Raw genomic sequence first — 72,089 nt, 5'->3', positions numbered from 1 at the left:
ATGCATCATGACAAAAATTTTCCTTTTTCAAATGATAACATATTGAAAATAGAAGGAAATGTTCAATTTTAACCAATGAAAGCACTCTAAATGTTGATTTAGAAAATTAAATTTATGAGTGAAATGCGTTCCTAAATCAAATCTGAAATTAATGATCCAAATTAAGCTAGCCATAAGTTGAATTTTGAATTGAAAAATTAGGGTTTTAACAAAATTGACCTCTAAATTGTTGAAAATTGCAAGAAATTGAAACTTGTAAATGTAAATTAAAATTTAAAATAGCAAAAAACACTCAGATTCGAGAACATAAATCAGAATTAAAGAAGATTGGATTCACGTCAGGTTCACCAAAATGTGGAGGGGAAAAAGCGAGACCGGGTGACTAGGACCTAATCCCACTTTTTCCAACACATTGGGAATACAAAAGAGCCTAGGGAGATAGATCACTTTGGCTACTTGTGAGAAAGAGAGAGAGAGAGACAAGGATTATCTCTTAGGGTTTCTATTCCTCTTGTTGTAAAATAGGGTGTGATTGATCAACTAGACTAGGAGATGAACTGAAATTGAAGAAACTTATAGATCTAAAATTGGGATACTGAAAGTAGAGAAGGGGGAGGAATTTGAGTGTGTACTTGGTATTGAAAAATGAGCCAAAATGATGAGGACCAAGGCGCCACACCCTTGTCCTTGATGATTTGACAGAGAGATGCAATTGAAGGATGGTAATCTGAAGGTTCTGAGCCCTCAACTTGCTGAAAACCACTGAAATTGAGGGGGACCAGGGTGCCACGCCCCTGTACTAGGTAGGACCAGGTCTCCATGCCCCTATCCCTGATGGATTTGGGTAAATATGAGGGTTTAAGGCAGTCCCTATATCTTCTGTTGATTTAGGAAGCCTTCTGGGTTCCTATAACTACACCTGCAATTGGAAAGTGAGGGTTTGGGTGGCTATGTAGGGTTTTGCAATATTGTCAAACCCCTATTTTGGTAATTTCCACCTCAACAAATAGTCGATTTGTATAGTAAAATAGTGTGTGCAAGAATCTTGTGTGTGTGCAAGATCCTAAAATGAATGCAAACAATCTAGAGCAACCCTAAAGAGTAAACCCTAAATGCTTGTAATTGACAAAGTAAATACTCTAAATCAATGATGCAAAGTGTGTTATACAGTTCAAATAACTAGAAGACAACTGAGAGGGGGGGGGGGGTGCAAATCTGTTGTCATAGATTACTAAAAAGTTTAGCAATTAAAACTTTAATATTAGAACCCAAAATATTAATACCAAAATGGTTAAACCAAATACCAAAATAACAGTTAAACCAATTAAGCATAAAAAATAATCAGAGAATAAATACCATCCACATGACACCAAGATTTATACGTGGAAAACCCGGTAAAGGGAAAAACTGCTGTGGGAAGCCTACCCACAGTCAAATAATACTTTTGCAATAAGTATGTGAATTACAGTTGAGGGGCCTGCACTTGCAAGAAGGCCAACAACCTAGAGTGCAATGCTCATCACAAAAGGAGTCTCATTGACTACATAGAAATCCAGATACAATCCGGAGAAAAGATTGAACTGCAAAGATAACATCTCCTATGCTTGAGTATAGTTTTGGTTAAGCTCAATACCGGAAGAATAAATCCTCTTACATAAACCCAACTTGATCTCCAATGATCGACCAAATCCTCTACCTAAATTATATTACATTATTCGCACATTACATATCCATATCCCATACTATGACCATGATTCACAATGAGATTTTACATCATATATATACAAACCCTCGACCATAAACAATCAGGTCGACCACCAAATAATAAATCAATTACATAATTACAAAACATGCCGGCCTTAGACCAAACAAATAATAGCCAACTCATAAGACATCCCAGAAATACATCGAGAGGTCCAATCCACACGTTACATTAAGCCGATCCATAACCTAAATCAACTAGGACCCAATATAGGTCCTCACACTAAAGCAACTATCCCAATCCACCAAGTCTCAAACATGATCACCATCAACATCTTGAATCCATACTAGAAGCTACACCAACACCACTTATGCATATCATCAAAGGCTCTGCCGGTGAAACCCTCACCGAAATTAAAAAACCAAGCTTCCAAGTAAACATGATAGCATTCGATCACCAAACCAAAACCAATTGGCTGAATATGAACATGAGTAAGACAATTCCATAACCAAATCATACTAGAGTATACCGGATCACGCCCGATCTAATCCAACCAGAAACCACATGACCTACCAGGACCAGAAGGGTTCTGGTAAAGCATCCAAAGCAGCTAGTGTTGAAATCAATGACAAAACATCAATGAAACACATAATCAATTTCTGCAAATGACCAACAAAGTGAACTAAAGCATGAATGTAAATATGCAAATTGATGTAATTAAGCTCATGCAAAGACATGAAAATTGTTAATCTTAGAGGATCCAGTTAATACTGAGAGGGGAGTGTGAATCAGTATTAACACCACTTAAAAAACTAAAACTAAAACTTATCAAACATTCACCAAATCAAACATAAACCCATAAAAAATCCATTTACTAGTACCGGTATCTGTTGATAATCATCTATTAAACTGATATATCAATGCTGCTCATTAAGTGTTCATTAACCATGCATAAACTTAAAGTAAATCATAACAACACATAAAAAAAAATTCACCATATGAACACGATGATTTTCACGTGGAAACCCAAAATAGGGAAAAACCATTGGGGGAATTGGTACCCACAAGAATTGTGCGCTCTTTCGGAATGTACCCTGTTAGGAGCCTAGCCCGGTTAGGAGCTTACAAAGATGCTCTGTTAGGAGCAGGCCCTGTTAGGAGTCACCCGATTAAGGGATTTAGATGATGAGCCTTGTTAGGAGCTTTGACTTGTTAGGATAAACCTTGCAAGAGGATTTAGAACTCAGAGGTTGAGTCACCCTGATGCAGAGAGTCTTGAAGCCTAGTTTGTTTCACCTTCTTGAGTGACTTGCCCTACTCAATCCTACAAGTACAGTCCTTCCTATGCAACTTGATAAGGGTTATGAAAATGAGACCTCGAAGGTCTGAACCTTTTTGACTTGCCTCCTAGGTATAGCCAATGGCTTTTGGACAATCAACTCCTCCACTTGAGGTTGTCACCTCAGCTACTCACACTCACCTCTCCTGGCCTCAAACCACTCCTACTAGGATCGTAACACACCAACTCTTCTTATGGTTTCCCGATGCATAAATAAGGTGTCTTCATTGTGTTTTTAAGTTTAAGACTCACCAAATCCATCTCCATGGTTTCTCAAGCCTTCTAGGTCTCTACCGGTAGCTAAATAGGCCTAATTGCATTAGTCCTCCTTAAGTGGTTTTTGAGGTTTAATTTGCAAAAGTCCCAAATAATTCTAAGAATAAATCATGGATTCGGATACCCTTTTGGAAGTTCTAGACAATATTGGAAAAGTGCATCTGGGTTATCCATACAGGTGTGGTTTCCAATGCTGCACTATTTTGTGGGGTTTTAGGCATAACTGGTGGATTGACAAAATTGGTCTAGAACCTTTCACCAGTCAAAAATCCTGCTCTAAAAACCTTGGGAAACTTCAAGGACACTCTTAGGGATTTCCATACATATTCCACTTGGGCCTGCATCAATCTCCAAGTGCTCACAAATCACACTTTGCTTACTGTCCTAACTCATCTACTCCCAATGGTGAGCCTAGGTCTTCATTGTTTCTCCTCCTCCTATTCCTGCAACAACACACAACCTATTCCAAAACTATGTAAATACCCTAACCTATCATTCTTAACAATTTCAACAAGTTCCATCCAAGAATGCCTAAGCTAGAGCCATTTCTTGCTCTTAAACCCTACTTGCAAGGGTTTTGCTCCTAGTTGCAAAGAATGGGAGAAATATTTACAACCTAGAACAATCAAACCTGCAAATCAACCTTATTGAAAGAAAATACAATGAACATACAAATATGGCAATGATTTTACACCATCTAGTCCATACTAGACCGTACAAGCAATGAAAACAAGACAAAACTGTAAAAAATTGGTGGAAACAAGATTGTTTCACAAACCAAAAACTTGCTCTTGCATTTCCAATCCTCTAATCTGTAAAATGAAGTGAAATTTTTCTTATATCCACTAGTTTAGTTGGTTCAACCAGCTACGTAATGCCCATAACCAAAAATACAACTTTTGCAAGAAATTGCAAAATGTTGCTCAACAACTTTTGACAACTTTTGCTCCAGGATGCAATTTTGCATTCTATTGCATTCTAAGACTCTTGAATGTCCTAAAACACCTTAAAAGGCATAAACAAAATTCAATTGACTCCTAGTTCATGAATACATTTATCTAGAGTATTTTTCTTGTGAACTACCTAAGCATCACACTTCTCAGGTTAACAACATCCTGAGCAAAATTGACTCAAACCAAAATTTGGACAACTCAACCATGGCTCTACTGAGTCCTGAATGTTTTGTCCATTATTACATCACATATTAACACACCAACTAAAATAAAATCAAAGTGTACATTCTTGGAGTGCTAGGTGCCCTGCACCATACTCCCCTGGGTCAAATAACTCATGTCCATTGAGTTATAAGGTTTGAAATCTCCACTACATACTGAAGTATATCAGCCTCTGACATCCACATGGCATCTGAATCTGGTAATCCTTTCCACTTAACAAGATAGTTCTTGTAAAATCCCTTCCTTGTCTTTTTTACTATCTTGGTATCCAAGATACTCTCTAACTCAACTGATTGACTAGGTGGAAAATCCTTTATCCAATATTCATGAACCAGTGGTGGCACGTCTTTCTGATTTATTGGTGACTCTCCCTTGTATGGATAGAGATCACATACATTAAAGATTAGAGATATCCCCAAGGTAGGTGGAAGTTTACTAGGCATTCTGCCCATACTTGTGCACCACCTTGAGAGGTCCAATTTTCTTCATCATGAGCCTAATAGGCTACCCTTTTGGAAGTCTCTCATTTCTGAGGTATGCCAGCACTAAGTCTCCTACCTAAAATTGTATCTTCCTCCTTGTTTTATCAGCTTGAACCTTGTACTGCTCGGATTTTTTTTGTAAGGACTACTTTACCTTATCATGCACCTCTTTAATGCTTTCTGCAAAGTTCTCCCCTTGTGCACTCTTGGGTGCCATTGAACTGAGATCTCTGAGCTCTAATATACCCCTAGGATGGAATCCATACACTATCTCAAAAGGACTTTTACCGGTGCTATGATTCACCGAGTCATTATATGCATATTCTGCTTGTCCAAGTACTAGATCCCAAGTCTACCCATGTTGCTTGGTAAGACATCTTAGCAAGTTACCCAATGACCGGTTAACTACCTCTGTCTAACCATATGATTGAGGATGATATGAAGATGAAAAAGATAATTTGGTGCCCAACTTCCTCCATAGTGTCCTCCAAAAGTGGCTCAAAAACTTCACATCTCTATCACTCACAATGCTAATTGGAAGACCATGAATTCTGACTATCTCCTTGAAGAAGAGGCCTGCAATATAGGTGACATCATTGGTACTTTTACAAGGTATGAAATTTGCCATTTTTCTGAACCTATCTACTACCACATACACACTATCAAATCCTCTCGGTGTCCTAGGAAAGCCTAACACAAAATCCATGCTCAAACATTCCCAAGGCCTCTAAGGTATGACCAAGGGGTGATATAGTCCTGCATTGCTTGAGGTTCCTTTTTATCTTTGGAAGATGGTACATTTCTCTACAAACCTTCTCACTTCTGATTGCAATTTGGGCCAATAATAAAACCTACCAACGTGCTCCAAAGTCTTATCAATGCCAAAATGACCTCCTAGACCTCCTTGATGCTTCTCTTGAATAATATTTTATCTCATAGAACATTCAGGTATACAAAGAAGATGACATTTGAACAAAAAACCCTCTTGCACCATGTATTATGAATAAGAGACATGTGAGGAATTAGAAAAATCAGTACAAACATTATATCTCTGCAAAATCCTTATCACCCTTGTAGAGGTCTTTTAACTCACTCAAACCCACACTTTGCAATTGAATCTCCTGCATGGTCACGATTCTCCTACTTAGTGCATCAACAACTTTGTTGGCTCTCCCTTTCTTGTGTTTAATAGTGAATATATAAGATTGTAGGTACTCAACCCACTTGAGGTGTCTTTGGTTCAACTTCTCTTGCCTATTGAGAAAACTAAGGGCATGGTTATCAGTGAAGACTACAAATTCTTTGGGCAACAAGTTGTGATGCCATTTTTTCAATTCTTGGACCATTGCATACAACTCCAAGTCATATGTGGAGTACCTTTTCTTAGCTTCATTTAATTTTTCTAAGAAGAAAGCTATAGGATGCCCCTCTTGGTTTACAACTACCCCTATTGCCCTTTGGCTTGCATCACATTCTATTGTAAACAACTGATTGAAATTAGGCAATCTAAGGGTTGAAAACTCTGCTATATTGGTTTTCAACATCTCCAACCCCTTATTGGCTTCCTCTATGCACTTAAAATGATATTTAATCCCTCCTTTAATAGTATTGAGAATAGGAGCACAAACATGCCTAAAGTTTCTCACAAACTTCCTATAAAAAAATGCCATTACATGAAAGCTTCTAACTTCACTTATGCCCCTAGGGATAGGCCAATTAAGTATTTTTTCTACCTTAATTGGATCAGTTTTAAACATCCATGAGAAATAACAAAACCAAGGTATACCAGCTCTGTTTTCAAAAACTCACATTTTTCAAGGTTAATCTTGAGTTGAGCCTCCTTCAACTTCTTCAAAACCATCTCCAAATGCTTGAGGTGTTCCTCCTTGAACCTGCTATAGATCAAAATGTCATCAAGGTATACAATTATAAATTTACCAATAAACTCAACTAAGACTTCATTCATGAGCCTTTGGAAGGTACTAGGTGCATTGGTGAGGCCAAATGGCATTACCAACCACTCATATAGGCCTGTATTGGTTCTAAAGGCTATCTTCTAGTCATCTCCATGTCCGATTTTGATCTGATGGTAACCAGACTTTAAGTCCACCTTGGTGAAGTAGATTGCACCTCCTAGATTGTCTAATAGGTCCTCAATCCTTGGCATGGGAAAATGGTACCTTATGGTAATCTTGTTGTTTTCTCTAGAGTCTGTGCACATTCTCCATTTGCCTCCCTTCTTAGGAACTAACATAGTAGGAACAACACAGTGAATCAAACTCTTCTTAATAAACCCCTTATCTAAGAGTGCTTGCACTTGTTTGTCAATCTCTTCATTTTGACTAGGTGTGATTTTGTAGGTAGCTTTGTTTGGTAGATTGGCCCCTAGTATTAAGTATATTTGATGATTTACATCTCTCATTGGAGGCAAGGAATCAGGTAAGTCATCCCCTATCACTTCTGCATAATGTTTGAGTAGTTCTTGCACTTCTTGAGGCACTTCACTCATTGGATCTGCCTTAGATTCTTCACTAAGTTTCAACACTATAGCATGGCCTTGATGTCCTTCTTGTTTCAATACTTTGAGAAAATCTTTTCCACTCATCAGCATCACACTTGAGCCTATTTTTTTTTCTTCCTTTGGTTCAGGTAGTGGATCCATTTGATACTTTTTCCCATTCTTGGTGATAAGATAGTTGTTCTTCTCCTCATCATGAGTAGCTTTCACATCATACTGCCATGGATGGCTCAACAACAAATGACAAGCATCCATAGGCAATATGTCACATAATAATCTATCCTTGTACTCACCAGTTTCAAAATCCACCCATGCTTGTTCATCAACCAATACATGTTGCCCCTGGTTGAGCCATGACACCTTGTAGGGTGTGAGGTGAGGTAATCTTTTTAGTTTGAGTTTGTCCACCATTTCAATTGATACAATATTCTCAGTGGAACCCGAATCTACAATCACTTTACAAATCTTTCCATGTGACCTATAAGTGGTCGTAAACAAGTTTTTCCTTTATGGTGGCTCTTGAGCTTGGGGTATCTTGAGCATTGTTCTCCTCATCATCAAATTTTCTCCCTCTGTCAATGGGCCTGCTTTTCTGATTGAAGAAGTTACACTCTGAGTGTCCTTCTCTTGCAACAATTGAGTTCTTCTTTCCCCCATGTATGAACTTGTGGAGCTTGAGACTTTTCTCGGGCACTTACTCATGGTATGCCCAACTTGATTGCAATGATAACACCTACTGGTGAAAATTGTATTTCCTCTACCTGAGTTTCCAAACCTACCCCTAAAATTTCTCCTTCCTCTATAGGATCCTCTAAATGCTACTCTCTGAGAGTCTCCACTTCCTTCTTGGGCTTTCTTCTCTTCACTTCTTGGTGATTGTTGCCCTCTACCAAAGTTCCCTCTACCTCTGAAATTCTTTCCTCCGCTATGTTTTTCATTTTCCTCCCTCCTTTTGATCTTCTCTTCTTCCCTTAGGGCCAACTGAAAACACTTATGGATAGTGTCTAGTGTTAGGATACTTATTTCATCTTGTATATTCTATCTAAGGCCATTCATATACCTGGCCAACTTCTCCACCTCATTCTCATGCTTTCTAGCCCTTAAACTGAGCTTATGGATCTCTTTAGTGTATGCATTGACATCTAACCCCGTTTGTTTCAGATTTTATAGTCTCTTATGAATTTGAACTTCATAATCTTCTAGAAGGAATTGTGCCTTAAGTCTGATATTCATATGCTCCAATGAAGTTATCTTATTTTTACCCTCTTGTATCCTTTCTTCTTGCATCATATTCCACCAAACCAATGCTGATCCTCTCATTCTTGATTTGGCCACATTAACTCTTTTCTCTTCTGCTACCTCTTTGTAATCAAAATGATTATTGAGAGCTTCTATCCAATCTAACAACTCTTCTCCATTGAGCTTTCCTCCATATGTGGGTAATCCATCCAGATTGTCCTTAGAAATGGATTTGATTGCATCTAGGAATAACTTTTGGTCTTGAGGTATAGCTACTGCTACTGGTTCCTCTCCATCTTCCGCTTCTTCATCAGTCTCATCAACCCATTATGTCTTAACCTTTCCCTTCTCCTTCTTTACCTCTCTTGTTCCTCTGCTTCCTTCTGCATCCTTCAATCCTTTTATCATCTCTGCCACCATCCGCTAGACGGCTTCTAGAGTCATTGCCTTTGGAGGCATTAAACTTGCTTCTGATTCTTCAAAATCTAACATACACCAAATCTTTCAAAGAATGGCTCTGATACCACTCTGATGCAGAGAGTCTTGAAACCTAGTTTGTTTCACCTTCTTGAGTGACTTGTCCTACTCAACCCTACAACTACTCAAGTCCTTCCTATGGTACTTGGTAAGGGTTATGACAATGAGACCTCCAAGGTCTGAACCTTGTTGACTTGCCTCCTAGGTATAGCCAATGGTTTCTAGACAATCAACTCCTCCACTTGAGGTTGTCACCTCAACTACTCACACTCACCTCTCCTGAGCTCCAACCACTCCTGCTAGGATCTTAACACACCAACTCTTCTTATGGTTTCCCAATGCATTAATAAGGTGTCTTCATTTTGTTTTGAAGTTTAAGACTCACCAACTCCATTTCCATGGTTTCTCAAGCCTTCTAGGTCTCTACCGACAGCTAAATAGGCCTAATTGCATTAGTCCTCCTTAAGCGGTTTTTGGGGTTTAATTTGCAAAAGTCCCAAAAAATCCTAAGAAAAAATCATGGATTTAGATACCCTTTTGGAAGTTGTAGACAATAATGGAAAAGTGCATCTGATTTATTCGTACAGGTGTGGTTTCCAATGCTGCACTATTTTGTGGGGTTTTACGCTTAACCGGTGGATTGACAAACTTGGTCTAGAACCTTTCACCAGTCAAAAATACTGCTCTAAGCACCTTGGAAACCTTCAAGGAAACTCTATGGTCTTTCCATACACATTCCACTTGGGCTTGCATCAATCTCCAAGTGCTCACAAATCACACTTTGCTTACTATCCTAACTCACCTACTCCCAGCGGTGAGCCTAGGTCTTCATTGTTTCTCCTCCTCCTGGACCTGCAAGATCACACACCTTATTCCAAAACTATGTACAAACCCTAACCTAGTGTCATGCTTGTGAAGTATGATACCTTCAGCTGCAACACAAAACACTCAATAGATCATTACATGCATGGTTAGAAAATTTAGAACAAATAAAGATAAAACTATGGCTAACCGATCTATCGCCTCCTAATAAATACAAGTGTAGATTTGCTTTCAGATCTGGATAAGAAAATTCTAGTGACTTGACTATAGCTAGATGGAGGATTTGAGATGATAATGATGCATTTAAGATAGAAAAGAGAAGATTAAGCTATATGATTCAACAATTATGCTAGAAAATAAGCTAGATCTAAGAATGCCATTGCCCATGATAACAATGCTCAAATGATATGCTAAGAGATATATGCCTATAGTAACAATGCCTGAAATGCAAATGAGATGGGATGATTATTGCTCCAAAATGGGGTCTAATTATAGGATTTCCAAAGCTAGGGGTGAGGTGGCAGGAATCAATGGTCAAGATTGAGTTTGAAGATATCAATGGTGAAATTGGAGGAGGTTGGAAAAGAGGTTGGATGAAAGGGAACATTTGTCATCTCTATGGTGACAAGTGTCAAGAAGCTTCCAAGAGAGGTTGAATGAATGGGAACATTTGTCATCTCTATGGTGACAAGTGTCAAGAGGCTTCCAAGAGAGGGGACATGTGGCCCAAGAATGCCATGTTTCTCAAGGGGAAAGTATCCACACCATAGGAGGTTAGGATGTGCAAGCTAAGGTAGGTTTAATTAAACCCTAGGTTAGATGGAATGGGATAGATTTATAAGGGGTTAGGTTAGGTGGTTAGAAATTCAAATAATAGGAAAAGGATAATTAATTCTCAACAACTCATAAATTGATTTGTTTTAATTAATTAGGAGATTAGAAGAAATGAATTTGATGGGGAAGAATAAATTAATTTGAATTAATTAATCAAAGGGGATTATTGAAATGAACCTATTAAATAAATCCTTATATTTATTAATAAGTAGATGAAAAGGGAGAATTTAATCAAATTGCCAATGAATTCAATTAAATTGGGAAGGAGGATTAATTAAATAATTGCTTATTCAATTAATTATATTCAGACCATTTTTAGGCGTATACATTTTGCTCCTCTTTGAAGCGAGGTGTGATGAGGTGTTGATTCAAAGAATAATCTCATTTTGATGATGATATTAGTTTAATAGGATGCCCCGACTCTTGATTACAAAATTCTGATATGATGATGCCCCCTCAGGAGATCAATTGAGATAATTGATGTTTGGAGTTTTTGGATATTTGCGAAATTGATATCCCGATTAGAAATGATTTGATTTTTGCTACCATGGTTGATGAAAGTGCGAGTTCTACAATCATGGTGATGTGGTTCTTGATTATTGATAAAGCTTGATTGGTTAGATTGATAAGATCAAGATTCAGTCTAGTTTCAGGAATGACACCTCCTGTATAAGACAAAGATGATCAAGGCGTTTGGTTTCAAGAAAGATACATCCTGTATAAGACATAGATCAGAACGTCTGGTTTCAGGAAAGATACAACCTTTATAAGATATGATAGCATTGATTAAATTTGATTGATTGATCGAATTGATAAGGTTGATTAGATAAAGAACTGACAGTTTGTTGTTATCAAGTTGCAGAAAGATTCAGATATGCTGATGTTGATTCGATTGAGAGGGTAGCATAAGATTTTCGTTGGGTTGACAATATCTGGAGAGATATGAGTCATTAGTCTGATTGCGTATACACTTGTGTTGACACCTTGATGATTCTTGGGATAGATTTAACCTTGGATAAAAGGAGCATGCGAGATCCCATACAAAATGAAATGCAAGCTAAATGCAAATGCAAATGCTAATGAAATGCAAAGCTAAGACCAAACGAGTCACTGGATTATTGCATTTTTGTCATCATTGAGCTTTTGAAATGTGGGAAGTGAGTGCAAACATCAATGGTATAATTAAACCATGATGACCTGAGAACTGCTTTCTTGAATTTTGATATGGCAAGTTAGCACAAGCATCGAGGTATGATTGAACCAAGATGACTTGAGTGTTGCTTGCGTAAAATAGGCAATATTAACCATTTTAATATGCAAATCGGAAATGTCTTCAATGATACTCTGATGATCATGTCCCTAGACAAATTTGCACATATTAATGATTAATTTTTAGATAGAAGACAAAAAAAATATCACGTTCCTTCCTTGCTCCTCTAGTCAAAGACATCTTGGAGTCACTCAGAAATCATGATAGAAAAAATCAATATAGAAAAGTTGAACAATCATGTTAAAATCATTATCCAAAAGATATCATCCATTGAAAAGTGTGTGATGTGATTATACTAACTTTGTGATAGTTTTATGGTTGATAATTTGATCTCATGTTCACCGTTGGATGTGTCTCAGTTTTTGGTTGATAAGAGTTGTCTAACTGTTGTTCTACCTGTTTGATTAAGCTTAAAATGATCAAGAAGTTTGCCCCCAGCTAGGTGTAGCATTTTGCCCCAAGCCTAGAAACAAAGTCATTATGATATACTCAATGATCCAAACCATGGCGAGAGATTAGCTGGGATGCCTGTGCATGTACAAAGGCTTCATGATGGATAAGGATAGTGCTGATGGAAAATGAATGAATGCAAGCGGAAAGATGCATGAACTAATAGATGGAAGAGCTAGTAGACAGATAGTGTCTGTTTGCCAGGTTTTCACCATTTGTTTTTATTGCACTTTTTCTCGTATTCGATTTTTTTGTTTGGATTTTCTGCTTTTTCACTGTTTTTGATTTTTCTGCTTTTTTCACTTTTTTTATTTTTATTTTTCTGTTTTTCACTTTTTTTTTTGATTTTTCTGCTTTTTCACCTTTTTTTGATTTTTCTGCTTTTTCAGACAAAGAATTTCTTCAGATGCATGCTATTGATAGGTTTGTCAAGCTGATCTCCATCCCGTGTTTATAGCTGATATGCTCCTGATCCAAATACTATTGTGACCACAAACGAACCTAACCAGTTTGGTTTAAATTTTCCTTTCTTTTCTCAATTTGCCTGGTTGCGTGGATTTTCTTTTAGTACTAGTTCTCCAGCTTGAAAGACTCATGGTTTAACCTTGTGGTTATAACTCCAACACATTCTTTGCCGATATACCTTTAAATGATCAAAGGCATTTTGTCTTCATTCATGATCAATTCTAACTCTGGTAATCTATATGCTCACTGTTCTTCATCTGGGATGAGACCTTTTAATGATACTCGTAGGGAAGGTATCTCTACTTCTATTGGCAGTATTGCTTCTGATCCATAAACAAGAGAGAAATTTGTGGCACCCATTGGTGTGTGGATACTAGTATGGTAGGCCCATAGAGCAGGGTTGAATTGAATATGCCAATCTTTGCCAGCATCATTTACCGTCTTTTTAAGAATTTTCAGAATAGTTTTGTTTGATGCTTCTGCTTGCCCATTTCTTTGTGGATAGTAGGGTGTGGAGAATTTGTGTTTGATCTTGAATTTCTCACATAGCTCTTGTACATCCTAATTCTTGAATGGTCGCCCATTATCCGTGATAATGGTCATTGGTATTCCATAGTGACAAGTGATATAATTCAAGATAAATGCATCAATTTTTTTTCCTATGATATTTGTGAGAGGTACTGCCTCAATCCATTTTGTGAAATATTCTGTAGCTACAAGGATGGATCAAATTCCCATGGGTCTGACATTGTTTGCATGTTCTAGCTATCTGAAAAGAATCTCGTTCCATAGTCAGCCAATAATAGCCCAAGTGTATGAGTTTTTTTGAAAGGGTAAGACCACTTGAATGAGTGCCACAAATGCCATTGTGGAATTCATGTAAGGCCTTTTTCAGATTCTTCTTGTGCGAGACATCTTAAAAGAGTACCATCTAGACCTTGTTTAAACAGGGTGTCCGCGACAAGAGTAAAATGGGAGGATTGACGAATAAAGTTTCTCTTTTGATTTTTTGATAAGTTAGGAGGTAAAGTGTTATCTTTCAGGTATGTGTAAGTTTTTCCATAACAGGAGGAATCATTCCCAACAAGGTGACAAATAGTTTGGGAATCAGGACAATTATGAGTAGGGTAAAACAAATCTTCCACCAGGAATTCATAATGCTATTGATTTTCCTATGTCTGAAGGAGAGAAGCAAGTGTTGCCATCGCATCTACTGCTTTGTTGTCATTTCTTGGAATCTGCTGGAAAGTTATTTCTACAAAGTATTTCTTGATAGTTGCATTTTATCCAATTGATCCTCTATTTGACTGAGCAAAAATAGTAGTTCGTTTCCCAGATCGGGATCAAGATATTTTTATAAGGCATCAATTTTTCGTCCTTTGTTTGATAATCGTCATTGATTTGATTATTGATGAGCTGAGAGTCCCCAAAGACTTGTAGTTGTTTAATGTTCCATTCTATAGCCATTTTGATACCTGTTACCAAAGCTTCATATTATGCTATGTTGTTGGTGCATGGAAAGCTTAATTTGTATGCTTTTGGGATTGTATGACCTTGTGGTGTGACGAATAAAATACCTGCTCTTGATCCATGCTATGTATATGAACCATCAAAGTATAATTGCCATGTTATTGTGGTGACTGTTAGGATATCAGCATCGAGAAACTCAATGTGTAAAGGATGATCAAATAGAAGTGGTGTCTTTGCTAGTTTGTCTGCAATGGCTTGCCCTTTGATAGCTTTTTTGTCAACATACTCAATATCAAATTCATTTAGAATCATGATCCATTTTGATAATCATTCTATCAATGTTGCCTTGCTGAGCAAATACTTCAATGGATCAATTTCAGCTATTAACTTGATGGAGTGAGATAGTAGATAGTGACGTAATTTTTGAGAAGCAAAAACTACAGCCAAGCATGTTTTTTCTGTTGGTGAATAGTTGATCTCATATCCTACTAGTGTTCTATTGATGTAGTAGATAGCTCATTCTTTTCCTTCATATCCTATCGTGCAAGCAAAACTCCTAATGATGCTTTAGTAGTTGATACATAGAGTAATAATGGTTTTCCTGGAATTGGTGACATTAGGATGGGTAGTTGTCTGAGATAGGCCTTGATCTTGTTGAATGCATCCTCACATTGATGGTCCCACTTGAAATGAACATTTTTGTGCAACAGATGTGTAAATGGTTGACATTTATTTGCGAGTTGAGCAACAAATCTTCTGACTGACTGGAGTCTTCCTTGGAGTGATCTTAGTTGACTGATATTCTTGGGAGATGTCATTTTCATGATTGTTTTAACCTTAGCTGGATCCACTTCGATACCTCTAGCTGAAACAATGTACCCCAATAGCTTTCCCGAAGTGACACCAAAAGCACATTTCTTAGGGTTTAGCCATAGCTTGTATTGTTCTAACCGGTCAAAGATCTTTTCCAGTATCTCTATATGTTCTTCTCTGTTGTATGATTTAGCCAATATGTCATCCACATAGTCTTCCATGAATGTATGCATCATGTCATGAAATATAGTTGTCATATCTCTTTGATATGTAGCACCAATGTTCTTTTGTCCAAAAGGTATGACATTCCAGCAGAAAGTACCCCATAGACATGTGAAAGTTGTCTTTTCTTGATCTTTGGGTGCTATTTTGATCTGATTGTATCCGGAGAAACCATCCATTAGAGAAAACATGGAGTATCCAGCAGTTAAATCTACAATGATGTCGATGTTAGGCAAAGGAAAGTCATCCTTTGGACATGCGTTATTAAGATCTCTGAAGTTTGTGCATATTCTGATGCTTTTATCTAGTTTTGAAACAACAACGATGTTGGATACACATTGAGGATAAGATATAGGTCTGATGAATCCAACATCCAATAATTTCTTTAGTTCTGCCTTGACTAGAAGGGAAATATGAGGATGCATTGTCCTTAACTTTTGTTTAACTGGTTTGGCTCATGGACTAACATTTAAGTGATGCATAATAAGCTCTGGATCTAACCCTGGCATGTCTGTATAGGACCAGGAAAAATTGATTTGTCATCGTTTGAAGAATTCTATATATTGTTGCATTTCTTGCTCAAACAAAGAAGTTGTTGGATGTAGAATCTTTGGTTGCTCTGGTGTGCCAATGTTAACTGCCTCTGTTGGTTCAATCAAAATGGATGACCTTTCTTGATAATTCTCAGGTAAAGTGTCAAATCTCCCATCTTCCAGTGCCTCAAGGAGGTTTTCACCATTAGATTCATCCTTTGTTTTTACTTTTTCTTGATCTAATGTTGCAAGAAATGGTTTTCAGCATTAGACCTGATATTGTTTTCTTTATTTTCACTTTTGCGACTAGGATGTTTGGCACCCACTTGACTGGAAGATGCATTGCTGAAATTCCTGGTGAAAGTTGTTATAGGTTTGATTGCATTAAGATATATAGATATGGCATGGTCATTCAGAAAGGTATCAATGGTGGTATGTCCTTCATTTTCCTAATCAATAAGCTCAGGGTGGATTAGAGGTAAGGGGTCTTTAGGTTGGGATGTTTCGAGGGTATCAAGGGTCATGATAGATGTATCAAAGTTTTCAATATGCATGTCGATGTCTAGAATGATACTCTCATCAGAATAAAATCGCACAAGGAGTTCCTAATCGTCCTCGATTAAGTCCAAGTTAGCCGAATTTGATTCTAATTCAAGTGAACTATTTCCTAATGTTTGTCCTGCATACATGTGAACTACATCGACTCCTACATCTTCTTCAAAGCAATTTTCTTCAGCTGATTCTTCAGAGTGATAGGAATCCCATTCCCATTCATTAGAATCTGTATCACTTGTAGCCTGCAATCTACAGATTTGGTCATATAGCATTTCTTCTGCTTTTCTAGCTATATTTTTTCTTCTTTCATATTAAACCTCTTCAGGACTGAGATTGAGTTCTGTCAATTTTGCTATGAGATCTCCTTGATTAATATTAGGTTCATGTTTATTTTGATTGAGATTTAATGCTGCTTGAGAGGTACTTTTATTTTATTTCTCTTGTTGATTTGAAGCTTGCTTCTTTTCCCATTTCATGTTTGCTTGTGCTTGTTGCTTAGATGATGTTTCTTCCCTTTGAATTGGCAGTTGTTCTTGTCTGTTTTCATATTCCTCTTGTTGTTGACTAAAAGATGCATTTTCTAGTAGAGTGAGTTGTCCATACCCTAAGCCTATTTTGTCAGTAGTCTGCTGAGTATGAGGTTGAATAGGTTATGAGATACCTTCTTTTCTTTTTCCTATAGGACATGTTCCAATGTATCCCATTCTTTGAAGAATGTTAAATCCTTTTCCATATTTTTCTGTAGGTATTCTGACATTCTTGACCTTTTGTTGAACTTCTTCATCTTTGTATAGCCACTGTAGCTTATCGTTGTCTTCTATTTACTTTGATAAGGTTCGAACACTAATGAATGCTCTATCAAATATCGGAAGATGTTTCACAATTGGTTGTTGTTTAGATTTTGATGGTTTTCCAAAGGATTTAGGAGAAAGTGGTATTTGTGATATTGAATATTCTCCATTCCCTCGATCTCTTAGCTGCATTTTTTTTTCCATACTTGATAAAATAGAGGCAAATCATTGTTCCTTGGATTGTGTGTTTGAAGATTTTGCCTCCCTAAAATGAGGAACAATGACTTCTTGAATTGGTTTAAGATTACTACAATACTGAAATGATTTGAATCTGCTGAGATCACGATTTCTTGCCCATTGTAGGGAAATTTTAAGCACTGATGATATGTTGATGGAACAACTTGTATGTTATGTATCCAGGGTCTTCCCAAGAGTATGTTATGTGATAAGTTCAAGTGTAGAAATTGGCATGCTGTGTCTTTCTGTAAAGGTCCCACTCTGATGGGTAATATCACAATTCCTTTAGAGGAACGTTCTTCTTCATCATAGTCTTTAATGGTGATCTTTTTCCAGAGATCAACTGCATCTTCTGAATAACCTAGAGCATGGACAAGACTCAAAGAGCAAATGTTTAAGCCAACTCCTCCATCTATTAGGACACGTTTAACTCGTGTCTTATGGATGATGACTTCAATATGTAAGGGAGCATTATGGGGATGTTGCAAGGACATGTTGTCTTATTCAGTGAATGATAAGCAGTGAGGGGTTGTGAGGTGTCCCACCATGGTTTGGAATTGATCGACATAAAGATATTTGGATATTGTTGTATCGATTAATGCTCTTTCTAGAATTTATTTGTGTGCAGGTGAAAGCTTTAAAAGTTCTAAAATGGATATTTGTGTGGGTGTTTTCTGTAATTGCTCCACTAGACTGTATTATTTTGTAGTAGATGACATGTTTGTTGTAGGACCCGACAAAACAACTTTAGATTTGCTTCTTGTCATAACATGAGCATGTTCTTGATTGTGTTTTTCTTTAACTACAATCACATTTACCACATTGTCATATGTATGAGCATAATTTACCTTCGTTTTACCCTTACCATTATTTGTTGCTGATGATTCACCTTTGTCATAGTTTGGAAGTGGAGTTTTAAAAGCTGTATGAGATTCATTTGTTGTATGTCCATCCACTATTATTACTCCATTATCAATCAAATATTGTATGACATGTTTCAACTTCTGACAATTATCTGTGTGATGTCCCTTGTTTCGATGGAAATCACAATAATGGTTATCATTCCACCAAGGTGGTTTTATTTGAGGTTCGTAGTTCCTTTCTTCTGGCAAAGTGATTAATTTTTTTGTGAGAAGTGTCTTTAATTATGACCCAAGGGGTTCACCAATGTTTGTAAATTGCCTTCGAAAGAAATTTTTAATAGTTGCATTTTGGTGATGGTTTTTTTGTTGAGCCGCTGCTGAGTGAGTGAATAAATTAAAGACCGGTTGCTTTGGTTTCACGTTGTTGTTATCCACTATTCCGTCGTTGATGACATTTCGATTTCTATTCCAAAATTTTGGCTTATCATTGTGATTGTTGTTGTTAGGAGGATGGACTCCTTTGTATATTTTCAACTCACCTTTCTTTATCATGGCTTCCTCCATTCTGATTCCATTATTAATCATTTTTCTGAAACTTTGATTTCCTTGCATTTTTAGATGATAGCTCATTTGATCATTTAAGTTGTCGATGAATATGTCCATTTTTTTGTACTTTGGCACTGTACGAGGATACCACAAAGGTAACCGTCTCCATCATTGTAAAAATGTCATGAAAGGTTCTCCACTCTTTTGTTTGGCATTACATAGGTCTAGCATTGGTATTTCATGTTGTATGTTGTAAGAGTATTGTGAAACAAACTTATCCACCAACTCTGAGAATGATCTGATTCCAGGTGGAAGTTTGGAGAACCATTCCATAGCTAGTCTAGTTAAGCTTTTTAGAAATAATCTCATTAAGTAGGTATCCTCATGTGCAAATTCCATACTCATTGTGCAAAATTCTTGTATATGGTCTTGAGGGTCAGTGCTTCCTATTGGTAATATAGCATTATAACAGACAATGAAAGATTGTTGACATTTCAATAAGGATATTGAGAAGGTTGTTGATGATTATGCATATAACTGATTAAAGATGTTTACTGTCTTGATATTATTATTTTGTCATTGATGTCAAGAAATTGATTTTCTAATTCACTATGATGTTGCCATATCTTTAGAAGTATGATTTGAAGAATATAAAGATGTCGGTAAAAGACACAGGAAAGAATATGATGAATAAGGGGATGAATAAGGTATTCGATGGGCAACTATTACTGAGTCAGACAATGATGAGATCATGATGTTTAGATTGTTTTAACATCATACATATGTTGTAAATTGTAAAGGTTAATACTATACTATGTTATCAAGCAAGGAACCTAGTTGGTAAACCCTAAGGAACCTAGTCGGTAAACCCTAAGGTTATCGCTATCGGTTAATGAAGGCAGAATGTCTACCGAGTATAGTTTAGTATTTACCGAGTTGTTACCGAGTTGTAACCGAGCTATAACATAATGCATTAAATGTTTACATGCGTTATTTAATGAAGGAAGCTGATGAGCTGGAACTAATTAAATGATTGGTATGCTGTGCATGAAGTTTGTTAAGAATCTAAGGCAATGGAAAGTCGGCATAAAGATCTACAACACAGATTGAACCACAAACACCCTGGCACAAGTTCCAAGAAATGTATGCAAGTTCCTAGGTAGGGTAAAACATTTTTCAGATCAAAAGATGCATTGAACCTGGACAAAATCGAAGATCTGATGGCTATGATTGATCATGGGAAATGTGATCAAGGAGATTAAGTGGTTAGCTAAATGTTTATAAATAGGAAACTATTGATAAACAATGTATGTGGGCAAGTGTATGCACAAGGATGCTACATAGTGATTACCGAGCACAGAAGCTTGAAGACCTGTTTGAATAACAGAGTATAGAAGCCCAACAGATGGACAAGATTAGTTCTATGTCTAGATTGTATTGAACAAATATGAATCTACTTTAGCATTTTAGATGTGAAGTTGTAGATAGATTTTTATTACTGTTATTTTGTGAAAGTGACAGAAAATCTCTTAATCAAGTGGACTTAATAGTCTTATTTGTAAAACCCTCTAGCAAGGTGACATTCTGATTGAGTGTTTGAAATCCTTTAACAAGGTCACTTCTAACAAGGTGAAGATCCTAACAGATCTGAGGGAAATCCCTTAACCGGGTCACATCTAGCAATGTGTTTGTAATCTTTAACAGGATTTGCTTTTAACCGAGCATACTCTAGAAGAGTATATTTCTTAGTGGGTCTGAAATCCCACGGTGGTTTTTCCCTATTTGGGTTTCCACGTTAAATCTGGTGTTATGAGGTTTATGATGTTTATATGCTTTTGAGTTTGCATGTTTAACAGTTTTGGTTATATTACTATAGTGTATGTTACTGAGGTTGAATCTGATGTTTTTATGGAAGATTAAGTTTGTATGATTCACCCCCCCCCCCCTCTCATCTTGTTGGCTATTGGATCTGTACTTACATTAAGTATCAGAACTATCACTTCCATCATATTTTTCGTATCTAGGAGTTTCAAAACCTATAGGAAATGGTATCATGTTTAGATTTCTATCGAATGGATAAGGACATATTTATTGAAGTGAGTATCATCTAACATTTCCTCTTTGCATATCTTGAATTTGTGTTTGCATTGTTTGTATTTGTTGTGTGAAAGTTATGATAGGATTATCAACATGATTTGTTCTTGCATAACCATGATTTTGCATTCTAGGAGGACTTGGATCTCTTCTTGTGTCATCTCTAGTCCTTCTTGTATCTTCATTGAATTGAATGTTATTCAAAATTTCTACTTCATCTCTTTTGGGTATGTAAGTTTCTTCATTGGTTCTAGTGTTACTAGGAATTGATGTGTCATTCATTTTAAAGCCAAAGATATCTTCATATTGTTCGTTATTAGGGGAAGGATCACTTTTATTTTGTGTCAATTTGTTTACATCAAAATCTTGGGGAAGTGTAGCACCAGATTTTGCTAACATTAGGAAATATTTTTCTTTTTCTCCCTTCAATAATTTATGCATAAATTTATTGAATTGAGGATCTTTTTTGATGTCTCTGATATTTTGTTATGTTATTTCTCCTTCAACTTGTATTTCATCTTCATGTTCCATGGTTATATGCTCTTCAGTTGTTTCCAATGCTTCGATTTTCGTCTCTATGATTCTTCGTCTATGAGATCTAGTTAGAACAAGCATACACGTGTGTTAGATATTGTGCTAGAATTTGATTGTCCAAAAGTTGTTTTGATAAGTGATCAACTGTCAATGTAAATGTGATAGCGCGATATGACACAAAACGATTATTCAAGTGTTTAAAAGTTTGCAAGTTTTTTGATCTTTGGTTGAGGAGTGCAATGATGATGATTTGATAAAAATCAAGTCCAGTAGGAATGATATATCCTACGATGTGGGACAAGATTATTCTAACCAAACATTTCAGTTTCGTGATAGAGGATGATAGATCCTGATGAGAAACTATGTTTGAGTGATCGGTTTATCAAAGAGGGCGATAATGCACTTTGAGATGTTTAGATCTTGAACTTGTTGAGGGTGAGTACTTGAAAATCTTAAGGTGTATATCTTCTAGAGTTTGATTTGATGGATGATAACTTGATCAAGCGAATGAAGAAGATAATATAAGCACAAAGCGACAAATAACAAATGTTTATGCTCACTACAAATTGATCAAGAAAAAATGACAGATCTGAAAAAGGCATGCAATACACAGCTCTGGACTGCCAAGTATAGAGATTCATACGATAGACTATATAACCCCAAATGACAAAAGATACAAGACCATACGACAAAATAGGAATTTCATATGCAAAACCACATGCTTGTATGACAATACTTTCTAAACCATACGATAAAACAGATGTCTCATACAACAAAGGATACTAAGCAATACGACAAATCACTAGTTTCTATGATAAACTTTTCTGAGCCATACGACAAGATAAATGCCTCGTATGAAAGACAACAAGACAGATAAAAATATGTTTATTTGGTCGAATTTTGATCACTGAAGTCTAATGTTTTGCTTATGTTTTCCAGTTTTAGACGTTTGATTTTTTGATTTAGGGATGAATACACAACAAACACATGATATGATAGTGACCACAAGCATGCTAAACCCTAAGGAAGTTAGCTGAGAGAGAAAATTTTTTCTTGCAAACTTAGGTACACACCCAATAGCTAATCAAAATAGGGCCACTGAGTCTCATGCAATGGATTCTAGGTGCCGTATTATCCGACTCCAAACGCTAATGGGGGCACGATATGGAAAGTGTCTTGGGAGAGTTACTATCTCTCTTTCACAAAGATTATCACCCTTTTAGAGGTGAATCAGGTAGCTTCTAATTTAACCATAACTAGCAAGGGATCCATTTGGTGTGTCAGGTATAATACTCAATTAAGAGGTCTCCCAGCCTTGTAAACCAAGGTTTGATATACTCCAAGGTACGAAGGAGAGCTATTCTTGAGCACTGCTGTTGACTTGATTTTCATCAAATCACATTTATTTTATAGTGGGTTGGATTACTTGGCATTAGTCGTTCCCACTTAGGTCGTTCCCCTCTCACCGACCTTAATGGCTAAGAGTTAATAGCTCCTCGGGAGGGTAGGCCCACTAAAGATATGCACTAATGAAAGCAAAAGATGAGTCTAGCTTTTTGATCACCTAAGAAAGGTGAGAGCATACTCGCCTATCATCAAAAACACAAAATACATGATTGTTCATTCCTTTAGCAAAACACAAGTGTGCCTAGAAAAAATTAGGAAATACACAAAGTTTTGTTGAATTCTTTTTAGGCAACCTACAAAATATATCCATTAGTAATCATGATGTGTTTGGTTGAAATAAGTCTTTGGCTAGCATATCTTCGATAATCGTCCTGCAAAACTAGTTAGGTTGCCAAAAAAACTCATAAACAAACTAGGGTTAGCATTAATAATGATCAGATTAAAATCTGAAAATCGTAAAATGCAATCTATTTAAAAAAATAGAAGTAGGAAGTCATATGACACACTTTACCCGCTCGTACAACAAAACTTTAGATCTCATGTGAAAGAAATGATCTTATACGAGTAGGAAAGGATTATCTTACCAACTCAAAAATAAGTTTGTACGATCCAGAAAAGGAGCTCGTATGAGTTTCTGAACTAGACCCGGGCAGAGATGATTGTTGATAAAGCTTAAGAGGCCAAAAATGATAATTCTGGCCCCACGGTGGGTGCCAAAATGTCATGCCTATGAAGTGTGATACCTACAGTTGCAACACAAAACACTCAATAGGTCATTACAAGCATGGTTAGAAAATTTAGAACAAATAAAGATAAAACCATGGCTAAGCGATCTATCACCTCCTAATAAATGAGAGTGTAGATTTGCCCTCATATCTAGATAAGAAAATTCCAGTGGCTTGACTACACCTAGATGGAGGATTTGAGATGATAATGATGCATTTAAGCTAGAAAAGAGAAGATTAAGCTACATGATTCAACAATTATGCTAGAAAATAAGCTAGATCTAAGAATGCCATTGCCCATGATAACAATGCTCAAATGATATGATAAGAGATATATGCCTATAGTAATAATGCCTAAAATGCAAATGAGATGGGATGATTATTGCTCCAAAATGGGGTCTATTTATAGGATTTCCAAGGCCAGGGGTGAGGTGGCAGGAATCAACGGTCAAGATTGAGTCTAGAGATAACAATGGTGAAATTGGGGGAGGTTGGAAAAGAGGTTGGATGAAAGGGAACATTTGTCATCTCTATGGTGACAAGTGTCAAGAAGCTTCCAAGAGAGGTTGTATGAAAGGGAACATTTTTCATCCCTATAGTGACAAGTGTCAAGAGGCTTCCAAGAGAGGGGACATGTGGCCCAAGAATGCCATGTGTCTCAAGGGGAAAGTATCCACACCATAGAAGGTTAGGATAATGAGGTTAGGATGTGCAAGCTAAGGTAGGTTTAATTAAACCTCAGGTTAGATGGAATGGGATAGGGTTATAAGGGGTTAGGTTAGGTGGTTAGAAGTTAGGAGGCATGTGGGTAATTTGAATTTAGAAATTCAAATAATAGGAAAAGGCTAATTAATTCTCAACAACTCATAAATTGATTTGTTTTAATTAATTAGGAGATTAGAAGAAATGAATTTGATGGGGAAGAATTAATTAATTTGATTTAATTAATCAAAGGGGATTATTGAAATGAACCTATTAAATAAATCCTTAGATTTATTAATAAGTAGATGAAAAGGGAGAATTTAATCAAATTGCTGATGAATTCAATTAAATTAGGAAGGAGGATTAATTAAATAATTGCTTATTCAATTAATTATCTTTAGACCATTTTCAAGTGTATACACCTAGTATTCTTAACGATTTCAACAAGTGCCATCCAAGAATGCCTAGGCTAGAGCCATTTCTTGCTCTTAAACCCTACTTGCAAGGGTTTTGCTCCTAGTTGCAAAGAATGAGAGAAATCTTTACAACCTGGAACAATCAAACCTGCAAATCAACCTTATTAAAAGCAAATACAATGAACATACAAAGATGGCAATGATTTTACACCATTTAGTCCGTATTGGACCGTACAAGCAATGAAAACAAGATAAAACTATAAAAAATCAGTGGAAACAAGATTGTTTCACAAACCAAAAACTTTCTCTCGCATTTCCAATCCTCCAACCCGTACAATGAATTGATATTTTTCTTATATCCACTAGTTTAGTTAGTTCAACCAACTACCTAGCGCCCATAACCAAAAATGCAACTTTTGCAAGAAATTGCAAAATGTTGCTCAACAACTTTTGACAACTTTTGCTCTAGGATGCAATTTTGCATTCTATTGCATTCTAAGACTCTTGAAGGTCCTCAAACACCTTGCAAGGCCTAAACACAACTCAATTGACTCATATTTCATGAATACATTTATCTGGAGTATTTTTCGTGTGAACTACCTAAGCATCTCACTTCTTAGGTTAACAACATCCTGATCACAATTGATTCAAACCAAAATTTTGACAACTCAACCATGGCTCTACTGAGTCCTCAATGGTTGGTCCATTATTACATCACACATTAACTCAACAACTAAAAGAAAATTAAATCTTACATTCTTGGAGTGCTAGGTGCCCTACACCACACCCCGTTAGGGGATTTGCAATGTAAGGCCTGTCAGGAGCTACCTGGTTAAGAGATTTTATTTGCTACAACTATTAGGGAACAACAGTGAATTATTCGAGTACAACACTCAATTTCTTGCTTGATCAGATCTAATTATGCTCCAAGTTTGCAACACTTTTGCAGATCTTCTCACACTCTGTTTTGACTTCACACTCTTCTCAAAAACCACCGACCGACCAAACAAACATCAACAATACCGACATAAATAATTAATACAACTAGGTTGGAAACTAAAACCCTTGATACATCAAGATTTTACAATACAGATCATTATAGATCATATCAGATCATCAAATAGATCATTACAATATTTTTCAAGACAATATCAACCATTGAGTGATTGTACCTCATCACAATAACTCGATTTGATACAAAGTCAAACCCTTAGAACACTCTTCTAAGTGTTTCGCTGTTTGCTAGGAAATTCCGTCTTCAAATGTGCCAAAACAACAATTCAACTATTTAGACAGAATGTGCCATGTCACCTCCAACATTTGAACTTGATGTAGATCACCGCAAACCAAAAATCATTACAGGTTAAGAGAATTCTTTACCGGTCCTTAAACCCTTCTTAAACCCTGGCAAAAACTCAACATAAATTCTAAACATTACTTCCAGTTGTCACAACATGATGCATGTTACAATGATACAAACTCACATACCAAACCGCAAAGCCTTAATCATCACCAATCGCCAAATACAATCAAAATTTTTCCTCATCTACCGGTTAAGGTGCTAATTCCCAGTTTCTTGTTTCTTTACACGCAAGCTCTCTCTGGTAGACCAAAAAGACTTAGATAAAAAAATATAATATAAGTAAACATCAGTAGTCATGAATAAACATCAGTTGCCATCAATGACAACATAAATAACTGATCAATGTCATCCAATCATGCAATTTCAATCTCTTCATCACAGTATCATCAACAACAGTCTTTTACCGGTTGAGTCATGATTCTCTATCTACATCAATTATGCCAATCATGCCAAAAAAAACAACATAAAATCATATCCAACCCTTAAGGGAGGGGTACAAGCCAATCATTAGTCGGTGATCTCCTACTATTCTTTAATGTCTTCAAGGCTCCTAATTGATGATAAATGCTTGAAAAATACTTCATGAATGCTAGATGAATGTCGTTGGATGTTATTGAAGACTCCACATAAGATTCTCTTTCACTACATAAAAGGCTCCTTATTCTCGCTCTAAAATATTTTTCCTAGATTTGATTAGATAGATCTTAGTTGCCTTCAAATAAAGAAAGAGAGCTCTTATGTATAAAACCCTAGATCTTAATTTCATCTTTAAGCCAACCTAGGATTTGAATTTCTTGCCAATGTTTTGGGGTTAAGCATTAGAGAAGTATAAAATGTCAAGGACCGCGTGCACTTTGCACATGGTCTGGTCAACTTTTCACCAAATTTTTAGTGCTTTTAGATATGATGATATTAGAGCGAATCCCAAAATTACTGCTGATTTAAATATCTTTTGATATACGAAATCAGGCCTCAAAGGTTGAAATAAAACATAATTAGGGTTTATGATCTAATAATATATTGGTAGAAGAAAATAAAAAGGGGCACACTTAGGGTAAATGGCCCAACTTTATGATGTATGAAGTGATGAATATGACTTTAGATTTAATTAAATTAATTAATTAAATGCTTAAAGGAAAATTACAATGCAAGATGCAAACACACGAAGGTGGGTGCTAAAGTAAGCATAGAATTGTACCACCCTAGCAAGGGTGTACAATTTACGACGCTACAATAACTTTCCTTTCTTTGAGATCTCTTACTCACTTTCGAGGAAGAAGAGAGATCCAATAGTTTAGATTTGAGAATAGGGGTCCAATAGTTTAGATATATTTTTGGCAGGCATTAAGCAAGGTTGCCTTTCCATACTTTGATGGTAGTGACAAATCCATATCCATGTAGCATGGGTTCAGAAGTTATATAACTATTTGGCTCTCAAATTCATGGCAAAGGATGAGGCAATTAAGTTTCCGACTTTGCATTTGGACAAGACAACCCATGAGTGATAGTACTATGGGTTTGATCACTCTTGGAAATAATTTAATTAACACATATGATGAGTTCATTAATAAACTCATTGAGAGATTTCACAAGGACCTAGAGTTACATTTTAGGGAGCTAGCATAACTGAGACAACATAGTATATATATGCTTACATTTTAGAGTTTTATCAAGTTATTTGTCATAGTTGCTAATATTAAAGAGAGGATGTTTCTATTCATTTTAATTGAGGACTAATGGAGCCCATCAAAGGTTGGTTTAAGGCCTTTCATCCACCAATTTACAAGAGGAAATGAGGAAGATCAGGAGCATGGAGCTTGCTTCCTCGAGAATATTTTTTTCATCCAATACCTTACAACATGAATAGGGTAAGAAGCATGATAACAAGGATAAAATTTATCCCAAATAATCCTCCTCAAAGAAGGTTGAAGATGGATTTAGAATTGAGATAAGGATGAATAATATTTATTATACATGTAAGGAACCATGGGCCTCAGGACATAAGTGTTTGGAAAAGAGAATAAATTATCAATTGGAGGCATATTCAACTGATAATCCTGCATTAAGTAATTCAAACTAGTAGGCTAAAATTGAGGAAATTGAAGAAGAGGAATCAATAGGAGGGTCTTAGAAAGAGAAAGGAAGTGGATGCATACTTACCAGACTCTCAAATCTTAAAAGAATTGATTCATTCAAGGTTAGAGGTATGTTAAAAAGGCATAAAATTATTACATTATTGGTGCAAGAGCTACACAATTTCATTAATGAAAACATTGTGGCACAATGAGGGCTCAAGACCAACCCGTTAATGGGATTTCTAGGGTTAATACCGATGAAAATCAAAGAAACAACATTAAATGGAAACTCATAGATAAAGATTGGGTGAAAGTGAACTTTTATGAAGCAATAAGCGGAAACCTGAGGTGATCAGGTGCAAGGTGTGTGGCTAGAAATCATGAGGGTAGGTGTCTGGAAAAGTGCAGACAAGGCCTTGGTATTACAACCAATAATATAATAGAAGACAATGCATCCTTGTTGGCGGTCCGAATGGATAAGAGGATTGGGATGAGAAACCTCCAGTTGGAAGGAGATTCTAAAATAATAACATAGGTGATTTCAATAGGGAGATCAGAGCATTAGAAAATTTTAAGATAATTCATATTATCTTTAAGTTGCTCGGTTAATTTCCATAATTTAAAGTGTTGCATATGCTAAGAGAAGGAAATAGCGAAGTAGATAACCAAGCTAAGGAGGTGGTTGATTTAGAACAAGGTGAGTTAAAATAGAGTCAGGCGGGGATGACGAGAGCAAGCACAATTGAACTTGAGGTGAAGACTCTCAAACCATGATGACATAAAGTGTGTGGCTTGGAGGTATGATTACTACAAGCATGTGATTCTAAATTATACATCAAGGAGTGGTGTGCGAAAGAGGTGGTAGGATGAGGTATGATAAACAAGACACTAAATACATGGATGAATGGCGGTACACAAAGATGGTAGTTGTAAGAGAATTGATATGCTATCCAAGGCCTCAAAAACCAAAAAATTCACACTTGGGAATGGAGAGGTCAAGGAGGGAAATATTGCAAAAATTAAATGATAATGCATGAGTGATGGCATTTAAGAAGTTGGCCGATCGAGTGGGTTTCTTAACATACTCGCGGCATTGGCTTTCATAGTTTTCTATCCTGAAGAAGCTTGGGTGGAGAGATCAAAAGGTGTGGGAAGAATGGAAGCCAATTTTCTCTGTAGAAAAATAAACAACATGTGGCATTATGGGGGCAAGCAATTGATGATCAAGTCACCAATATCTTTGCCTTTGCGGAGCAGACCTTCCTCACAAGGGTGAAGATTAATCTCGAAGAGGAATACTTAAATGGCGAGTTCAAATGTCACACCAATGCAGACATCATTTCATTGTTCATGGTCTAGTGCTTGGATTTGGAACCCAAAAGCTTAGTGAGGGAGATTATCAACCGATATGTGAGGAAGGAATGGCTTGAGGGCTTGGAAAGTCTATTGGTGATGGTTCATGAGAGGGAGGGATTCATTTGTCTTGAAGGGGTGTGGATTCATGTAAGTGAATTCACTCCTCTCTGACCATTCTTTCTATGGAGTTCCAACTACAATAAAGAAGTAAGGAGGGCATCGACAGAAGTGGAAATGCAAGGCATGAAACAATATATTACTTTTGTAATTGCCTAGGAACAATGGGTGGAGCAAGCCAGTTGAGGCCATTTGAGAACTACCAAACCCTAAAGGCCAAGAAGGTACCACCAAGAAGGAAGCGAGGAGGACCGACAGGTAGGAGGCGCTCAAGACATATGCATGTTTTGCTACAGGGTGATTCTTCAGGGTGTAATTCTAACCCAAAAATTGTGCCTTAGGCGGTGGCTTTGGTGGATGAGAATGAGAAATTCAAGGCAGTTATGGAAGAGGGGTAGGAGGTATTGGGGATTGCTTTGGTTTTCCTTTTGTTGTTGTTTTGTTAATGACATCTCATAGACTCACATATGTATTTTGGGGGGTTTGGTTATTTGTCTATTTGAATGTATGGGATGATCAAAGAAGCTTTGAATCTGCCTAGATATGAGGGCTCAACTATAGAATATGTAAATATTTTTGAAGTAATAGAATACAAAGTTTTATCAATAAAAAAATGAGGGATTAAGACCAAGAAATTTGGAGGCTTCCAAGTGATGGTTTCAAACAATCACACTATTTATTGCATTAGAAAGATTCCATAACTGAGGCTCATATTGAGCATTAAAAAGTTAAGAATGATTTCTATGTTGTGAACACATGAGAATTTGATGTGGTACTCAAGATGTAATGGTTTCATTCTCTATGTGATGTTAGACACAATGCACCACTGAGAGGGGGGTGAATCAATGGTTCTTAATCTTTTTCCCTTTAACTAACTGATGAGTATATATCGGTTATGGGATCTAACACAATGGAGACATACCGGTTAGATGAGGAGACCCACTCAAAAAAATCACACACAAAGAGACATCTCATAACACCAAGTTGTACGAGGAAAACCCAAGATGGGAAAAACCTCGATGAGCAATGCTGCTGGAGTTTACTACTCCAATCCAGCCTCACAATGAAAACACTATTACAAAGTTTAGGGCACCAACCTGAGGAGCACCAACCCTTGACTTTATGGGCTACAACCCAAAGGAGCACCAACCCCTGACTTTATGGGCTACAACCCAAAGGAGCACCAACCCTTAACTTTATGGGCTACAACCCAAAGGAGCACCAACCCCTGCACCGAGCTACAACTCAGTGTTCACAAAGAAAACATGAAATACAAATGTAGTAATCTAGTTACAGGTAAATCTTGTAACAACTCAATACAAACTTCCTTGTCGGTAAGGTATCTCCTCAGCCTTACCAGTTCTCTGCTCACTCTGATTGAATCTTCACCAACTCAATCATTATCTTGTTGGATCTTCTCTCTTACTTACTGTTCTCTCTTCTCACCACTGCTATTTACTAGTTCACCTTTCTCTCTGTCAGTTCTCACTTCCTTCAACTCTCTCCTGCTCTCCACCGATATTATACTTAGTTGGTTCTATGCCTGCCTAACTTGAAATGCTACCTTCACTCTTCTGCTGGTATGAACATTACCGGTTTTGCTCTACTATTGGTTGAGCACTTCAACCTGGTTCTCACTCACTCTCACTCTCTTCTCAGATACTCGTTGAGCACTTGGTTGTTTTTCTCTCACATGCAAAAGTAAAACTTAGTCACTTTGCAACAACACTATCTTCTTCCATTTAGTAGTAGGTTTCTATCTCTTATGCTCACATATTTATATCCCAGACTTCCCACCAAAAACCAATTCAAACATGGTGCCTTACGCTTTTGTCACCTTCCTCAAGGAAAACCAAATCCAATTAGATATTGCTCGATCTGATCTTCCTGACATCCATCTACACAAGTCCGCCATCAATGCGCCTTCCAGAACAAGCCTTCCTATTTTAACAACCTACATCAATCTGTCAGCATACTTTTTGGTCAATCGCCATTAATGGCATGATGGGGTGTTTCAACTACTCTGATCTGCTCGATCAGTCTATCCTCAATCCTCTCTTGTGTATTTAATCTCGAACCGCACACTTTTGCAACTTCACCTCGAGCTTCACAGTCTCCTTTAAAGTCAACCAGCTCTACACCTACCCTATCGGTGTACATTCCATCTTCCTCCGATTTAGGTTCACCACCTTGATTCCATGTGGCAGCTAAGTCGACCAGCTCTGCCACCTTGACTATTCTTGCCAGTCCACATAGGATTACTGACCAAACATTCTACTGGTTCCTCCTTTCTGTCAATTTACTAACCGTGCTGGTATCTTAGATTCTACCGGTTCATTCATCATGTCTGCACTCTACTGAATTGTCGATGGAACACTTAAACTGATCTTCAGACATGACTGACCTAAGCATGCACATTCCCATCAAGTGGGAAGTCTTCTATATCTGCATCTTGTCCATATTACTGGTGGGAATACATACCAGTTACCACTCTTGATGACACCATGTCATCAAACTTCACAAGACACCATCTTCAGTCAGACCATTCTTCCTCTATCTACATCTGCTTAACTATGCCTTTTCCTTGATCATCTTGGATCATATCTCAGCTGGTTTGTCAAAGTGAAAAACACATCACACTTCTTCTATACCACTTTTCCTTCTTCATTATCAGATTGAATATCAACTGATCTGGTTTGTCAAGATGGAAAACTCATCAGTCCTTCACTAGTGAAGTGACACCTGGTCACCTGCTTCTTTCAATGTATTCATGTGACTTCCTTGTTTGTGCAACATTTCTTCAAACATGCACATGTGATCCGGTGTGGGCATATTCACTATCAGTCATCTCTCCATATGGTGACTGCATCTTCATCAGGTGGGAGTCCTGCTATTTTGAATCCTCACAGCATACCTGTGACCTATTTATTCTTCTCCTCCAGTGTTGATGTGATTCAGGTAACATTCTGCCTCTTCATCACAAACAACATCAAAGCATCCTGCCCTTCCTGCTCACCCATCCTTGGTAACCGCAAATAGTCAACATGACACTTATCAGTTAACATCCTTTCCTTGCTAGTAATACATTGTCCCAATACCATTTCATCCACACAAGTCAGACACTAACTTGTGTACCGATGTCGCCAGTGATAACTTTGCCTTACCTTACCGGTGTTCTGCAACACAAGGTGATATCCAAGATATCACATCCTGTACTCCTTCATAATAGTGTTGCACATATATGTCTCAAACCGGTACGTCTTCTATACCAGTTGACATCAAACTCTAATGTCAATAACCTCTTGTTCACTAGCTGATATCAATGTTAGTGATACCGGTAACATCCTATACCAGTTGAAATAAATGACAACACAATGCCAACATGTGAGATCACTCATAACTTGAAATCTATGGAGTTAAAGTTTTAGAATGATGGTAGAATGGTAGTGTTGAGAGGAATATCAATGGAATGATCCCATATTTCTACATGAAAGATGATGCAAGGATTATTTTATCATGAGAATAAAATGAAGTCACAACAAGGAGGGAAAAATGAATTTCAGATTTTAGTTAATTCCCCTTTTAAGATATGTTAGGAAACGATGTCTCAACTTTGCAAATACATAAGGTTACTATTTTTAGTAAGTTTTCATTTGAGCAAGGATTGGTTTTAAATTTTTCCCTAAAGCATTAAATTGGCTCGATAAGCATGGCAGTAAATTTACACTACAAGATCATCTCTAGTTTCTAAGATATTAATGTTTCTATTTTTAATAGTTTTGAATGAAATATTTTAAAGTTAAATTTGAGAGAAAGGCTACAAAATGGCCTAAAAGTCTCCATAACTAGCATAGTGGGTTATAGATTGATAGAGAAAATCGTGAGCTTTGCAATGCTTGAAATAGTTGGTCAATCAGACACCTAGTTCAACATTTATGGCCTCTAGAAGTTGGGTCTCCTAAAATAGGAAATATAAAATTGTGTTGTGTTAGAGTCCCAAAATAAAGTATTTTCTAAAATGATTAGTATGTTGTTAATATTTAATAATTTTCCCACTACTGTCCATATAAAAGGTTGAACTAAAATAAATAAAACCTCCGTGTGTTCATATTCACTAGTAACAAAATTATTCATAGGCAAATTCCCTTTTGTGTCATAATTCAATGTGTTTTCTAGCCTAAATTCTGAAAAGTTAAACATTTTAGGATGACACCAAATTGATTTCCAACTAATGAATCATGCTTGAATATTATAATAACATAAAATGGCTGATAGGATGAGAAACTTGAAAAAAAGGTTAGTTTTGAACATATCAAGCATACATTATATTGTTTGCTTGATCAAACAGTATTGAGTCCCATCAATAAGACACCAATGCCAAGAGGAGACATTTTAAATGTCTTGAAGAAATCTAGTAAGTATGAATGGATTGAGTTATATCAAACAAACATTGTAATGTGTGTTAGATCTTACTATGAGAACTTTCATCAATGAGACATAAGGAATTTACAAGACTTTTTTTGATGTCTCGGTGATAAGATGCATGCATTATATTGAATAGATGATAACATGTCTCATTGATAAGACAAAAAGGGATTTATCAAGAGTTCATTGAGTAGATAATCGACATCGAGGAGAGATTACAAGTCTTTCAAAATAATCATAATGATATGAGAAGAAGTGCATGATAATGTGATCGAAGAGAATGACTTCAGGTCACCTCAAAGTAGTGGCACAATATATTGGAGAACTCATTGAAGAGACATTTGATCTTGATGAGACTTTTTAGAAGTCTCTACGACCTTATGAGAGAAGGGTGTCCAATTAAAGATACATAAAAAAGAGACTAAAGAGTCTTCATGATAGGTCACAAGGTCAAATAAAGGGTTTCTTTGAGGAGACATTCAACATCGATAAAGAATTATGTTGTCTCCTCGACATGATATAAAGATACAAAAGAACTACAAACAAGATGACACCAAATAAGAGATAGTATGATTGAAGAAAGGTCATCCTTGTCTTGTCGATGAGAATTATCGCATCGTAGGGACAAATTAAAAAAAATGAATGCATTAATAGCCATTATTTTGACATAAGTGCTCGCATGAGTGGGGAATTATACTTTTGAGAATTTTCCAAGATCTAGAGGCAATGGAAAATACAAATAAGAGAGAACAAAAAATGTGACAAGAATAAAATGTATTCCTTTCAATGATGCAAAATGTAATCAATTGGATCATCAAGATTATTGTTGTTACATACAATGTAGGATAAGCCTTCTTATAAAGTGAAGGCTAGGAGACAAGAAAGAACACAATGATGACATGTGGCTCAATGAGATGCAAGGGTAGGCAGGGGTAGGTAGGAGAAAAAATAAAATATTCCACATCAGGTGGATCACCCACCGAAGGTGGAATTATCACTCCACAATAAGTGGATATGATAAAGTAATAACAAGATCACACTATAAAAGGTGGAAATTCTCCTACATACACACTCCCTATGTATGCACATCTCCCCAAGTGTCTCATATGCAAACTACAATGTTATGTATGTACCTAAGTAAACTTAAGTAAAGTGTAATTATATCCAAGATGAATAAATAATTACACCAACACCCCCCTTAAGTGTAACTTAGGGGAATGCACTTAGGTCTACAATGCAACTAAGCAATGTAAGATGGGTCCCGACTACAAGGCCATGTTAGGTACCCATGTACAAATGCAATGTAATCTCCCATAAAGTGAGGAAAGAGAGAAAAACCACATGGGAAAAAACTCCCCCCCCCAAAAGAGAGATGATGAAAGCACACAATGCTCTCAATGATGAATAAGAGAGAAGAAGAGACCATGAAGCCCCCCCTCAATGTAAAATCTCCTACAAAGATGGTCCAATGATGTTGACCTAAATACCTCCCCATTAGGGAGAAAGAGAGCCAATGTTGCACCAAGAATGTCAAAGTGTGACAAAACCCGCTACCAAGTCGATGACGATAAATCACTCGCTACAACAAAATGAAGATCAAGCATGGAGATAACCTGCTTTGAGCATCAACTAGATACTCACAAATAGCAGAAATACTGGTACAATCAAAGTCTCACAGGAGCCATGCACAAATGTGTACAATCTAAGTCTCAAATGAAGCCATGCACCAAGTCTCACAAGATATTCCTAATGTATGTGTACACGATGATTACATCAAATATGTCATCAATGACAAGATACAAAGAGGTGTGGCACTTTATGATAGTGCGAGTACTACATTTCTCATGCAAGAGCATGCAAATATGGGAACATGAAGATGATGCCACCAAAGAAGCCCTGTAGAATACTGCATATGAAAATGCCTCCGATTGGGATGTCGCCAAGAAAAATATAGGAGCAATAGACCCCCCCGACTGCTGGTTGGAAGCGCTACATACAGGTATGAAGTGACAAGAAAAAATTTTGTTCCCATTTTTGCTTATTTATGATATTTTTGTTTTTAAAAACTTAATTAAAATCTTAATAAAAATAATTTATTAAAATGCCTCCCAAAAAAACTTTATTAATAAACTTTATTAAAAAAGTTTTATTTTTATTATTTAAAAACTATTTAAAAAAATAAATTAAAAAACATAAATTAAAAAAAAGTTTTTAAATTTTTTAGAAAAGGGCCCATGGGCCCTCCGTAGGTACATTGCGGGGGCCGCAAGACCTGCATCACCCGCAAGTACACGGGCCGCAAGGCTTGCTGTACCCGCAGGCTATACCTGCAGGGCCGCAGGTACAAACCTGTCCCCCCCCTAAATAAAAAAACAACTTGTTAAAAAAAAAATAATGCTCCCCCTCCAATGCAAAATTAAAATACGATTTTAATTTTTTTGAAAAATATAATTGAAAAGCCGGAAAATAATTTTTTTTTTTTTTAAATTTTTTTTGAGACCTGCAATACAGACGTCTGTACAACAAGCTTGGGAGGGGGATTTTTTTTTCAACTCCGGGTCAACTACTCGGATTTTGGTGAAAGGACATGCGATCTTGGGGTTTTTGGACCTTCTGAGCACAATGACAATGACAAATTTGGCCAAAAATGCTCCAAAATTGCAGATTGTTGCCAGGACAAGTCACCACCCTCCACCTTCAAATGGCTCTAGATTTTGCCTCGAATGTCGGATTTGGATGAAATAAAAGGTGATTCTAACTTTCTTGAACCTCCTCAATCAGATCGTGACCTCAGATTTAACCCAAAAAGCTCCAATAATAACCTGCAATAGAAAACTCCAATATGCAAAACCCCAAATAACACCAAATTTCTCTCAATTGGCAAACCAATGGCACTCTAATGGCTCTGATAGCATGTGAGAATTTGCCAAGATCTAGAGGCAATGGAAAGCACAAATAAGAGAGAACAAAAAATGTGACAAGAATAAACTGTATTCCTATCAATGATGCAAAATGTGATCAACTGGATCATCAAGATTATTGTTGTTATATACAATGTAGGATAAGCCTTCTTATAAAGGCAAGGCTAGGAGACAAGAGAGCACACAATGATGACATGTGGCTCAATGATATGCAAGGGTAGGTAGGGGTAGGTAGGAGAAACAATAAATATTCCACATCAGGTGGATCACCCACCGAAGGTGGAATTATCACTCCACAATAAGTGGATATGATAAAGTAATAACAAGATCACACCATAAAAGGTGGAAATTCTCCTACATACACACTCCCAATGTATGCACATCTCCCTAAGTGTCTCATATGCAAACTACAATGTTATGCATGTATCTAAGTAAACTTAAGTAAAGTCTAATTATATCCAAGATGAATAAATAATTACACCAACAATAATCAATCTTGGATTGAGGCTATTGAGACAATTTAAAGAACGTAGAAGAATATGTTACTTGCTAGATATTAAGTAGGAGCAATCAAGTCAAGGATTGAAGTGATCATTTTAGCATTGAAATATCAATTAAGTATCTAAGTTGTAAAACTTCAATAATTGAGGAGAATTGTGCTTGGGGGTTTATAAATTTGGGCCAAAAGGAGATAGTAAAAAGTCATGGAAGAAACTTTTGATAAACCTAGGGCTAAGAGGCAAAATAAAAAAAGGAAAGAAAACCAAGACTTAATAGATCGATTACCTAATATCGGTCCTAAAACAAGGAGGGTTGTACAATTCAACCCTAATGCAGAGAAACTATAAGATTAACAAATGTATTTAGATGATATATGGAAACCTGAAAGAGGATATGACCTATTCATGTTCCACTATAAAAGAATGTTCAGACATGAGCCAATGTGCAATCCATGGCGATCAAATATAGGTAATTTGGTTGTGCCTAATGTATATGAAAATGTGGATTTGATGAAAGTGATTGGTAAGAATTACAATCCAAAGACCAAAATAATTTGTCATTCTCAAGGAACACACTTTGTAGCAATAACAAGGGAATACATTTCCTTAGTCTTTGAATTAGATGATAACTATGATAAAGAACTCATTCTTGAAAATCTTGAGAACGAATACCACAAAATGGATACTACTTACAAGAGATGGAGGTTGCCCTTATATAGACCCAAGTTAGAAGGAAACCAACTCAAAAAGTTTGAATTTGATGACAAACATCCATTCTCTGTGGAAATGTTTGAGGAGTATTTTCAATGTATCTATTATTTAGTTTTCTTGGTCTTGGACCTAGATGCTCCGCCTCTCATGTGACTTGCATCAATGGTCATAGCAACACACATACAAATTCATGGTGCTCACCCTTTTGACCATGCAACATACTTAGTAGATAAAACTGATAGAAGATTATGTTTAATTCAAAGGAATAATAATTGTATAAGTTTCAAACATTATTCTTTGCTTGTGAATATAATTCTATATGCTGGCCAAGAAATGGGCATATGGACAAAACATTTGAAGATTACAGACTATGTCAAGACCAATAAGTTGAAACTTGTGCAATTATGGATTTCAATATGGGATAGAAGGTATACCCAATCCCATTACTTATAATTTGAAGAATACTTTGTTAAGCCACTATACAAACTTTTTGGCCACCCTTGTGATTGCACATTAACACCTGAAATTCAAAAGTTTCACCTACCAAAGGAAAAAGGATAAAAAATGTAAAATAGACCACAATTAGGGAGATTGCTATTCTTTTGAGGACTATACAAAGATTAGAATATATGGGTTTTAGGACACTCCTTACCTCCAACCAAGAACAATACCTAATTGAATAACATATTTGGAGATTTTAAGACAATTAGCTTATTCAAGTTTTATGAGTCTAAGATCGTTTGGTAAATAGACTTTCATCCTAGGAACCCTCCCCTTTGGGGATTTTACTATGATCACCACAAAAGGATATGGTTTAATTGATACAAAGTTTTCATACTATAACTTGCCAAAAGGGAAACCAAGAAAGGAGTTTGATCCTAAAGGGTTTATCAATGATGTTAAAATGAGGCAAGGTTTGAGTGCACATGATCATAAACCCCTATGTGCATGATTATATTATTAGAAATTTAGATGAGTCTCAGGCTATTTAAAAAATTGACATAGAGAGCAAAGTAATGCAAGCAGAGGCATGGAAGGAGAATCATGATTCATCCTATCATGGTTCTTTCTTAGAAATTGATTATCCCATTGCCAGGGCCAATACACTTATTTCACATTTTGGTGATTTGATTAAGGATGCTCCATCTTTTGTATTCAGGGATAGACTAAATGAACCTAGAGGGAAAGGTATTAAGAGAATAGAGGTGGGGATTGAATCCCCCATTGAGTACATTTCCCGACAGTCCACTCCTGAAATTAGCTTCTCCATGGAAGAATTTGCTCCACAGGAGGAAGATGTAGAAATTAGAGCTCTGTATGAGAAAATTTCCAAACCAAAAATTGGAGAGTATCATTCCTCACTAGATCTAATAATGATAGTAAAGCAATCATTAGGAAATTTAATTGATGATGTGAGATAATTAGTTTGCAAATAGTTTATTTCTGACAATGATTTTGTAAAAACATCAGAATTCAAAGCCTTTTTGTATGAGTATAAAGGGAAGCAAGTAAGAAAAGGAGTGGTTAATATAAAACATGTTAATGAGTCTCAATGAATACATGAATTGTAGAAGAATATTAATTTAGAAATGGGTAAAATGACTCCAAATAAGGGAAGAGAACTTTTACAAGAAATGGGTGTTATGATCTTCCCAAGGTGGGATATTAGTTATTCTCATCTTTGATAGCTTCTTAAGCAGCCAAGACACAGAGATGAAATTGAACTTAGAGGTTGTCGACAAAATATACACCGAATCTAGTTTTAACCTAGATGAAAATAGTTTTCTTACATGGGCACTATATTCCCCAAATAAAAGGCCAAAGATCATTGATACTGGTAAAATATTTGGACATTTGATGGTGCAACAATTTGGAGAAATTGATCCATTAGAAACTTCTAACCTGAACATCAATATAGAAAATTTCAATAAGGTTCAAGTTGAATAGCTGGTTAAGGAAATAAACATGCACAAACCAAAGAATGAACTTCTTGGATAGGAAAATGCAAGGCCTAAGGATTGAGTAAAAGATATATCCAAGGAGTTGACATATGAACTTGATAAATCCCTTCTAGTAGAACAAGAAGAAGCATATTGTTGGAAGAAAAAGGCTAATGAGTTTCAAAGAGAAAATCAACAACTAGATACACAAATTAAAACCTCAATGTATGAAATAGCTTTAGAGCTTGTGAAAAGGAGTGTAATGCCTGCCAAAATACCCTAGAGAAACTAAGCATCTAACATACTAATCGAGATAATTATTTTTTTTAACATCCTTTAACAACTAATGCAACTCAAAACATCTCCATCTAATTACATTCATTAACCAATTAACCATTATGAATATGCAACACTACAGATTTCATTAATTTACGCAAGAGGAAATAAATATAAACAACAATAATCTTTCCCTAGGGTACTTCAACATCATTACTTAATTGATTTCCTAAGAAAACCTTTTGTAGGCCAACATGGGAGGAGCGGGAGCGGGAGCTCAAATTTCAAATTTCCAGCAAGGCGGGAACCCTGGTTCCAATGGTGAGAGCGGCCAGATCAATGGTGTCGGTCCTATTGATGATAAGGACAAGCCCCCAGACTTCCTAGTTCCTATTGCTGACTCACAGTTCGATGGTACTCTGTTTGCCATGACAATAGATTCTTCTGGGCATCTGGGGGAAGGGTCCAATGGGGGGCCCATGCCACTAGTTGACCTCGTGGATAACGGGAGGGAGGGGAAAAAATGGTCTTCCCTTTTTGGATCTAGACCAACTGGTAAATCCTCCCTTCCTCCTGTTAAGAACATTTCTGACCCTTCTGGTGGTAAGTTTGCTATCTCCATCCCTGACCAGGTTCTGGACCATAATATCAACAGTATATCAAACTCCTTCATAGGGAAATTTATGGGTCCGCGCCTAAACATTGAAGTTGTTAGGGCCTTTGTTAACTGAAAATGGGCCCTTAAAGGAAATGTTGAGGTCTCGGCACTACCCAAAGGTCTTCTGTCTTGCTCTTTTTCATGTGAAGAAGATAAGGTTAAGATCTTGTGTGGGAGTCCCTAGATGGTGGGAAAGACAACCCTGGTTCTAAGAAAATGGCATCCGAAATTAAATATGAATGATTCCCTTTTGGCTCAGGTTCCAATTTGGATAAAACTCCTAGGATTGCCTCTTGAGTATTGGGCAGAAAGCATCTTCTCTGTAATAGCAAGTTCTTTTGGTGAGCTTCTCTTTATAGACCCAGTCACTGCTTCAAAAAGAAGATTAACCCATGCAAGGTTCTATGTTGGAGTAGCCCCTGAGGCAGATATGTCGGAACAGATTGATCTAGTTTCAAAACTAGGAACCTGGAAGCAACATATAGAATATGAAACTATTCCTTTTTCATGTTTCCACTGTAAAAAGGTAGGTCATTGGGCAAAATCTTGCCCAAAAAAGCAAAAGGCGGAGCCTAATCAATTAAAACCTCAGATTGAAAGCCAGAATATGCCAGAGAAACGGGTGTGGCAAGTTAAAAACATAGAAAATAAGGAAGAAAATTCCAATTGCTTTTCTCCTTTGGGGGAACAGAAGGAAGCCTCAAACTCTATCTCTAGTCCCACGGTACAGGAAGCATATAGAAATGAAACAACCAAAGCTAGTCCCTTAAAAACACCTCAGAAAAAGGATTTGAACGAACAGAATGATCCTCCAAAAGCGAAAAATGAAGTGGTTGATGACACATATGAAAACAAGGCAGTGGAAGCTAGGGACTATCAACCTGAGGAAGGTGAGATCCCAGATCCACAAGTTGAAAGGACAGGCTCTTCTGTAGCCATACCTAGTTTTGAAATTCAAGAAGCCCAAAAGAGTCTTTCGGATTCGGATCAGAATTCAAGAACAACAAACATTATTTCAACTGAGTCCAAAACTCCTAAATGGGGTAATGAAGATGAAATTTCCAAAATCCTCATCAATCCGGAAGTGGCTCCTGTGCCAAAAACGGACTGGAAGTAGCCTAAACATAGGAGTAAGAAAGAAGCAACACCCTCGACATCCCTGATTAGGAAATCCAACAGAATAGCTCAAGTTGATGTGGGATACGTATCCTCTTCCCCAGGACGACCCTCTAACCACAAAGTTAGAGATATGGAGGCCAGCAAGAATATAGCAGATGGAACTCAAAAAACTCTCAAGGAGCTGGGAATTGGTAAGTAACTATGAAAATAATTTCTTGGAACATAAGGGGACTAAACAATCCCCATAAACATGATATTATTAGGAATATGATAAGAGATAGTAATCCTGACATTTTTCTTATTCAAGAAACCAAAATGAGTAGAGAAAAAGTTGAATCTTTGAAGTTCTTCAAAAATGGTAATATTAGTGGGGGAAGTTCTAAGGGTGCTTCTGGAGGCATTGCAACCATGTGGAATCTTAACACTTTTAAAGGCCAGGTCATTATTCAGGAAAGTAATTTTTCTTGTATTAAATTTGAGCATCTTAAAGATGGTTTTTCTTGGGTTCTCACAAACATTTATGCTCCTAATACCTTAAAGGCCAGAAACTCTTTTTGGAAAAGGATTAGACAGGCTAGGGAAAGTTTCAAAAATTTAAGTTGGATGGTTATGGGGGATTTCAATACACCTTTGAAAGAGGAGGAAAAATTTGGAGGCAGTCTTCCTCAGCTGGAAAGTAGGATGGCCCTCATGGATTTTATTTATTCCCTAGCTCTTAATGATTTGGAGATATAGGGTTGTAATTTCACTTGGACTAATAGAAGAAATGGTAATGACCTTATTCAAGTGCGCCTTGACCGAACTCTAATTTCTAATGATTGGTACAGTCAGTATTTCTGTTCTTTGTCTACACATATTCGGGTTGGTTCCGATCACTTTCCAATCACTTTCAATGCTGATCTGATCAATAGAAGAAAAAACTATCCCTTTAGATTTGAAAAAATGTGGACTCTTCACCCCGACATTAAAAAATATATTCAAAAATGGTGGAGTATCCAAGTTGAGGGAACGAGAATGTTCAAAGTTGTTAAGAAGCTCAAAAGTGTGAAGGACAACATTCGAATCTGGAATAAGAACAGCTTTGGGAATATATTTGAGGCTAAGAGTAAAATTCAGGAAAACCTTAAAGAAATACAGGACCAGATCTAGAAGGATGGTTTCAGTACTATTTCTATTGTTGAGGAGAATGAGATTCTTAAGAAATAACATGACATTATTGCTAAAGAGGAAATGTTCTGGAAGCAGAGATTGAGATGCATGTGGCTCAAGGAAGGAGACAGGAATACAAGAATTTTCCATATGTCAACCATCAAACATAAAGCAGCCAATAGGATGAATAAGTTAGTTGTGGATAGTGGGGAGTTGGTCAAGGAAGATGATATAGGGAATGAAGCTAAGAGGTATTTCTCAGACCTCTTAATGAGGGATCAAAGTCTGGATGCTGATGCTCAGTCCTCTTTTCTTTAGAACATTCCTTGTCTCATTGATGCTCAAACTAATGTATTTCTCTCTTCCATTCCTTCCACCTTAGAAATTAAAAATGCTGTTTTCTCCTTTGAAGGAAACAAAGAACCTGGTCCTGATGGTTTCCCAATGCTCTTTTTTCAAGAGTTTTGGGACATTATCAGGACTAATGTTGCTAATGGGGTTAAGGAATTCTTTGGGGCTAGAAAACTCTTGAAGGAAATCAATGGTACTTTTATTGCTCTCATCCCCAAGATTCAAGGTGCTGATTCATTGGACAAGTTCAGACCTATTATCCTCTGCAATTCCTTTTACAAGATCATATATAAGGTCCTGACTTCTAGACTCTTATCTATTCTCCTAGCTTTAATTAAACACCAGCAGAATGGGTTTGTTCCTGGAAGACACAAATTCTCGATTCCATTATAACTGTTCATGAAAATATTCACTCTCTTGTTAAAGCTAAGAAGTAGGGTCTCATTCTTAAGCTCGATCTCTCCAAAGCCTATGATAGGGTTGACTGGTCTCTTCTTCAGAAAGTTCTTTCTTCCTTTGGGTTTGCCCCAAGAGTTGTGGATCTTTTCTCCCAACTTACCACTTCTGCGTCCTTTGCTGTTCTTGTCAATGGTTCTCCTTCAACTTTTTTCCAAGCTTCGTGAGGTCTTAGGCAAAGAGATCCTATCTCCCCCATCCTTTTCATTATTATGGCAGAATGCTTTGATCGGACCATGGAAAACTTGGTGCAGATAGGATCCTTTAAGGGCCTCCAACCTTCTTCTGCTGACCTTACTTGTTCACACCAACAGTTTGTTGATGATGCTATAATTATGGGGGAATCAAGCATCTCAGAAGCTAAAGTTCTAAAGAGTACCTTGTGTAAATATGCTTCTGCTACAGGGTAACTTATTAACTGGGCCAAAAGTGATGTCTTTTTCATTAATACCCTGGAGAGAAGACAACAAAGGATCAACAGAATTCTGGAGTGTAAGATTGCTGACCTTCCTGCTACCTACCTTGGTCTCCCCATGGGGATTGCCCCTCCTAACTCCTATTGGAGTTCGCTAGTTGATAAATTTCACAAAAAACTTGCAGGTTGGAAAGGGGCTCTCTTAAGTCAAGCTGGCAAGCTCCTTCTCCTTAAGGCTACTCTTCAAAGTATCCCAATTTATGCTCTTAGCTTATTCAAAATTCCAGTCAAGTATGCTGAAGCTATTGAGAAAATTCAAAGAAGATTCCTATGGTCGGGGGTTGAGGAAAAGCAAAGAATGTCCTTTGTGGCATGGGAGCAGGTCTGCAAGCCAAAAAGCAAAGGTGGTCTGGGGCTCAAGAGGATTCACACTTTAAATGAAACTCTCTTGTTGAAACAAGTTTGGAGATGGTTTCACTTTGATTCTGAATGGTGCAAAATTTTGAGAAGTAAGTATTCTCTTTTGTCCTCTTCTCTTTCTTCTTTTCTTAATTCGGATCTCAGCATAAATGGATCCCATATCTGGAACCATGTTTCTAAATGTAAAGATGTGATTGCTAAAGGTGTGACATGGAAATTTGGAAATGGCAAAAAAGTTAGATTCTGGGAGGATCCCTGGCTTTTTGACAAACCCCTTATGGATTTCTATGAGTGGGCTTCCCATGCCCCCTCCTGTATTAGTTCTTTTGGTACCTTAGTGGCAGATTACTGGGATGGGAACAACTGGCAAAACATTGATAGTATTCATCCCAGTCTCTCTAAGCTTAAAACCCAATTGTCTACTATTTGGCTAAATAAGGAAGAGGATTCCCTGATCTGGAAATATAACCCCAAAGGTATTTTTACTGTATCTTCGATGTATTGTATCCTCTCTCCCTCCCCTCCTATGATTCCCTTCTGGTCTAAAGCTTGGTTAAAAGGTCTCACTCCCAAAATCAATTTGTTCTTCTGGACTATTCTCTAGAATAAGATCCTTATTGTTGACAACCTTAAATGCAGAGGTTTTGCCCTTCCAAACAAGTGTGTGCTGTGCTTTCAAGAGGAAGAGTCAGTGTACCATCTTTCCCTCCACTGTTCTTTCTCAACCTCTGTTTGGGAAAGCTTCCTCAAGAGCTTTAGTCTAGCTTGGGTGTTTCCCAGTAACATCAGAGATTTGTTCTCTTCCTGGCAAATTCATTGGACCAACTCCTTTCTGAGATAATCTATGGTAGCTCTCTCTTCCACACATTTTGTGGGGACTTTGGAAGGAAGAAACAACCGAATATTCAGGGATCTGTCCTTAAATCAAGACATTGTTTTTAGAAAATTCAAAGGGCTATTTAGGAAAATATGGGAACTATGGAGGTCTCTTGTTACTCTAACAACTCCTTGGAGTCAAACATCTTAAGATCTTGGAATATGAAGATCACTGATGGTCATAATATCAGCTACAATAAAAGGCTTGAAGTTAAATGGCAAACCCCTCCCCAAGGTTGGCTCAAAATCAATTTTGATGGAGCAGCCAAAGGAAACCCAGGTCCCTCAGGCTATGGAGCTATTCTCAGAGATGACAGAGGCATTTGGAAAGGTATGATTGCTGTCCCTATTGGCATTCAAACTAATCATAAAGCCGAAGCTATGGCAGCCCTTCAAGGTATTATTCTAGCCAAAAAATGGAACTGTCCCTATCTCTGGATAGAAGGGGATTCCAATAATATAATTAAGTGTCTCAATGGGACCTCAAAGCCCTCTTGGTCGATTCACAATATAATTTTTTCCGCCATTGATATCATTAGAACCTTCAAAAAATGCCACATATCCCATATTTATCAGGAGGCCAACTGTTCTGCTAATTGGGCTGCAAACGTGGCGGTTAAGATTGAGACTATTACCACATGGATAGGTGAGAGTGGTCTCCCCGAAGATGTCAGACAAATCATAATTAATGAAAGATATCAAAGTACCCCAAATACTTTTGATTGACAGGGCAATTATGATAAGTACTGAAGTTAGCACTTCGAGTTACTTCGATAATGAGGGAATTACTCATTATAACATCAAAGCCAGCAGAACGTGCGTTATAACCCATCAGATCATAAATGCTATGCACGCTTTCTGGGTTTTTGTTTTAACTTTGAAAAGCTTTTTGTTTCACCAATTCTGTAATCTAAACTGGGCTGTGAAAAATGACACCATGGGCGGAAATAGGAGAAGATATGAGCCAAGCAGTTGCAAGGAGTGGAAATAGAAAGAAGAGGTGTGGGAAATTTTGCAGAAGGGTGGTCTTTCGAGCTTCATTGAGAGACTCCATGGCCGTGACAGAAAGATAACTAGCTTCTTCTACAAAAATTGGAGGAAGGGCATGCTTAAAATGGGCGACCAACTGGTGGAAATTGATGAAGATTTAATAGCTAAAGCTACGGGACTCAAAAGGGAGGGCTGCAACTACTACAGAGACAGGAAGGTCAGCAGGGAAGCCATTGAAAGGTACCCGGTCATAGAGAAAGAGAAGAAAAGACTGGTAAAGTTGAGTAAAACCTATTACCCGCCTAGGGCTTTTGCAAAACCCTGGTGGGAAATTCTCTTTGTTTTAATGAGGTATATAACTCTAGATGGTAGGTTTACGAAGGTATATGGGTATCATTTTGTCCTCTTAAATCATTTTAGGCATAATGATAAGGTGAATTTCCCTTACTTCTTGCTCTGTTCTATGAATGCCTCCCTAAAAGCCTATAAAGAAAATCCTTGGGGTGATACTGCAATGCACTAGGGACTTATGGTCCTCATTTATGACCATTTAAAGGCCAGTAAAATCAATCGAATGCATCTCTTTATGGATTCGGAAGAAGAAATGTCTGATTTTGATTTCTCAGAGGAGGAGGAATCAGATAATGATTCCTCAACTGATAATGAGGAAAGTTCTGACGACTCAGAGTATGAGAGTAGTAAGAAGAGGAAATCACGACCCTCTTCTTCTAAGAGAAAAAAACCCCAAAGCAAACCCTTGATTAGTATTTCTTCGGAAGAAGAGTACTCTGATTTCCCTGAGGAGAGGAAGAACCCTAAGAGGGTGTTGAAGGAAAAAAGTAAGAACCAAGCCCAACCCAGGAAGAAGCAAAAGAAAATAGAGGAGACTGGCAAAGAACTGGAGGAGACCAGCAAGGAACCGGAAGAGGACAAGCAAACTAGGACCCTGGAAGCTGAACAAAGCCTGGATATGGAGACTATGGAGGAGACTCTCAGGGCCGCCGACACTATTTCTACCCTTCATATTTCTAACGATGAATAGATTATCCTTGGAAAAGTGACTCCTTCTCCTGGTCCTCCTCCCGAGGCCTTGAAGGGTTTTATGAAAACCATAGAATGGCTTATTGATGGGAATAAGAAAACTGTGGATGAGTACAAAAAGCTCTGCAACAGAGTCCTGATCCTGGAGACCATTAACATTGGAGAGGGGAACACTATGGCCAATTATATCAAAGATCTGAAGAACACAATTGCTAAAGCGGAAGACATCAGAGATGCCTTTAATCCCCAATTTGAGAAAATTGAAAAGGAGATACATGATAGAAAAACCCTGGAGGAAACTAGTGAAAAAACGCTCTCGGACACAGTCGCCAAAGTGGACAAGATAGAGGAGTGCCTCAAGAACATTGCGGAGCAGAGCCTCAACATTTTGAAAATCTCATCCAACAACACCCATACCCTCATCAGCAAGCTTGATGATGAAAAGGAAACCCAGGAAATTGACCTGGATGCAGAAGGAACAGGGAAAGCCCAAGGTCCCAGAACCCGCACCCGTGGAAAGAGGAAGGAAAAGAAAGTGAATAAGGAACTGGAGGAGCTAAAAGTAGTTGGGCCGACCTATGATGAGCTGGTGACTAAGGCAGAGGATCTACTAAAGAAAATTACTATGTAGTGTCTCCTTGGGTTCTATGCTATTTTTTGTTGTTTAGCTGTTTTTTCTGTTCGCTAGTCTTTTGACCAGTCGCTTTGTATGTGGACTTTATTTTCTCTGCTTTCTTTCTAACTATGTTGTAATGGTTTCGGGTCCTTAAAACCTATTTTTCAATCAATCAGAACATCATTACTTAATTAACTATCACAATGACATCCTACTCTCTTGATAATCACATTCCATTCTAACTTAATGCATTATATCAATTTCCTAACCATGAGATATGCAATCTACTATGATATTTATCTAATATGATATGCATACTTATCTAGCATTTAACTAGCATGATACACGTAACCATTTCAATGTAAGACTAACCCTCTTAGCTTTACATTCATTTTATGCACCAAATCCAAATGTGTCGTAACCCAACAATTCTTATCTACATGCTCTTTATCCATTTTCCATGATAATGCAATCCTAATACATACGTATATTTCATCTTTACCAATCCATTTAACCATGCTACAAATGCATCTAATTTCCTAACATGGTAATTTCTTAATCATTAATTCCAAATGCATAATGCATGAATCTTAATGCAATCTTCTTACTTAATCAACCCTTACATGCAATGCATAATTTCCTTTCTTACCAATGCATCTACATGAATCATTCATCTAATCATATTATCCAACATTCTCATTAATACTAATCCATTCATTAAGGCTCCTTCTCATTTCAATCACATCTTAATCATTTCATAGAATTCAATTTCAACCAATACAATTAAGCCATATTATGAACCCATTCCATTTTATTTACCAATACACTTAAGGATATATCTTCCATTCTATAAGTTCAACGTGATGCATCATATAGTCTTATTACAAATCATGACATAATCCTAAATTCCATCTACTACCTTTTGCAATTTCAATTACATAAAATACATCATGAGCATAACTCTTCCTATTACAAGATCCCAACTACTAAATACAAGAATATTACATTATATAAATCTACTACAAGGTACATCCATAATCATCATGAAGAAGAATACACATCCACTCAATAGAAGAATCTAAGAGAACATCCCAATGGCTAAAAAGAACCAACCACCCGATCATGTGGAATGAAAGGAACCACCCCCCATTCTAGGAGATGACACAAGGTCCCAAAACACACTCTGAACCTAAGTTGGCACCTATAACCAAAGATACTATCCACACAAGGATTATCAAGCAAGAACCAATCACAGTGCAACAAGAATAAACTCCCAGAGGCGTACAACTCAACAAGACATATAATGCAACCAATAAGGCATATCATAAATTATCAAGGGAACACATGTAGGGTTGGAGTGTAATCACATGCCATCCTCAAAATATAACAACAAAAGGCATTAGGATGATGGACATGTGGAGCCATCTCAACCTATGAGAGATCAAGGGAGATTGACTTGCCATAGCAATGGCCTTCTCATGCTTATCCTAAAACATCCTCCCTAGGATCAAGTCATGAGACTCACATTAATTTTATTTTTATTAATGAATCTAACTATCCAACCCATTAATTATTAGGTTATCACTTATTTACAAATCATGGTAAACTCCCAATGTGCCATGGTAGTCTAGACTTCATGCATCCTTACAAAGAATCTCATGCAAGCCTATCTCTTGTGACCTTGGTCATCACAAGGAGGCCCACTCTCCCTAACATGGCCCAACAATAAGTCACAAGAGGCTCTAAACCATAGTGAAATATCAAAATATAACATTCATATGTATCCAAGAACATTCACACATACTTTTACAACATACACAAGGCTACAACAACATCCATATAACAAATGAGCCTCTTGGCCTACAATAAACAAAGGCATATCAAGACATCAAATATAAAAGTGAAACCACAACAAGGCCAACTGACCTGCTGGTCCAAAACAACAACATAATCATCTCATCAACCATGGCTCATCAACATGGAGAGAGTGCAATTACAACCGCAATAACGTAGGAAGACAAATAAGCATAAAACCATGAAAAAGAATCAATTTGATTAAGTCCAATTTTGGAAATCATCAACAGACCTCAATCAAGCCTTTGGTACAAAAATCCAATCGGAAAAATACCACAAAAATGAGCAAAATTGAGTAAACAGTTTATATAGACAATTTAGCACTTCTGTTGAACATTGCAATGCATTTACACATTAAAATAACTCTTTTACAATATAGTTTAGTGCATTTACATTATGCAATGACGCTTTTACATTTTGGAACAACGCTTTCATCTTAAAACAATGCATTTATCCTATAAAACAACACAATCACTACATAGGATAACGCAAATAAGAAATAAAACAACGCATGCACACATAGAAACAACACATATACCAAAACAATGCAATCACATAATTCTGATGGAAAACTCAGAAAACTCTTAGCCAAAATATAAAATCATAAACTTAACCAAATTTCATGAAACAAGGACCAACAAGCTCGCCTGGAGCAGAAGAATAAATAGGTACAAGCGAAATAGAATATAACCAAGCATAGACCAAGATACGCCAAAGCTTTCCTCATGACAAAACTCACAGAGAGTTCCAAAAAACACATTGTAACGTCATAAATTGTACGCACTTGCTAAAGCAATACAATTTCACACCTAGTTTAGCACCCGCCTTGGCGCAGTTTGCATTTTGCATTGCATTTCCCCTTTAGCACTTAATTAATCAAATTAATTAGGTCTAAAGGTTCTATTTCATCATCTTCCACATCATAAAGTCGGGCCCTTTCATTAAAGTGTGCCCCTTTCATTTTATTCCTCCAATACATCACTTAATCAAAAACCCTAATTAGGCCCTATTCTGAGCTTGGGGGCTTGATTTCGGGGGTCAAAACATCTCGAAATCACCTCTAACTTCGGGATTCGCTCTAAAATCATCATATCCGACGGCCCTGAAAATTTGGTGAAAAGTTGTCGGGACCGTGGCGCCCGGAGTGCACACGGTCTCGGACATTTTTCCCGAAATTTTAGGAGCGCGATCCAATCATAAAATAAAGCTTAACCTCAAGAAATTGGCGGGAGATTCAATCTCTAGGTCAGCCAAAAGTTGGAATTAAGACCTAGGGTTTCATACATAAGAGCTCTCTTTCTTCATTTGAAAAGATCCGAATTTTGGTTTTCAGGAACCTCATATGCAGCGAAAGAGCAGATCTTTGAAGACTTTAGCAACACTCAACATTCATCCTCCAAGCATTCATCAAATTCATTCATCCACTTAGGGCTTTGAAGGCATTGAAGAGCAATAAGGGATCACCGACTGAAGATTGGCTTGTACCCCTCCCTTGGGGTTGGGTATGATTTCATGTTGTTTTCATGTCTTTGCATAAGCCTCATTATGTCACTTGCATTCATGCTTTAGATCACTTTGCATCTTGATTTGGAGCATTTACATTGTCATCTACAAGCAATTAGGGTTTACTTTCTAGGTTGCTCTAGTTTGCTTAGTTGCATTTTAGGATCTTGCACACACACAAGGTCTGCACACACATTACTTTTACAATACAACTTGGCTATTCGTGGAGGTGGAAATCACCAAAGCGGGGGTTTGACTAAGGCAAAACCCTATATAGCCGCCCAAAACACCTTTTCAGATATAAGTGCAGATTTCGGGATTCAGACAATGCCGTAAGTCACAGATCTGAAAGAAGCAGACGGAGACCGAACCCTATATCAAGTTTCAGAACAAAAGACCAGGACAGGGGCATGGGGCGCCCTGGTCCCCCTGACAGACAACAAGTTTTGGCAGTTCCGACCGTTTTCCAGGTTGCAAAGTGGCAGTTTCAGGTGCAGTTTCAGGAACAGAATCAGGACAGTGGCGCCTGCGCCCCGGTCCTAAACATTTCCACTCAGATTTTGACTCCGGGTACGCATTTGCATTCTTATCTTGTCTTTGTGTTTACAGCTTTCCATAGTTTAAGTTCAATTCTGCAATCTTGTTATTAGTTCATACTTGCACTTTGGGGTTAGGGATTGAACTTGCATCATTTTATCTTTCAATTACAACAAAGGAATAGAAACCCTAATAGGTAGCCCGTGGTTCTCTCTTTCACAAAAAGAAGTAGCCAATTGTGTGATACCTCTAGGCTCTTTCGTATTCCGCAATGTGTGTCAAAATGTAGGATTAGGACATGTTAACCTAGTCTCGCTTTTTCCCCTACACATTTTGGTGAACCCGATGTGAAACGAATTATTGCTTTCTCTTGCATTGCATTTGTTAGATCTAGATCTAGATTTAGTGTGTTCCATTTTCAAAAAAAAAAAAAAAAGGGAAAAAAAGAGAGAGTGTGTTTCTTTGTTTCTTTGCATTGTGTGTCTAAGTTTTATGCAACTTTTATTTCAAAATGTCGGATTTCTATTTGTAAGATGTTCATGTTTATGATGATGTATGCAATTATGTTGATTATGAGTATAGCCAAGATGAATTAGATGAAGCTTTAGATGAGTTTTTGAATCCTAAAGAGGCCAAACCTTCATTTTACCAAAAACTCATAAACCTTGTTACTATGCCATTTCGTTGTGATGAGAAAGATAAGTTGAATGATTCCTCTCAAGGGTACATTCCTATCAACTCTTCCACTGAATCTAGTAACATGGTTGTTTTCAATAATCCCCTCTATGAGGAGATGTCTCCTTTTGAATCAAAAGATAAACCTTTTAATAGATATGATCATGCTTTGTTGGATGATGCTCTTGATGACTTTGTGGCTTTATCGAAATCTCTAAACAAGAACAAAACTTCTAAATTAGTTAACATGATAAACCTGAATGAGCATAATAAGCCTCTCTTTGAAGTCCAAGGTGCTTGTCCTTCTCCCACCTTTCAAGTTCCTAAATCACCTCTCCTTACTGTCCAAGGGGGGTATGATTCCTTTCTTACTCCAAATAAAACCTATCATCACTGTGCAAGGAAGAAAACCTATAAGTCCTTATAGTTATGCCAAGCGATTAACTAGAGAGAGTTATCATGCAGTTGCCCATACTTATCATACTAGAAATAATAGGCAGCCTAATCCTCCTCCTATGACTCCGGTTTCTCTTCCTAATTCTCAACCAACTCTTCCGCAAGCTCCGCGTATTTCACAAGTTCTTGGCAAGGAATATGATCTCATAGAACAACTTAAAGCTACCCCTGCTAAGATATCCCTTTGGGATTTGATTCAAACTTCTTCTGCTCATCACGGAATGTTACAAGATGCTTTGAAAGATTTGAATGTTCCTCCACCGAATACATCTAGTAATATAGTGTCTTTGGTTAACTCTGTGATGAATCCTAAAGCTCATATTGTGTTTACTCAAGATGAGTTGCCTACTAGTGAAATTCAACATCAATATGATCCCTTGATGATTGTGGTTATCATAAATGACACTGCTATAAGACGAACACTAGTAGATAATGGCTCTGGTCTTAATGTGTGTAGCATTAATCTCTTGCATAAGATGAATGTGGATACATCCCTAATTGAGCCTGACTCTCGTCCTATTCGAGGCTTTGACAATGTGGTTAAGACTTCATTAGGTATTATCACCTTACCCCTCACAGTGGGGCCTGTTACTTTGCCTACTCCTATCCATGTTATGTCGGGAAATCTAACATACAACTTGTTATTAGGGAGACCTTGGATTCACAGTATGCAAGCTGTCCCCTCTACATTGCATAGACAAGTTAAATTTATTTATAACAATAAGACATATACCTTGATAGGTGATACTAACTTCCAAGCTTGTTTACAAACATCTACTTCCAAAGGGGGTTCTTCTAAGCCTTCCTCGTCTGGTGATGACTCTTTAAACAAGATTCCTATCGATGAATCCTCGCCCTCTGATGATCAAAATTCTTTGGATGAGTCTGGAGCTTCTGAAGAGGATTCTTCTCGACTTGAATCTACACATGAGAAGGATTTTGATCCTGAGAAGGTTCTCGCAGAAGATGATTGGGGATCTCTTGATTTCAATCCCACCTTTGTAGGTGAATATAAGGTTCCTTCTAGAGAGCTTAAAGTTGAAAAGAAGGAAGAAGCTAAAAATCAATCAATCTTACCTGAACCTATGAGCAATAATTTCGTGGCCGCTTCTCAAAATTCTTCTCCTCACACTTCTAATTCTGAAGGGTTTGATTCTTTGTCTTATGAAAAACCACCTTCTCTTTCTGAAATGGCTGATCGTTATGGTCGTGGTTTTCGTATTCTAGCTAAGCATGGGTATAATGGAAATGGCTATGGCACTCACGAACAAGGAATAAAGGTTCCTCTAGAGAATAATCTTTATGATTATGCCTTCGGACTTGGTTATAACCCTTGCAAGCGCACTAAAGCTTCTAAAAGACCATGCATTAGTGTTAATGTTATTTCTACATCTCTACCAATGAGACACCCTGAGTATATTGATCCTTCGTGTGCCTGTGCTTTGGATGTTTTTCCTACCGATGATGCTTTAGCTGAGTTTTTAGGAGCATATGATACTCTTCCTCGTTATCATCACAATAGGGGATTCCCTTATTGTTTGAACACTGAAGCCTATTTTGGAAAAGAGACTGATAACAATGAGATTGTGAAAGAATTCCCTCAGTTAAAGGATACTCCTCAACAAAGTAATCTTCTTATAAGTGACACCATTGATGTTAAGATGGATCCTTGCAATGAAGAAAAAGCTATTAGAATTGGAAAATGTTTGGATGAAGAAGAACAAAAACAATATGCAGATTTATTGCAGGAATTCCCCGAGATCTTTGCTTGGACATATTCTGACATGCCTGGTATAGATCCTAAGATTGTTACTCATAATATTGTCTTAGTTCCCGACACTAAACCTGTGAAACAAAAGATTCAAAAAATGAATCCTAAGGTAGCTTTGCTTGTCAAGGCTGAGATTGAAAAATTATTGGAGGCCGGATTTATCCGCCCTATTGATTATTCCCCATGGATTTCAAATATTGTCGCTATGGCTAAATCAGATAATAAAATAAGAATGTGTACTGACTTTCGAGATTTAAATAAAGCTTCTTTGAAAGATGATTTTCCCCTCCCAAACATTGACATGATAGTTGATTCTACAACAGGACATGCTTTGTTATCTTTCATGGATGGTTTTTCAGGATACAATCAAATTTTCATTAATCCTCAAGATCAATTCAAAACTGCTTTCACCACTCCTTGGGGTACGTTTTGTTGGGTAATGATGCCTTTCAGACTTAAAAACACCGGCGCAACTTATCAACGAGCGATGACCCTTATCTTCCATGATTACATGCATAAGATTTTAGAAGATTACGTTGATGATATTTTAGCCAAATCCATTCTCCGTATAGATCATATTAAGATTCTTCGTCAAATCTTTGAAAGGATTCGTAAATATCACATGTGCTTGAATCCCCGAAAATGTGTCTTCGGTGTGGATAGTGGAAAACTATTAGGATTCATAGTTTCGCATCGTGGGATTGAGGTGGATACTAAGAAAATAGATGCTATTGTCAACATGCCAGCTCCTAGAAATGTGTCTCAACTCAAAAGCTTACAAGGAAAGATTCAAGCTATTCGTAGGTTGGTATCTCAACTTGCGGATCGTACTTTTCCTTTTACTCAACTTCTCAAAAAGAATATCACTTTTCAATGGAACAAAGATTGTCAGCAAGCATTTGAAGATTTAAAAGTGTATTTGGCTAGTCCTCCTATCCTTCAACCCGCCGAACCTTCTAAACTCTTTCTTCTATATACAGCTGCTTCCTCTCATGCTCTCGCAACATTATTGGCACAACATGATAAAGATGGTAAGGAGTGTCCGGTTTATTATATAAGTCGTACCTTACTCGATTATGAGACCCGATATTCTGCGATGGAAAGACAATGCTTGGCCTTGGTGTTTGCGACTCAGAAATTGAGACATTATCTTTTAAATTCGGAAGTCCACGTCATGGTAAAGTTTGATCCTTTGAAGCATCTTTTCTCTAAAACTGATTTATCAGGGTGCCTAGCTAAGTGGGTTATGATGTTAACCGAATTTGAACTTAAATTTGTTTCACAAAGAGCAATTAAAGGGCAAGTGTTGACCGATCACTTAGTTGAGGCCCCTTCACCTTTCTCCTTCCCTAACCCTGAGTCTTTTCCTGACGACTTCATTCTTTGTATAGAGAAAGATGAAACTTGGGAGTTATACTTTGATGGCTCTAAGTGTCGTACGGGATCAGGGGTAGGTGTTGTTCTGATTTCTCCTACAAAGAAGTCCATTCCCTTATCTTACCGTCTCAATTTCCTATGTACCAATAACATTGTTGAGTATGAGGCTCTTATAGCAGGAATAAAGGCAGCCTTGGCTTTGAATATAAAACACATACATATTTTTGGAGATTCTCAACTGATTATAAGATAAGTAACAGGACTGTATCAAGCAAAACAAGACAAATTATCACAATATAAAGACCTTGCTATCTCTTTGTTACAAAATTTTGATTCTTACACCATGGAACCTATTCCTCGAAAAGATAATTGACATGCGGACGCAATGGCATGTGTGGCTTCTCTTGTATCTTTAGAGGACCCTGTGGTTGATCTTAAATTTGTTATTCACAACCTTATTTCTCCAGCTATTGTAGATGATTCCAGCCTGGTGACATGTTGCGACTTTATAGACTCAGATGAATGGTATTCGCATATCATAAGATACTTGACCGATGGTACCTTTCCTAATTCCGCCAATAGGAACACCAGGGCTAGAGTTCGCAAGTTGTCTGCTAGATATATCATTCTTTCTAATGTTCTTTACCGAAGGGGTTATAACGGTCTTCTCCTTCGCTGTCTTAACAAATTAGAAATCCCTATTGCTCTTGAAGAAGCGCATTCAGGTGCCTGTGGGGGGCATTTTGGAGGAAAATCCTTGGTTCAAAGATTGCTTCGTATGGGATATTATTGGCAAACTATGCAGCAGGATTTTTTTCATTTGTTAAGAAATGTCATCAATGTCAACAACACAATAATTTGATTCATGCTCCTGCCCAAGAATTCCGTTCTTAGGTAGCCTCTTGGCCTTTCTCTGCATGGGGGTTGGATCTCATCAGTAAAATCTCTCCTCCTTCATCTCAAGGACATACTTTCATTATAACCGCAACAGATTACTTTACAAAGTGGGTAGAAGCTGTTCCTCTTCGCTCTACTACTGCTGAAGTGATTTGTCGATTTCTTCTAGAAAACATTATTTCTTGATTCAGGATACCTTCCACTATAATCTCCGATAATGGGACATCATTTAAAAATAAAGACGTGAAGAAATTCCTCGAGAAATATCATATCAAACATCGATTTTCTACACCATACTATCCTCAATCAAATGGTCAAGCCGAATCATCCAATAAAATAATTGAACAAATTCTTCGCAAAACCGTGAATAAGCATGGTAAGGATTGGAGTACTCAGCTAATCTATGCTCTTTGGGCCTACCGAACGAGTGTACGAATTGCTACAGGAACTACCCCTTATAATCTTGTTTATGGTGCTGATGCTATTATGCCTTTAGAATTAGAGATTCCATCACTTAGAGTTTCTCTCAAAGGTATAGTAGATGATGAATCTTATAGAGAACAAAGACTTCAACAGCTTGAGATGCTTGATGAATAGTGTATAAATGCTCTTGAGCATATTCAAGCGTATCACAAAACTCTACAATGAAGCTATAATGATAAGGTTATTCAACGTTCCTTCTCAGTAGGTGACTTAGTTCTCTATGAGAATCAGCGCAATGTGAATGCCTTACCTGAAGAAAAGGGAAAATTTAGTCCTAATTGGCTTGGACCATATATTGTTATTGAAGATTATGGATTAGGTGCTTACAAAATAGCGGATGTAGACGTACGCCTCTTAAAGACCCTATAAACGCTATGCACTTGCGTAGATACTATGCTTAATTCCTCATTCCTTATCATTCATCTATTTCCTTTTTCACTTCTTCAAAATTGGATAATATGTTAGCATATCTTTGTTAGAGCAAATAGAATTAAATGATGTTTTGTTTAATCTATATTGCTTCGTTCCTGACAAGCGTGTTTCTTTACTTTATGGTTTGTCTTGAATTCATTTATGTAAATTGCAAAAGATTTACATTTTTCATTATGTTGGCATATTATACAATGTCTTTATGTGTTAAGTTGAATCGTGTCATGTTGTGTTTAAATTCAAATTAAATCACATTAGTTATATGATTCTTAGGCTTAACACATATTTCTTCCCTATCATCAATGTAGTACTTGATCAAATATTTTAATTAAGTCACACATGTATCAATTTAATCATGGAGCATTGAGAAATCAATCACATGGAAATTAAATTCAGAACATACATGTAAATCTACCAAATGTGTTAGCTTTAATCAAAGCAAAATATACATTGTTTAGGCATTAAAGATAACACGTTTGAGACAAAGAAGCATGTATATATATGTGTGTGGATCAATATACAAGGGTAGGTCACTATACATCCAAAATGTGACCTACCCTACATCATAAGATCATCTCCTATCCCTAGGGCTGGTGGCTGGAGAGTGACGACTAGATGCTCCCTCCTGATCCGGCTATGCAGGTGGACCCATAGGTGTATAGAGTGATATAGATCATGAGTGAATCCGAGAGGAACTCCTACGATCCCTATCCATAAGGATCACGTGATATGAGGTAGCCTCGGCCTGAGCTGCTGCTAGATCACGTTGTGCCCGCTGAAGGTCCTCTGATAGTGCTTGCTCTCTCTCCCTCCATATTTCTACCTGTACTCGAAATGGGGAAAACAAATTATCATGCCGACCCGCGTTCCCTTGAGGTCTATAAGCAACCTGTGAGGAACTAGGGATCTGCACCATCGTGGAGATATCTATCACTGCTTGCTGGATCAAGGAACGCCACTACTGCACATTAGCTGTAGCAGTAGAACAGATTTTGTGTTAGCACCATTTAATATCATCAAAACATTAATCAATCAATATACACCTACTATACCTAGATCTCCCTCATGCCAGTAGGGATCATGATATGGTAGCATCTGTGACTGGGAACTACTAGGCTCCCCACGCTCGAATGATCTGTGCGCGATAGGTATAGGTCTCCGTATCGCCTCGTGTTCCCCCTTTTGGGGAATAACGGGAGGATCTAAGGCTATGGTATCATCTCCTGAATGGTGAGGAGCTGCATCTGACTCCTCCTCATCATCTCTATCCTCCTCCTCCTCGTCATCCCCATCCTCATCCGCATCCTCATCCTCCTCATCATCATCTCTATCTGTGTCATCCTCCTCTACTTCCTCCTCCTCCTCGGCACTAGGCTGATCTCCTATGGGCGGATCAGGACCTCCTGCCTCCTCATGACTCTCTCCCTCCTCTGGCTCCTCCGATCTGGATCCCTGATCCTCATCTCGGTCTCCATGTCTCCATGGACCTGGATGGCCTGTCAGGTGATCTGGTGGAAAGATAGGCCCCGGGTATGTCCTCACAAACCAAGAAAGATACCTGCGTTGTGCTCCGGGATCTGCGGCATAATCAGTGACCACATCCTGGTCGGACCCCTCTATATCTGTGATCTCGATATCATCTATCATCGGTCTCGCTACTGCTCTGGGTCTGGGAAGGACTCGTGAGTGTCGAGTGTAGATGGGTACATCGGCTGGAACACACTGCTCTAGCCCAAACTGGCTCCGTACTCGGTCAAAGTAGAATGGGACTATGATATGTGGATATCATCCTCTCAGTAGGTGGTTCCTCTGTAAGCATGCTAGCTATCTCTCCATCCCATCCCATCTGTGCATCCGCAGATATGGTCTCCATACAGTCACCTCAGTTGTCAACCTATCAACCATCACTCTCCAATATAGTAAATCCCCAAATCTCCACTCGCTGGTAAGTGGATAAGCAAATACCCTAGGTCACTCGCTAGCTACACTCATTGGATAGCCGAGAGGCCTGGTGCATATAAAGTACTCAAATATCCAAACCTATAGAAGTGTGCATGTCATCAAGCTGCAACCTTGTCCAAAAACATACTCCTCGAGGTCGTGATAGAGATGTGCAAGCATACTCCGACCCCAGGCGTATACTCTCCTATGTCTCTCCATAGCCCTGATGCACCATGTGAGACCCCCATGCATGTGCGTACCTCACCCCTTAGGGTAGACAACTAGTGCAATGATGGCAATCATAAGACGTCTCATGAGGGGCACCTCTCCTGTAGGATGTAAGAGCCAGCTGACCATGATGCGACCTCTCATCTCACTCGGCATGACTCTCCCGATGCAGTATACCTGCTCCCTCTGATGATCCTCTGCTGACCGATCGGTCACATATGTCACGGTAGCTCCTCTGATCGGTAGGCAAAGTATGCGGTAGACATCCTCAAGTGTCACTGTCATCTCCCCTATTGGAAGCTGGAATGTGCATGTGTTAGGATCCCATCGCTCCATGAGTGCCATCAGCATCGCAGGGTGGAATCGAATGGCCGACATAAGAATCATAGACCATAAACCTACTATAGACAATGTGTCTCTCTCTGCCTGAGTCAGTTAGGGAATCTGATCTCGCAAACTACGAAGAATCTGCCCCGCCGTGTGCTCTCTCATGTATGGGAGACCCTGCATTACAAAAGCATCAGTGTAATCAGTAATCAATCATCTATGCCAATAATGAAAACTAACAAACATTGAAAGTTGACCCTTGCCATGTCCTGGTTGGACCATGGCACCTTGAGGGGACCATGGCGCCCTTCAGGGACCATGGCGCCCCATAGGGACCATGGCACCCTGAAAGGACCATGGCGCCCTGATGGGACCATGGCGCCCCACAGGGACCATGGTGCCCTGAAAGGACCATGGCGCCCTGATGGGACCATGGCACCCTGGGTGGGACCCAGGGTCAGATTCTAGGGCCCGCATTCAATCACAGAATATCAGAGTCAACGAAAATGCAGAAAGTCAAAGTCAAAGTTCAGTCAACTCACCTCGTCAAGTGGCTCGTCGTCGATCACGGCCTGTCGCATGATCTCAATCCTCGTGGGACACTCCGGTCATCGTGAAGGCATGATGATGGCTATGTGGGCTCCGCTGCAATGAACAATAATCAAAAATCAACAAAGTGACAAAAGCAATAGTCACTTTCAAGGTATATACTTTCATTCCTTTACCTTTACTTTCAAAACCCTAATTTTCCTCTATCTTTCATTTCATCATAACTTGAGTTTGGGAGATGCGATTTTCGAACCGTTTGTTGCATAGGAATCATATTTTTGTTCCCTTACTCCCTGGATGTTCCAAAATGTGCTATGATGAAGCCTTCTTAGTGAACATCTCTCATCAATAATCGCTCACACAATTTGTGGTAAGCAAACATGCTACCCTATTTCACCTCCCTAATAAGCAAGCCGAAACAGGGGGGGGCATATAGCTACTCACAAATTTCATCACTTTCCTTAGTAAGCATTAGATGATTTTGTGATCTAACATGTGTTTTGTAGGGTGCGGTTCCTAACTGTGTACTGCAGATACCGCTGGGGGCTTCGTTCGACGGACTTATGGATATATCCTTTTTCAAATAATGTTTACTTTCCTATACTTTAGCTTGCATATGCACGTAGTACTCATATGACCGCTAAAGTGGGGGTTAAATGTAACGTCATAAATTGTACGCACTTGCTAAAGCAGTACAATTTCACACCTAGTTTAGCACCCGCCTTGGCGCAGTTTGCATTTTGCATTGCATTTCCCCTTTAGCACTTAATTAATCAAATTAATTAGGTCTAAAGGTTCTATTTCATCATCTTCCACATCATAAAGTCAGACCCTTTCATTAAAGTGTGCCCCTTTCATTTTATTCCTCCAATACATCACTTAATCAAAAACCCTAATTAGGCCCTATTCTGAGCTTGGGGGCTTGATTTCGGGGGTCAAAACATCTCGAAATCACCTCTAACTTCGGGATTCGCTCTAAAATCATCATATGCAACGGCTCTGAAAATTTGGTGAAAAGTTGTCGGGACCGTGGCGCCCGGAGTGCACACGGTCTCGGACATTTTTCCCAAAATTTTAGGAGTGCGATCCAATCATAAAATAAAGCTTAACCTCAAGAAATTGGCGGGAGATTCAATCTCTAGGTCGGCCAAAAGTTGGAATTAAGACCTAGGGTTTCATACATAAGAGCTCTCTTTCTTCATTTGAAAGGATCCAAATTTTGGTTTTCAGGAACCTCATATGCAGCAAAAGAGTAGATCTTTGAAGACTTCAGCAACACTCAACATTCATCCTCCAAGAATTCATCAAATTCATTCATCCACTTAGGGCTTTGAAGGCATTGAAGAGCAATAAGGGATCACCAACTGAAGATTGGCTTGTACCCCTCCCTTGGGGTTGGGTATGATTTCATGTTGTTTTCATGTCTTTGCATAAGCCTCATTATGTCACTTGCATTCATGCTTTAGATCACTTTGCATCTTGATTTGGAGCATTTACATTGTCATCTACAAGCAATTAGGGTTTACTTTCTAGGTTGCTCTAGTTTGCTTACTTGCATTTTAGGATCTTGTACACACACAAGGTCTGCACACACATTACTTTTACAATACAACTTGGCTATTCGTGGAGGTGGAAATCACCAAAGCGGGGGTTTGACTAAGGCAAAACTCTATATAGCCGCCCAAAACACCTTTTCAGATATAAGTGCAGATTTCAGGATTCAGACGATGCCATGAGTTGCAGATCCGAAAGAAGCAGACGGAGACCGAACCCTATATCAAGTTTCAGAACAAAAGACCAGGACAGGGGCGTGGGGTGCCCTGGTCTTGCCAGGACAGGGGCGCTAGGCGCCCTGGTCCCCTTGACAGACAACAAGTTTTGGCAGTTCTGACAGTTTTCCAGGTTGCAAAGTGGCAGTTTCAGGTGTAGTTTCAGGAACAGAATCAGGACAGTGGCGCTCGCGCCCCGGTCCCGAACATTTCCACTCAGATTTTGACTCCGGGTATGCATTTGCATTCTTATCTTGTCTTTGTGTTTACAGCTTTCCATAGTTTAAGTTCAATTCTGCAATCTTGTTATTAGTTCATACTTGCACTTTGGGGTTAGGGATTGAACTTGCATCATTTTATCTTTCAATTACAACAAAGGAATAGAAACCCTAATAGGTAGCCCATGGATCTCTCTTTCACAAAAAGAAGTAGCCAATTGTGTGATACCTCTAGGCTCTTTCGTATTCCGCAATGTGTGTCAAAAGGTAGGATTAGGACATGTTAACCTAGTCTCGCTTTTTCCCCTACACACACATATTTAGCCTCCAAACAATCCAACAACACTCTTACAGAATAATCACATTCAGGAAAGGAGATCTTTAAACACCCAAACCAACCAAATCGAATCAAAAGGAGAGAGTACACTCTCAGAAATAACTTACAGAGTTGTGAACGACATTCACAGAAAAACCCAAATATTAATTTTCCAGCAACTATATGAAATCTCATATAATATAAAGTTACTCCCCAAAATATTATTTACAATACTATATTAAAACTATAGAATATTCAAATATTTCTTCAACCCAAGCCCAAGACACTTGCAGACACAATGCATATAGGGAAGCCATTAAAATCAAAATGAAAAGGCTCAAGCTCCAACCTACAACCAGAAATGATGGAATGTAGTTGAAGAAGAGCTCCCCACAAAGCCAAGCCAAAATCCAACCAAGCTCCAGCCAAAATCCAAGTGCAGAAATCGAAAGACAAAGGAAAATACTTGCAGGATTTTTTTTTCAGAGAATAGTTAACTCGAAAAACATCACGAGGATGAATTTAAAAAATAAGCAATAACCAAAACCCTAGCCTCAATCTTGAACAATCAAAATATTTTGGAATATTTTACCAACCCCACCATATAATATAATTTATTCTCCCATTTCAAATTTAGCCAATGAGAGTAGAGGGTAGGTATAGTAAATATAAAATGTATTTATACAACCAAGTGGGAATGTTTAATTATTATTATTTTATTTAAAAATGTTTATACACCCCACTTAATAAATAAAAGTCAAACTATTAAAATAAAGCAAGCTATAAATAAATAATCGAAATGGGAGTAAAATTAAATAAACCAAAAGCTCATAAAATAGATTAAAGAACCAAGTAGATATTAAATATCAAATAAATAATTTAATAATCGAGTGCCAATAAAGGATTAAATCACAAATGCTAAATAAATATTAAACAACAATAAAGATTAAACAATAAATATTAAAATCGCACAAAATAAGTAAACATAAAATATCAAATAATTAAATACTAAAAGCCAGTAAATTAAATACATTAAAATAAGCATTACTAACTATAAGACCACACAACAAGAGCCACATAAGTACTTTAAACATAATCAAATAAACCAACCATCGCTAACATACTCACAACACTAAAAAGAACAACTTACTAACTAACATGGCAAATTACGCCAAGATGTTGATGACTCACAGTGAACAACTTAGACCTAGAGTATGTGAAGGGAACTCATGTCATCTCCAAACCACATAAGCCATTTGCATTAAAGACATTCTCAGATCTGTGAAGCCAGGTGGAGTCGATGTCTGGTACCTGCAAAATCTTGTAACCACAAAATGAAAATACAACATACACATATACATATATATAGAACAAGAAAGCGATAGAGAATCATGATGACACATCCTACTCATAATGAGTGATGTGGAATCATGTCTATCACAAAGACATTCAAACTTTAGTCAAACACATCTCATAAAAATCTCATCATATGTAATCATAAAATAGGGTTAGTGAAATCATAATCATCATCGGAACCATGATAAATCTAATCTATCAATAATCCATCACATAGTAAGCATATTGAATCCATTGAGCACATGTATCCATCAAATCACATGATCAATAATGATAGTATCAATATCTATATAGATCATCAAAATAGCATATGTCCAATAGTGTCTAACATCAATAATAAGTAACTAAAACTCATGACTAATCATCATCCAAATCATCAAATATGGTCTAGATAAGTCTATCAAGCATGATACAAAAGTCAACTCTAGTCAAAACTAGTCAAGTCAAGGGTGGACATTACAAGGAGGTTCAATAAGTTGATAGTACACAGATAGATTTTGGCTAGCTCACATGAGAAAGTACAATGCCCTCAAGGAACATAAAATATTATAAGGTAGGATCAAGGAGAAGCTTCAAGAGTTGCAGGGAAGAATGACTGTTAATCAACAAACATTGAAGGAGGGAAATACTTTACTACAAAAGCTATTGGCAATTGACACTCATCCGGTGACTTTCAATAGTTACTTATTGGTCTAGGGTTGTCATTGATGGTAACTCTTCCTAGTGATTCGATCCAACGATCATGATTCTTCTTATCCGGAAGCTAGAGTTAACCGATAAAATAGGGCATCTCAGTATCGTTTTGTTCTGGAAAGATTACTGATGATTGTGGATTTTTTGGTTGTTGATCCGATGTTTTCGGTGAATGGGAAGATCCTTAGGAGGCGTGTGATTATAATATTTTGGTCTGGTGCTATGTTTTGTTCGATATTGAAGCCGACTTGGAGATACATGTTACACTTCTTGAAACCGACTTGAAGGAGATTATTTTTATTTTAAGATTGGATATATAATATTAATTTGGCTATTGGTTTTCAATATAATACTATTGTGGTGATCTGTTTTGGTGCGATTGAGCATAGTTTCATGTGCACATTTGGGTTACAGATAATGCAACATCTAACTGGGATAGAAATAGAGTATTTGCAGAGTGCAGACAGTCAAAGATTCAGTGCCTAAATGGAACTAATTCTTGCATTATCAGATGTTACATTTAAGTTTATTTTAGTGTATTTCCTCATTTTAATCAAATTGCAAGTCAGTGAGACTTCCCTAAAGGTTGTTGTCTTTCAGACAATTGTAATTGAGCAGTGAGCTCTAGGTGGTGTGCCTGAATGCAAGTGCATTCCCCATCTATGTAATATTTATGTACTCCTAGCCATAGTATATGAATATTGTGTGTTTCAACCCCACCATGGTTTTTCCCTTTCCGGGTTTCCACGTAAATGTTTTGGTGTTGTGGATCTATGATTTATTTGTTGCTTGTTTATGTTCTTTTCTGTTATGCATTGTGAACCATTGGATAAAGAATAAGTTTCTAGATTTGATTTCTAACGGATCACTGATTCACCCCCCCTCTCAGTGATCTTTGATTCTAACAAAAGCATTTAAATTTATATCACATCATTGAGGCTGAGGTGGACGAGTTTGGTGGAGTTGTAGGAGCATGTCTACCTACATTCTTCAATGACACATGAAATATCAAGGATCAATATGAATGGAGGGATTAATGCAAACCGATATTCTCAGAGGCTCTTCATGATATCAATGATGAAGACTATGTAATAGACAACACATTTGCCTAGATGGAGAAGATGTATGATATTGAGTTCTCAGTGTGCAATATCATTGATGATACTGATGAGTACACTACACTAGGTTATACTAATCATATCTCCCAAGTGCACATTTTCCTTGCCAGAGAAAGATACTAATGACCAATCACTAATATAAAGAAATAGTTCAATATCTTGTTTCTTAATGTCAAAAAATTTAATTAGTATCCTTAGTTCTATCAATTTTAGTTTAAGTTAGAAAGACAATTTGAAAAAGCATGACCTTTTCATTATTATATTATAAATTGGCATTTGATGTGAATGAAAGAGACAAGAGAAGATAAATATAATATAAACAGTTCGAGAAGTGATTGTACTTTTCCTTCCAAACTATGAATGAATATAATTGAATGTCTTTGAAAATTGGATTGCACGGGTAATATTGGTTAAAGTAACCAAGGTTGTTTGATATCTCTATATGTGGAATTTATGTGTTATACTGATTTGAATACCAAGGGTATCTTAGACTGATTGAAAGTATTTCTTTATGTAATGCCTGCCAAAATACCCTAGAGAAATAGAACTAACTAACATGCAATTTTTTTTTAAAACATCTATCTTATGCATTTACATTTATTAACAAGATAAACACATAATCAATCATAAACATAATCATAAGGACACATAATACACAAGCGGAATAAACATAACAATTCATCCATTAATTTCTCCTAGGGTATCTCAACGACGTTACTTAAAGATTAACCATTTACTCAATTGAAATATATCATTAACCAATTTCTCATTAATCCTTTAAGGTTCATTTTAAAGAACCAATACCAAATGTTCCTAATCCCAATACCACCATATGTCATTAATAACTCATTACTAACATTATCTTTAATTATACTAATCCACCCCATATCATAAGATGCATGTAGTACAAATATAATAACAACCCTTATTCAAACATATATACCAATCTCTAGATTCATATAATGAATATCTAGTTAATACATAGATGCAACAAAGATTATTACAGAATAACCAATTACATCATATCCTAACATATATGATGATACGATTCTTTTATGGAAGATACACAGTCTCCAAATACAATATGAATGTCTCATGATACATTAATGTTTCCTAATCTACAAAATACATATGCCATATAAAACATATACATCAATCTTCTACAAGTATCCATCCATAAGTCGAGAAGATAAGAATCCACCTCCACGCACAAGAGCATCTAATGAAGAACATCCCAATGGAAGAAGCCATCAAACCACCCGACCATGTGGAACCACCCCTCATGCTAGAAGATGACACAAGATCCAACACACACTCTAGATCTTGGTTGACACCCAACAACTAAAGGAAAACACTCCAGATATTATGTGACTAAATCAAACTCAACAAAACATAAGACTTCTAGACACAAATCACAATCCAAGACTCAAGGTGCTAGGATCTACATGTAGGGAAAGAGTGTCATCACATGCAACCACCATGGGAACCTGGGAACTTGTCTCAACATTTGTGATACTCATGTGGAGCCATCTCAACCTATGAGGATATCAAAGGAGTTCAACTTACCTGGATCACCAAGGTCTTCTCAATGATCTGTGGATCAACATAAAAAACCTAGGGACATGAGTTGAGGCTGCAAATTAATTTTTTATCTTATTAAGGTGATTTACCTCTACCCAACCCACTTAGGATTAATTAATTATGTTATCACTTGATTACAAAATAAACTCCCAATGAGATATTATGGTGGTCTAGACCCTGAGTAACCTATCAGTCTAATCCTCATGACCCTAGTCACCCACTTGGAAGCCCACTCCCCCTAACAGGTAATTAGACCTTAGGGAAACAACAATGCACAACACACAATATGGGCTCTCAAACAATCTAACCAGATAACTAAGGTTTATCAATTAATATAAACTCATGAGACTTGAATAACATGTTGATATGTGGTGACTGATAAAAAAAGTACTATACACTCAGCACGTATCCTCGCTTGGGTCCGGGGCCGGGCCAGGCGTCGGGAACGTGGGCGGTAGCCCGTGGCGGGGGTGGTAGCCCCCGAGAATTTTTTTTTTTGGACGTTTTTTGTTGATGAAAATCGACATTGTAATAAAACCCTAAAAAGGCTGATTTTGTTTGTTGCCCTAAAAGCACATGTTATAAGCGGCTGGGATGCTTAAGGCATTAAGGGGTTGATGTACCATTTTTGCTGGATAATAAGGAAGATTGGACGACTGTTTATGGTGGACGTAACCCATTCTGGGTGAACCACCTTAAATCTCTATGTTATATGTGTCTTGTTTTATTCCTTTATCTTTTGTATTTAAATCTGCATATAATTGTTAGTTCATATTTGCTTTGGATCTGCTTGAATCCCTAACAATTAGTATCAGAGCGAGGTTTTCTATAAATCGACAGGACTTTTATATTTGAGTGGGAGCAATGGAGGATTCCAAATTCAAGGTTGAAAAGTTTAACATCTAGAATTATCAGTTATGGAAAATGCAGATGGAGGATTACCTGTATCAAAAGGATTTGTGGCGGCCATTGGAAGGAAAGGAAAAGAAAGTGACCACAATGTCAAATGAAGAGTGGGACATTTTAGATAGAAAGGCACTGGGGTCCATTCGATTGTGCCTTGCACCGTCTATAGCTTTCAATATAACAGAAGCAAAAACAACTGTAGATTTGATGGCGACATTGGCTAAGTTGTATGAGAAACCCTCGGCTTCGACTAAGGTATTTCTTATGAAGCGTTTGTTTAATTTGAAAATGAGTGAGGGAGGATCTGTAGTGGAGCACTTAAATGAATTTAATACAATTACCAGTCAATTGTCTTCAGTAAAAATTAATTTTGCAAAAGAGTTTAGGGCTCTCTTGATTTTATGTTCTTTGCCAGAAAGATGGAATAGCTTGGTTATGGCTGTAAGTAACCCTGTCTCTGGTAAAAATACTTTGATATTTGATGATATTGTTGGTGTTATCCTAAGTAAGAAAATACAAAGGAAAAGCATAGGTGAGACTCCAACATCACCAAGTAGTGTTTTGAATGTGGATAACAGAGGAAGATCAAAGGAAAGAGGAAAAGGCCCTGGGAATGAGAAGTCACGAGGGAAGTCAAACAAAGGATGCTCTCAATCTAGAGGAAAGAAAGATTGCTGGTACTGTGGAAAGCTTGGTCATCTAAAGAAAGATTGTTGGTCTCATAAAAATAAAGAAGGAGACAAAAATGAAATGACAGTAAGGAAGCTAATATTGCAAGTAATACTTTACAAGATGGTTTAATCTTATATTTGGATAATGTTAATGATTCCTAGGTAATAGATTTTGGGGCTTCATTTCATGCTACACCCCATAGAAAATATTTTCTAGATTATGTTCAAGGTGATTTTGGATAGGTATATTTGGGTGATGATGAGCCCTGTCAAATTGTTGGAAAAGGAAAGATAAAGATCAAGTTGCAGAATGGAAATGATTGGTTTCTGCAAGAGGTAAGACATGTTCCTAATTTAAGAAGAAATTTAATTTCTGCAGGGCAACTAGGTAGTGAAGGTTGCATAGTTACCTTCTCAAATAGTATCTAGAAGGTCACTAAAGGATCATTAGTAGTAGCTAAAGGTGCAAAGGTAGGCACATTATATTTGTGTATTGGTAACACTTACTCTACCCTAGCTACTACAGATAAAGTTACTGCAGGGACACGAACAATAGATGTTGCAAGAACAGATTCAATAATGTGGCACCATAGGCTTGGGCACATGAGTGAGAAAGGGATGAAAATCCTTCACTCCAAAAATCTATTGCTAGGACTAAATAAGATTGATTTAGAGTTCTGTAAAAACTGCGTTTATGGTAAACATAAAAGAGTCAGATTTCTCAAGGTTGGGAAAGAGAAGAAGAGTGAGAAGTTAGAGCTTGTGCATTCACTTGTATGGGGACCGGCTCAAGTATCATCTCTTGGTGGCTCTTTTTATTATGTTATTTTTATTGATGACTCAACCAAAAAAACATGGGTATATTTCCTAAAACAAAAATCAGATGTTTTTGAAACTTTTAAGAAATGGAAAGATTTGGTTGAGAAAGAGACAGGAAAAAAGTTGAAGTGTCTCAGATCGGATAATGGAGGTGAGTATTGTAGCAAAGCATTTTACGATTATTGCTCCTTAAATGGGATTCAAAAGTAGAAGATAGTTCCAGGAACTCCATAGGAAAATGGTGTGTCAGAGAGAATGAATAGGACTATCATGGAACACGTGAGGAGCATGAGATTGCATGCTGGATTGCCCTTACATTTTTGGGCAGATGCTGTACATACTGCTATCTATTTGATAAATAGAGGACCTTCAACCCCTTTGGATGGTGGTATTCCAGAGGAGGCATGGACTAGTATAAAAGGTAAATTATTCTTTTCTAAAAAACTTTGGTTGTGAAGCTTTTGTCCATGTTGATAAAGAAAACATAACCAAGCTTGATGCTAAATCTCAAAAAAGTACCTTCATTGGATATAGGATAGATGAATATGGCTATCGGTTATGAGATTTTGAAAATAAGAAAATAACTAGATGTAGAGATGTTATATTCAATGAGAAGGTTATGTATAAAGAACAGATGCAGGAAAAGAAGCATGAATAGGACAAACAAGAATATGTGGTGTTGGATGAGATTCCTGAAAATGAAATGCCATAGGTACCTAATGCTCAGCAACAACAAATTGTCCCACAAACTCCTACAAGTGTTAAACGCTCTACGAGGTCAATTAGACCCCCTGAAAGATTTTTTGCTTCTTTGTATTCTATTTTATTAACTGATTCTGGTGAACCAAAAGAATATGAAGAAGCAATGCAGGTGGATGCCAAA

Source organism: Cryptomeria japonica, chromosome 4 (genome assembly GCF_030272615.1).
Source record: "Cryptomeria japonica chromosome 4, Sugi_1.0, whole genome shotgun sequence".
In the NCBI taxonomy this organism is placed as follows: Eukaryota; Viridiplantae; Streptophyta; class Pinopsida; order Cupressales; family Cupressaceae; genus Cryptomeria; species Cryptomeria japonica.
The sequence above is the reverse complement of the archived record's forward strand: the minus strand, read 5'-3'. Positions refer to the sequence as shown.